We start from the raw sequence: 71,100 nt of genomic DNA, 5'->3' as shown, positions 1-71,100 counted from the left end.
ACAGTTTTGAGAGCAGAAGTAAATGAAATAATGTGAATAACATGGCCTAGCACAGCTTCTGGCCCATAAGCTTTCTCCCTCCTACTCCCTTTATCTTATAAAACCTAAGACAATAAAGACATTTTCTTCATAAAAGTACTTTGAGTCACTGTGGAAAATTTCTCCACAGCCTTCTGTACAGTAGCTGCCCTGTGGAGTCAGAAGGACTGTGCTCAAAATCAAGCCTCCTCAAGGAGATAGTAGGGAGAGTCTGCCCTTCCTTGAGGCAGATATTTCTGTTGTTTCTGTACCAAAGAAGAAAAGACATTAACACTGGCTAACTGTGACCTTCATGTTCATAACCTCATTTATTCAGTGTAGACATGTGAGGTATGTCTCAGTATTTTCCCACATTTTCAGTGAGGAGATGGAGACTCTGAGGGGTAAAGTGACCAGTCAAGGTCACACATCATGAAGTAGCTGCTGGGACCTGAACCTGCAGTGTCTGACTCGGGCCCAGGGCTTCTGACTTTGCCTGTGAGGGCTTCTCATCTTTTTTGCTCCCCACACACAAGTGCACTACTGAATTCAGCTATAGACTGATGCATATAAAAACTGCTGTGAAAGGGGTGACAGCCTCGGGCATGGGCATCTACTAGTAGTCTCCATAACCTTTTATGATCTCTGAAATTGCTTAGAGAATCATCAGCAAGCCAGGGGTGAAAGTAATGGTGGAAGTACTGATTAGAAGGAGGCCCAAGGCCAGGGCCCAGATGTTCAGGCTCTTCGTGGTGGAGATAGAGGCCTGGGCCCCAGTCACGTCACCTGCCACCTTCGCTCCCTAGGCTTCACAGACTAGGCAAATGCAAGGAAGCCCAGACTGTGTTGAGCGGGGACTGGATGATGTGATCGGACATGGAGGTCTTGCTGTGGGTGTTGATCGTGGGGATCGCCAGAGGAGTCAAGCCCTGGGGCACCCCAAGTGCAGCCCCTTCGTGCTCCTCCTTGAGCATCTCTTATGCTGGGAGCTATGCTGGTGTGGATGGCCCAAGAAGCAGCACTGGGAATTGTGGTTCATGGTGCAAGACAGAGCAATTGTTTCGGGCTTCAGTCTTAATATCATCACACCGAGGGAAGGGAGCATACCACTCAAAGCCCCACCAGACCTCAAAGAGTTTGCTTTTGATTGGTGGAAGGTCCTCCTTCATGCCAGGCATCTGGGAGAAAAGCAGAGTCTGGGACAGGGCTTTTCAACCTAGGGTCATCAATACGGGATGTTCTGCAGATCTAAGTACCATGTTGGCAAAATAGCTTTATTTCCCTTTACCTCTTGCTGAAATTTAGCACTTGCTTTAATTTAAAACATAGATCAAAACCCATAGTAGTGTTAATGATACTTGTGTCTTTGTCACCAGTAAAAAATTGCAAAGATTTTCATATTATATTACAGTTGTTACTGACATAATGAAATATTGCTTATATTTCTGACTACTTCAAGGATATGGTAGTGACTGGACCTGCTTCTATATTCTGTTATTTAATGCAGTGAAAAAGGATTACATATATACCTGCATTCTAATTCTTTAAAATATCAATGACTATACTTGATAAAATGGATTTCCTTTTAACTCATTATGCTTTATTTTCCCGAGAGGGGTCCATAGCATCTATCAGACCATCAAAGTATCCACTCCCCCTTCTAACAGGATAAATCCAAAACAAGATCTCAGAGAGCCCACTGACCTAGTGTCAGAGAGGTGGCCATTATTTTTCCAGTGGAGTGTAGACCAGAGGCTAAACCCGTGTTGTTCTATTCTCTTTCCCCAGCAGAGGTCCGGCCTAGTGGGAGACCCATCAATACTGCCCGGGAGCCACCACTCACCCAGGCTTCCGGTAGGTATGGTCCAGATCTTCGGCTCAAGAAACTGGTGTAGATTCCTTTACCTAGTCACCCAGAAACATGCACATGACTTTCCGAGTACTCAGTGAAAGGGTGTGAAAATTGTCTACAGAGCCAAACAGATACCCCCACCCACTACCCTCCCCTGACAAACTTCAGGAGGAAGTGAGCCTGAAGGAAACAGAAACCTCATCCAGAAGAGGCCAAAGCCTTCCAGAAACACAACCAGAGCTCTGAGCTCTGGAACCATGGATTACCACAAACCACTCCCCCACCACCTCAGCACAGGACTGGCCCATGTGTCATACAGATACAGAGATCCAAGTCCTGCCCAGGGAACTTCCTGGAAATGGTTACTTTTTTAACACAGGTATTGTTTCTTTCAAAGGGCGATGTCCAGAACTGGACACATAACTATAGGTGTGGCCCAACTAATGCAAAATTATTATAGACTATCGTATCTATTTTTTTGGGGGGGTCTGGCTTATTTTATTTAACAGAATATTTTCAAAGTTCATCCACATTGTACCATGTATCAATACACAATTTTTCTTTTTTTATTTTATTTTTTTTAGTGTTCCAAGATTCATTGTTTATGCACCACACCCAGGGCTCCATGCAATACGTGCCCTCCTTAATACACACCACCAGGCTTACTCATCCCCTTCCCTCCAAAACTCTCAGTTTGTTTCTTGGAGTCCACAGTCTCTCATGGTTCATCTCCCCCTCCAATTTCCCCCAATTCACTTTTCCTTTCCTTCTCCTAATGTCCTCCATGTTATTCCTTATGTTCCACAAGTAAGTGAAACCATATGATAATTGACTTTCTCTGCATGACTTATTTCACTCAGCATAATCTCCTCCAGTCCCGTCCATGTTGATACAAAAGTTGGGTATTCATCCTTTCTGATGGAGGCATAATACTCCATTGTATATATGGACTATATCTTCTTTATCCATTCATCTGCTGAAGGGCATCTTGGCTCTTTCCACCATTTGGCAATTGTGGCCATTGCTGCTATGAACATTAGGATACGGGTGGCCCTTCTTTTCACTACATCTGTATCTTTGGGGTAAATACCCGGTAGTGTAATTGTAGGGTCATAGGGTAGCTCTATTTTTAATTTTTTGAGGAATCTCCACACCGTTTTCCAAAGTGGTTGCACCAACTTGCATCCCCACCAACAGTGTAAGAGGGTTCTCCTTTCTCCACATCCTCTCCAACATTTGTAGTTTCCTGTCCTGTTAATTTTGGCCATTCTAACTAGTGTAAGTTGGTATCTCAATGTGGCTTTGATTTGAATTCCCTTGATGGCTAATGATGAACATTTTTCCATGTGTCTGTTAGCCATTTGTATGTCTTCTTTGGAGAAGTTAGACTATGATATACTTTTTTGAATTTTGTACTTTTACTTACCACATTAGCATGTGTGTTATATAAGAAGGAAACCAGAGTTGGCATCATACTCTGCTCAAGTTCCATTCTGGATCACAAGAGGACCAGAGCACTCCACCATCCTCTCCCATGTTAGGCTTTGGAGAAAACAATCTCAGTGAATGAACTGGGATCAGCCGCCAGGTGGCCTCAGTCCCTCTCACATCTGTTTCTCAATTCCTCCAGTTCCTGGGGATGTTTTTGCCAAGAACTCCCTATGGAAAGGGGCCTATGAGTACCAGGGGAAGAAGCAGCCGGCCATGCTCAGAGTGACTGGCTTCCAGGTTGTCAACAGCAAGGTCAACGCCACCATGATTGACCACAGTGGTGTGGAGGTGCACTTGGCTGGTAAGGAGCAGGCCACCCCTGTAAAAGCCTGGGTATGGTAGGGGTGGGCGGGCATACACCCTCTACAAGGACAAGTCTGCTGTCATTGCATCCTCATGTCCTGGGGGGACTAGTCTGATGGGCAGGAGAAGGAGAAACTGTCTGTTCATCTTTGTCTGCATGACAAAATCACCAGGGACTAAAAGGAAGTAGTTAGATGACAAACATTAATAATTTGAAGAGGACTCTTAAGAGAAAAGAGACCAAAATCTCTAAAACTGAACCAAAAATAGGGACAGAGAATTCCCAGAAAACAAAATACAGTCAATAAACGAAAGAAAAAATATTTTTCAGTAGTAATTAAAAAAAAAACTAAAAGTAAACAGAAAATGTCATTTTCCACTTATCCAACTAAGATTTTTTTTTCTTTAAATGGTAAACATTAGTGCTGGTCAAGGTCCGATGAAGACACTGATGCAGTTTGTATTAAGATCTTTGAAAATTACTGAGCCCGTTAATTATTTTTCTAAGAATTTTTATCATAAAACATAGCTATGGAGAGAGTCAAACATTCCTGAATAAAGGATGTTCACATTAAAGGGCTATCTGTATTATATAAAAACCACAAAGAGAAAATTGTCCAAAAATAACAAAATGGACATTTACTTTTAATACATCTGATAGATAAAATAGTATGCCAGTTTGGGGGCAAATGGACCTACCCTAGTTCATTTATAATGTGATTCCAGTTTTTAAAGGAAAAATTGTATTCATAAGAAAGAAAACGGGGGCACCTGGGTAGTCAGTTAAGTGTCTGCCTTCCGCTCAGGTCAAGATCCCACTGGCACCCTGCTCTGCGGGGCATCTGCTTCTCCCTCTCCCTCTGCAGCATCTCCCACATGTACACTCTCTCTTGCTCTCTCCCTGTCATATAACTAAAATCTTAAAAAGAGAAAGAAAATTGGAAATAATTCCACCAAAAGGTTAACAGGGGCTATTTCTTAGTGATATCAGAAATGATTTGTTTTTTCTCGTTGCATCTCTGCATTTTCCACAATTTCTTTGATTTTCAATCTTTTTATAATCAGAAAAACTAAATCTCTCAGAAAAACATTTCTGGTAAAGATGGACAGGTAAAAGAATGCATGAGTGAATGGATGTGGACATTAACACACAGCCCACACACAATCATATCCACGCATTCATGTGAGCGTGTGCACACATACCACTGAACAGTCGGGTTCACTCATTTGCTGGAAGGCAGAGTCGTGAAGACATTCACAGAAGCCCACATACTTGCCTCATGCAATCCTGCACTCATGAAATCGTAAGACATATTCCTGCGTTCACGGACACATTAACATATGCAAAATAATATTCACTTTATTCTGACATGTGCATGTGTTAGTAGGGTCACAAACACAGGTCAGCAATCCAGTTGTCGATAACACACATGCACACACTCTGTGTGCCCTCACGATCAGCCCACACAAACTCACAGACAATACTATACTTAACTCCTGGTGGTTGTGCATGCCATGTTTACATCAACATCAACACATGAAATCCCATGTACACGCAGATTTGAGCTTGGGTGTTTTTCCAGATCTTTCCTGTACTCTCTGAATTTCCTTTTCCCAGGAATTTACAAGAAAGAAGATTTCCATCTCCTGCTCCAGGTTTACCAGATTACAGGGCCTGTGGAGATCTTTGTGAACAAGTTCAAAGATGATCACTGGGCTTTAGATGGGCATGTAAGTGCTGCAGAATCTCAGTCCTTGACCTTCCCATCCCCTTGCTCCATCCCTGAGTCCCAGATCACAGGCAGGGAATCGAGGAGAGAGATGGAGATGTGTAGGATCAACATGGAAACTTGGAAGGGGGTTTTGGGGGCCAGGACTAGAATCAAGGGAGTCCTCATCTGCTAGTGAAATAGGTAAAGGAAAAGATAGGAGGCCAGGAGGTTGAGTGTCCAGAGGGCCAACACATTGGAGTGATATGGAGTAGGGTCTAGTGTTTGAGCAGAAAGCAAGGAACCGGAACAGCAGTGTAAGAGTGAATTCAAGCAAGCAGGAGGTAATGGTGTGGTGCTGGGATATGGGAGAATGTCCCAGATGACTACTTTAAATATCCACTCGCAATGGAGGATGTGGGTTCCAGATGACTTAGCACAGCTGTGAGACCAGAACATGGGGGAGGAGACGTGGCTTTCTTGCCTTCCCTTGTGGGAAAGCCTTACTGCATTCTAGGGCATTCTTAAGGCAGAAGGCAGATCCACAATGATGTACTCTGCCAGTACCTTCCAATCTCACATGAGGGGGAGATGGATTTCAGCATCATGTCACATGTCACACCTGTGGCTCCCGGTCTCGGATTGCTGATGCTGGACATGGAAGGGTAGGAAGGAGGGAGAGGTTGTGGGGCCAGAGTAGCAGAGAGCTGAGAAGTCAGGGTCCATCTGCAGGGACAAGACAGATGAGCCGAGAAGACTCAGATCCCCAGCTACCTTCTGAAATCAGTAGCTATTGGAACTGTGATGAACCATCCAAAGTTCGTTAAGTCTGTCGGGTATGCTTTAATCACGGCTCAGTGGTTCCAGGGGCTCTTGGTAGTCATTTTCATCACAGTGATAACGGCAGGCAGTTCTCTAGGCCCAGAAGTGGTCTAAGTGCCTTCTGTGCGTGAATGGGCGCAGGCCTTGCCGCCACTCCGTGCACAGGCACCGTTTTTACTCCTGCCTGACAAATGAGAGGCCCACACGGATTAAGTGATAGGACCAGTAGCTGAGGAAGCCCCTTCCCGCCTCCTACAAACCCACCCCACCTCCACACCGCAGTCCCGGCGACACCAGAGTCTGACAGTGCACGCCAAGAGGACATGTGGCTCGGCCTGATGTGCCCCCATCTCACGGCCTCTGCTCTCACCTTTGCAGGTCTCCTCAGAGTCCCCCGGAGGCACGTTCATCTACCAAGGCTCAGTCAAGGGCCAAGGCTTTGGGCAGTTCGGCTTTCAAAGACTTGGTAACTAGCATCTGCCCCAGGAAGGGAAACACTTGTATCCTGGGTGGGGTGTCGGGGGGGGGCGGGAAGTTGGGTAGAAGAGCGAAGTTCAACAGCCAAATCCAGGGGTTCTTAACCATTTGGGGGTCGTGGCTGCCTCTGAGATTCTGATAAATACTGTGGAGTCTGTCCCCGGAAACAAGCACATACGCATAATAGCCTCAACCTTTGCCACACAGTCTCCTGGCTAGGCCTGGAGTTGAGAGCCCCAGCTTAAGGGACACTAGGTCTCAAATACAGCCCCCAGCAACACCAGCCAGCCAGCCCTTGGGCACCATCCAGACACCCCAGAGCATGCAGATGTGGGGTTCTCTGGGGTGCCTTTACTCACAGTGGCCTTCCCGCCCCAAGCAGTCTGGAAAGCTGGTTCTCCCCTGGCATCTTTACCCAGTCTGCTACCATCATCGACATTTAGTCTCCTTCCTTCAGAGATTCCCCTTGACCCCGAGCCTTAGACCCTAGTCTGTGGAGGGCCCCTGAGATGGTGGGAGGGAAGACAGGAGGCAGTCATGGGCGTTCAAGAGCCAGCTTTATGTACCCAGGTGCTGACACCACCATGCCCACAGGCCCTGCCTACACTTCCTCGAAGCTCGGACCTTCCAGAAGATTCTCCTTGTCTTAGCGGAAATCCGCTTCCCTGTCATTCCCACTCTCCTCCACTAGGGGAGTTCTTAGCTAGCCCTTGTGAGGAGCAAGGAGTGAGATCTCTTCCCTAGAGCAGCCCTTCAAGTTCCTGCAGATAGTTCCCCTGCCCCTCAGCCTGACACACCAGCAAGAACTCAGAAGCTGGAGTTCTCGTTCTGGCTTCCCAACCAACTCCCTGTCCCCCGGGACAGAACTGTCCCCTCTTGGAGCCTCCACCCCGGGTGAGGGGGGCCACTTAGCGTTTGTCCCTGTGCCCCTTGGAACACCCCTAGCCTTGTGCCAGGAGGGCCACAGAGGAGGAGGGGAGACCCACCCGAGGTGGCTCCCACCTCCTCCTCCACACCATCCACGCAGGCCCACCCCCCCCCACACCTGTTCTGTATTTTGGCTTTCTGGTAAGGTTTTACCCAATAAGAGGCTTCTATGGCCAAAAGAAGTTTCAAAATTTGTGAGGGCAGCACCCTTTGAAGATTTTATCATGTGACGTGGTTTTAGGTTCTCCCGCAGACTGGCCTCCCTGGGATGGAACACGGTCCTCTGCATCTGACCTGACCAGCATGTGTGGGGTGTCTTCTGCTGGACAGGCAGCATGTGTTGGGAGGCAGCTGGCATGTCTGGGCCACAGGGGATGACCTCCCTACCCACCGCCACACCGGCCCTGGGGGCTGTCCCCTCACATATCTGTGCCTCTGTGACCTGAGCTTTCTGCTCTGCAACTTTGCAGACCTCAGGCTGCTGGAGTCCGACCCTGAGTCCATCGGCCGCCACTTTGCTTCCAACAGCAGTTCAGTGGCAGCCGCGATCCTGGTGCCTTTCATCGCCCTCATCATCGCGGGCTTCGTGCTGTATCTGTACAAGCACAGGTACCTGAGGGAGGGTGGGGGCCCCAGCCCACAGCCTTCCTGGGGCCTTCTGCACGGAGGACGCAACCTCCCATGCCCTTGCTCTCCCCCTTCAGACCCTGACTTTGTCTCTCTGTCTGTCTTGGTCACTCACTCTCTCATTCCCAGGAGAAGACCCAAAGTTCCGTTCAATGGCTATGCTGGCCATGAGAACACAAACGTTCGGGCCACCTTCGAGAACCCGATGTATGACCGCAACATCCAGCCCACAGACATCATGGCCACTGAGGCAGAGTTCACAGTCAGCACAGTGTGTACCGCGGTATAGCCTCCAGGCCTGGCTGCCACCGCCACCGCCACCGAGAGCCCTGCCTCTGGCAGCCGGTGAGGAGAGTGTGGGTGGCAGACACGCATGCGCAGGGGGACACCCTCGCCTACCAACCTGAGGGCGGGGGGATGGGGGAGCAGGGCTGAGCATCCATAGGGCTGTGTGCCAGACGCCAGGCTGGGGATGGTCCCCCTGTAAGGCGGCTCCTGCTGTTGTCCCCATTCATGGGAAAACTGAGGTACAGGAAAAGGAATGAACCCGACCAAGATCACACAGCTGGTAAGTAGCAGGGGCGGAATCTAGTCCCAGTCCCAGGCAGGCTGACTCCAGAGGTGGTGCTCTTCTTAGCCTTTGGGCGTGGCAAAATACCCGAGTAGAACGTGCCAGCCAGGGCTCCCCGGAGAGAGGTGCCTGTGTGGATACACAATACATGTATCACATAGACACACGATATACACATAGACATCTCCACACAGACGTCTGCATACCTACATCCACACGGGAGGATGTGTGCACATGTGCATATATCCATCCATAGATGGACACATATGTGTATGTATGTATTGTATGTATACATAGAGACAGACGTGTGGGGAGAGATTTAGTTTAAGGAATTGGTTCACATGATTGTGGGGCTAGAAAGTCTGAAGTCCACAAGGCAGGCCTGCAAGTTAGATATTCCATCAGGGGTTGATTTCTTCTGGATCCAAAGGCCATCTGGAGGCAGAATTCCTTTCTCTTCAGGGACCTCAATCTTTTCTCCTCGGGCCTTCGACTGATTGGATGAGGCCCACCTCTATGGGGTGGGTAATCTGCTTTACTCAAAATCTACTGATTTAAGTGTTAACACCCCTAAAAAATTCCTTCACAACAACATCTAGACCATTATGTTTGACCAAAAAACTAGTGTTTGACTAGAGGCTTGTTGAGTTGACATGTTGAATTAGCCATCACCTAGAGCATAATGGATGGTTGACATGACCCCTGCCTGTTTCCAGTTCTCGCTGCCCTTCTTTGAGTGCAGTTTCTCCTCTAAATTATTTCACTGGCTTAAATCTGATCTTAAAGTTGTAGGCATTAAGATAAATTATACATAAAGAGATAAAAATTATTATCAGAATATACAAAGGCAACCATTGAACACAAATAATTAACTTACTGAGTTTTCCTACATCCTTTGACACCCATCTGAAACAAACATTTAAAGAAGGAGAAATTATTCCAGAATTCCATACTTAGTTCAGAGGTTTCCATCTTTATGAGCCCTCTGTACTTTTTCCTACTCAGAACTCCTACAAATAGAAAGCAAAAAGGAAAAAGGATAATCCCCTCATGACATAAATCAGGCCTTACGGGTGATCCGTAATGACTTTGAACCTGGAGTTCCTGAATTACTGAACAGTGTAAGAGAGAAATCAGAATGTCCCCTGATCTGTGTAACCCCCCCTCCCCAGCCCCCGCTCCCCATCTCGGGCTCCAATGGGTCCCCACACCTGTGCACAATGTAGCAGCTCCAGGTCATGTGCCGCTGGTGGCTCCAAATCTAAGTAGCCCCCAGTGTCATCCCTCATCAGGGCTCTAGAATATTCCAACCATGCCACAGCTCCCCAGCGCAGCTTTTCTGGAGAGGGGCGCACCATGCTCTGCCCAGAGCAGGAGCACAGCGAAAACACAGAGTAAGTGTTTCTTGGCTCCGTGAGGGCATGTGTGAAGAACCACCCTGAACACACACACACGTTTAAAATGAATAATTAGGTGATGAATTCAAATGAGGCCTAACAAGAACAGCTGAACCCAAAGTAGGAAAATCATGGAGACCTGTGGGGTCAGGGAGTCAGGGAGCAGGCCCATGGTATGGCTCTCATGGGCCTTTACCTCCATTAAAAAAAATAACAATAACATTAAACATGATAGTTGACAACTGTGTTGTTGTAAAGATGACTATAATCCAGTCTGGACACATTACTGTATGCCCATTATTATTGTATTCATATTCTTTCCTCCTGATTTTGAAAGAAATTAAAATTAAACCATTTTCCTGCACCCCTGAAAGCATGGTGGCCCCTGAGCACTGGGTCTCTTGTGCCTAATGGGGAAGTCGATACTGCCAGGGAAAAAAAAGAATATTGGGAGAATGTGTGTCCTGCGGTGTATGTTCCCCACTACACCCTGTCCTCAGCTCGGGAAGATCAGAGATCGAGTCTGCTAATTTACTTCTTTCCCCTTTATCCCTTTTTGCTTTGCCTCTTTTCTTTCACTTGCTTCTGCTCCCTGTCCCACCCTGCCATGCCTCTCCCATCTACAATCTGGGGTGCGATCTGTCTGTCCCTCATTCTCCAGGGGACAGGCAGTCACCCCCTGAGCACAGTGCCCGGTGCCCATCTTCGTCTGTCTCTCTGCCTGTGTCTGCTACTGCTGGGACTCGGGCCCTCGCCCCGCCACCATCTGCACCCGCCACCCCGGAGAAGACTCCCACTGGGCCCCGACGGGGGGGCTGCAGACGGATGAAGGAAGCTTATGGATTTAAAATAGCAAAGCGTCCTGTGGGTGTGCCCATGTGTGTATAGGCCTGAGCACACACAAACATGCACGCCTGTCCTTCATTTGAGTCCTATGGAAGAGAACACAGAAGCTTAAGAAAGAGAAACATGTATGAAAGATGCCCCATGTCCTGCGCCCCACAAACATGGAGAAGAGGTAAAGGGAGGACGCTCCGTCCGCACCAAAACCAACACGCCCTGCCTGCCCCGTGTGTGAGGACACAGTCAAGGTGTTAGCCGGTGGCCAGCATGCAGAAACCAGCTGTCTGCCCATGCACGTTCTCATCGGCAGGGTGACGGCAAGGAGGACCCCAAGGGCAGAAAAACATCTGAAGAAGTACGTTAGAAAGTAGCTTATTTTTTCCAACAGAATTTTATTGAGTTCTAATCCCAGTGAGTTAAAAAGTCATTCTGGATCCGGGGCAGCAGTGGGAACGAAGGGTGGGTTTGGGGAGGGATGGCAGGAATCTGGCCTTGATTCCAAGGGCAAGTCTGGCTGTCGACTGACAAGGAGAAAAGAAGGAAGTCAGTGGCCTAGACGGAAGCAGCCGAGTCTGCAGGCATCTGGAAGGGGCCGGTACAGGAGAGCAAGCCGAGCCCCATGTCCAAAAAAGTAACGGCTGCCACGTGTTGAGTTTCTTCTCTGTGCCTGACACTTTCGGTGTATCATTTCTAGACCTTACAACACCCAAAATATAGGGTTATTATTCTTGTCTTAGAAATGAGGAAACAGAAGCCTGGAAAGGTTGAAGCCACTCGGTAAGCTTGCGGTCAGGATGCCAGCCCAGGTGGGTCTGACTCCAAAGTCCGCGACCCCAGCCGCTGGACGCCCAGGTCTAACAGGGCACCAGATATGGGGGGAGTAGGTACATCTCCGTGGCGGAACTGTGGCCAGGGCTGGTGGGCCAGGTAGGGGACCTGTGTGTCCTCGCTGGGCTCTGTTCTCTCCATCCAGCTGGGCAGCGTCAGGGAAAGGACCCGGAACCCAGGCCTCCCGGAGCCAGTGCTGGCCCCTGGCCCCCCACAGCCCCTCGCTGCAGCAGACAGAGGACCTGAGTGCTCCTGAACCAAAAGAATGCACTGAATGAAAGTCACATGCTCTCCAGTTCCTTGCAACTAGGCTTGATTCATTTTGAGTTCCATCGTGCTTGGGTCATGACTGAATTCCATATACGTACTGTTGGGACTCTAACAAGTTCAGGGATCAAACGGTGGCATTTAGAGCCATTTTCTCTGTCCTTGGGAAGGCCCCCTGGGCTTACGCACCTGTGCACGTGTGACATGCTGGCCTAAGATATTCATATCACATAAGTGAAATAACGGATAGAAACATAAGGGAGTGGAGTGGCAGGGACACCCGGTTCTTAAGCAAATGAAGTGATCTGCCAGATGTTAAGAGGGGCTAGAGTACAGTGAGAGGTGGTCAGTTTCCAGCAGATGGGACTGGGACCCCCAGTGGCAGGAACCCACGGCCGCCCACCTCTGCTCTGGGTCACCGCATCCCTGGGTTTGGCGGGAGAGGACCCACCCAGACACACACACTCACATGCTCATCTCTCTCTTTCCCTGGAAACAAATGCAGGAAGTTCTCTGGCTGCTTCCCTTCCCCATCCTTTGCTCCTCTCAGACCACACAGTGGATTCCTCCTGCAGCCCTGCCTCTCTCCCCTCCCCTGTGTCCCCTTGTGGGGTCCCAGGAGATGCCCAAGGAGCACATGCCGGTGAGGTGCTCAGTCTGCCATGCATCGCCTGTGCCCACCTCTGGCATTTTCACACCACCTCCAGAGGCTTGGAAGGAACCGGGGCAAACTAGGCCTTTCACTCTCCGTCCACACCATATACCCACCGTCATCCCATGAGGGGAAAAAAAAAAAGTAAAACAAAAACAAAAAAAAATCTTTTGTACAGAGATATATTTTTATTATACAAAGTTTGTACAGTACCAAAAAAAAAAAAAAAGAAAAAAAGGTGTAAATTTTTTTTTTCATTATTGTAGGTAAACGGTAGTGGAAGCCTTTTTTGTAAATGTAATAAAATATATAAATATGGTTTTCAGAAAACATCAAGTACTGTAAATATGTAATCTACACACCTTCTTGGCTTGTCTGCAGTATATACATTTAATTTATCTGTCTCTGTATATGAGGCTTCCCCTGGGGTCCTGCATTATGGTACTTTCCTGAATTTGAAAGCAATTTTAAATTTTTTGAAATCAAATAAAATATAAATTTTTGCATTGGTTTCTTACATTTTAATGGCCTTTTTCATGGCTAAGGGCAAATGTTTCTTGGGGAATGGGAGGAGAGACATATTTGGGGCCAGAAGCCAAGAGTGGAAATGTGGAAATGTGGAAATCTACCATAGACAAAAATTAACACAAAATGGAGTACATACCTCACGTTGACTGAGCCACCCAGGCGCCCCTCAAAACTTAATTTTAAAACAGTCAAAGGGGGCGCCTGGGTGGCTCAGTTGGTTAAGCAACTGCCTTCGGCTCAGGTCATGATCCCGGAGTCCCTAGATCGAGTCCCACATCGGGCTCCCAACTCCACGGGGAGTCTGCTTCTCCCCCTGACTTCCTCCCCTCGCATGCTCTCTGTCACTCTCTCTCTCTCAAATAAATAAATAAAATCTTAAAAAAAATAAGATAAAATAAAACAGTCAAAGGACTTGAACAAACATTTCTCTAAAGAAGACATACAGGTGGCCAAAAAGCACACGAAAAGTTGCAAAACGTCACTCATCCAATCAAGCGTACAATCCAAACCACAGTGAGATGCCACCTCACAAGCGTTAGCATAGGTTCAGTGAAAAACCCAGAAAATACCACGTGTTGGCGAGGATGCAGAGAAACGGGAAGGTCTGTGTGTGTGAAATAGTACAGCCGCCGTGGGCAGCAGCAGTGAGGCTCCTGGGGAAATGAGCTTCAGTATGATCCGCTATTCCTCCTGAGTGCGTATGCAAAAGAAGGAGAGCAGGGGCGCCCGGGTGGCTCAGGGGGTTGAGCCGCTGCCTTCGGCTCAGGTCATGATCTCAGGGTCCTGGGATCGAGTCCCGCATCGGGCCCTCTGCTCAGCGGGGAGGCTGCTTCCCCCTCTCTCTCTCTGCCTGCTTGTGATCTCTCTGTCAAATAAATAAATAAAATCTTAAAAAAAAAAAAAAAAAGAAGGGAGAGCAGGGGCACAAAGAGATAGAGGTACACGCATGCTCACAGCAGCATATGGTGACGGCCTGGGGGTGGAAACAGCCCAAAGGCCAACTGACAGGTGAGTGGGTGCGCAAGGTGTGCTGTATGTGTGCAGTGGAGTAGTAGCCTTAAGAGGAAATCCTGACACATGCTGCCACATAGAGGAACCTTGAGAACATTATGCTAAGTGAAATGAACCCATTATAGGACAAATACATTATGATTCCACTTATATAAGGTGTCAAATTCATAGAGGGAACAAAATCACTATTTTAAAGAGATAACTGTAACTGCATGTTCATTGCAGCATTGTTTACAACAGCCAAGACATGGAAGCAATCTAAGTGTCCACCGAAGGATGACTGGATAAAGACACACACACACACACACGGTAATAGTATTGAGCCACAAAAAAAGAGAGAGAGAGAGAAGGAAATCCTGACATTTGCAACAACATGGATGGGCCTTGAGGACATTATATGAAGTGAAATAAGTCACGCAGAGAAAGACAAGTACTGTGTGCTCTCATTTACTTGTGAAATCTTACAAAACTGAACTCATAGGTACACAGAATAGATTGGTGGTTGCCAGAGGCAAGGGTGATGGGCAGGAGAAGTGGGTAAAAGTGGGCAAAAGATGTAAACTTCAAGTTGTAAGAGAAATAAGTTCTAGAGATTTAATGCACAGCATGGTGTCTATAATTCACAGTACCGTATTATATATATATTTTTTTTAAGTTGCTAAGAGAAAAGATCTTAAAGGTTCTCATCATGGGCGCCTGGGTGGTTCAGGGGGTTAAAGCCTCTGCCTTTGGCTCAGGTCATGGTCCCAGGGTCCTGGGATCAAGCCCCACATCAGGCTCTCTGCGCAGCAGGGAGCCTGCTTCCTCCTCTCTCTCTCTCTCTGGCTGCCTCTCCACCTACTTGAGATCTCTGTCTCTCAAATAAATAAATAAAATCTTAAAAAAAAAAAGTTCTCATCACAAGAAAAAAAAGGGTAATTATGTGAGGTAATAGATGTTAACTAAACCTATGTGGTGATCATGTCACAATATATACATTTATCAAATCATGTTCTATACTTTAAATTAATATAATGTTATATATTAATTATATCTCAATAAAACTAGGAGGAAAACAGAATAAAACAGAAAATAAGTACTAAAATATTTAGCTAATGAAAATACTACCACCCCCCCCAAAAAATAAGCAAAGGAGAGGAAAATTTTTTTAAAAAGCATTCCAACATTGAGGCACCTGGCTGGCTCAGTCAGAAGAGCATGTGACTCTTCAGCTTGGGATGGTGAGTTCAAGCTCCACAATGTGTGTAGAGATGACATAAACAAACAAACAAGCTTGAGTATTTAGCCTCAAATAAAAAAAAATAAATTAAGGGGCACCTGGGTGGCTCAGTGGGTTAAGCTTCTGCCTTCAGTTCAGGTCATGATCTCAGGGTCCTGGGATCGAGCCCCACATCGGGCTCTCTGCTCAGTGGGGAACCTGCTTCCACCTCTCTCTCTGCCTGCTTCTCTGCCTACTTGTGATCTCTGTCAAATAAATAAAATTAAAATTAAATTTAATTAATTTTTTAAAAAAACGTTCAAACATTAACTAAATACAATTAAAGAAGCAATTGTAAATATTAAAGTACAACACACATCGGGGTTCCAAAACATGGAATGCAAATCGACATCCAAAAGGAAGATGTGAAGTGAGAGCTTTCAAAAAAAAGGACAGACCTGTCTTAGAAATTAAGACCAAACTGCAAAGTATCCAGGGGACAACAGATCCAGGAAAAAATTATATTGCAAGGGCATATAGGAAGAAAACAAAAACATTTAAGGAAACAAAAATCAAATAAAGGAGTAAAAAGGATAAGAAAGTGAGACACAGAACAGGCAAAGATAAATCGATTTATGGGCAGTAAATTCCCTGAAGAAGGAAACCTAAAGGAATAGTATCGAATTAATATTTAAAGTTATACTTCCAGAAAAATTTCTAGAACTAAAAGAAATTCTGTGTTCCTGGGAAAATTATCTTGGAATGGCCAAATCTGGGACATACCCCCGTAAGACTATATTTTAAAGAAAAAGAAAACATTCTCTGGGCCTCCAACTTAAAAATCAAGTCCATTGCAAGAAAAGAAATCATTAGATTTCCTGATAGCAACACACAAAGCCAAACAAGAGTGATGTGATATTTTCAACAAACTGCAGGGAAAATATAAGCCAACCGTTACATATGCAGTAATTGTTAAGCATCAAGACTATGAAACACAGGATTAAATATTGACGAGCTCAGGAATATTTTACTTGGGAGCCACTCCTGAAATATCTACTACTGATGAAATGACAGGTTCCATCCAACCCATTGGGAACCCCAGCAAAAAGACTGGTATTGAGAACGGATTATGTTGAAATCGAAGATGAAGAGGAAGACAAAGATGAAAGAATAGTATGTGAATGTCATGTGTCTAACGAAGAGGAAATAAGTTTTTTAATGAGAAGAGAAAGGAGAGGAAAGGGGGAAGTAAAATGAACCCATTGCTGGCCACAGAGAGAATTGGTGGGAGTTGAAAGATCACCTAAAGAAGGATTTCTAAAACTCGGCACCATTGACATTGGGGGCTGGATACTTTTTGCTGTAGCAGTTGGCCGTGCTGTGTGTTATAGAACGTTTAGAAACATCCCTGACTTCTCCCCACTAGATGCCAGTAGCACTCCTCCTCCAGCAGTGACAACCAAAAATGTTTTCAGATATTGCCACGTGTCTTCTGGGAAGAAAAATGATACACACACACACAACACACACACACACACACCTCTTCCCTCCCCTCCATTGAGAACGACTAATATAAAGCTAATAAAATAATAAGAACCTCAGTAGTGAAAAAGAGGACTCAGGGCATTCCATAAATGTATCAGTCTAAAGGAAATTATTAGAATAAAAATACAAATTTTGCTAAATATTAATACACATTTTAAAAGGCCCCAAAATATCACATTGTGAAAGAACCAGGAAATATGATAAATACACAAAGTAAATACAACATGATATACTATGACAGATCTGAAAACAAATAGCCATTGTATCACTAAACGTAATTAGGTTTAATGCACTTGTTAAATGGCTTCAGATTAGTTCACAAGTAAAACTCAACTTTGTGCCATAAGAAGAGGCATATCTGAAATAAAGTAAATCAAAACAGCTAAAACCAAAGGAATAAGCATGTCTTCTGCATGGTTCGAGACAATTACACATTCTATAAACTGGACCTATAGTAGAGCCGGGGAGGGGAACGAGCTCTCATAGCCACACCAGGAGTCCTAAAGTACATGGATGCAGGGCTTAGAGCTAAAGTAAAAAACTGTAGTTGCTACAGTTTTTACTGTTAGTGTTTCAAAGGGAGAAGGGGGCAGGGGACAACAAAGGGATAAACAAAGGAGCAGCAGACATACGCAAACAAGAACCCATGAGAGCTCCGTCTTGGCATCAGACAAGTCAGAATTCAGGCTCATAGAAGCTCATTTTACAAAGCTAAAGGACACAACTCACGAAGAAGATGTAGCCCATGTTAACTACTCACCCGATAAGAAGCAGCCCCTTTCACAGAGCAGAAAAGAAGAGATGCAAAGAGAAGTAGAAACACACCAGTAACGGTAGCTGGAAGTCACTCCCCTGATGCCACCATATATCAAGGTAATGAAAGAAAAAAAAGGAAGGTTGCAAAAGACCTAAACAAAATAATCATAGGGACGTTTTTATGAATTTTATGAAAAAAGAACTGCAAGAAAATGAACTATTTTCAAAAATCGTGGTGGTAATAGCACTGGTATTTTATTAATACTGAACGTTGTATAAAAATCACAAAAGAACACCAGAAAAGTCTATAATTCTGGCAGCCTGAGATTACCATGGTAACATTTTACTATGGATCTTTTCAGAATGTTCTTGTGCCTACACCCACTTTTGTAACATTGTTGCTAACAGTTCATCGTGGGCATTTTTACACACAGTTATGCGTGTATACCTTTGTCATCATCTTAAATGGCTGCTAAGTTTTCTATTGCCTGCTGGTATATAATTTGTACCCTAATCCCCTCTATTGGACACTTTGATTATAAAATGTTTTGTCATCCAATTGCTACCAGGAACAACCTCATAGGACGATTACTGGACAGTGTTTAGGACCTAACTGACCGTGAACTCATTGTGGCTCCAATCTTTCTTATTTGATAATGCTTTTATTTTCTTACAGCAAAAGATAATAGCATGAATGCAGGTAATAGAGAAGTTGCATTGTTGGGTTCTTCAATGATTGAAGTCATGCCAGGCAGATGTAATAGAAGACAGCAGTAAGAGTGCCAAGCTATTGGCAAGAGTGGTTGAAATTACAAATATGGCACCAAACTGGGTAGGAAGGGATATGAAGACGGGAAGGAGGTAATAGAGAGGAGGGGGGGGCCTGGACACTAAAGATCTTGGGTGCATTTCTCTCCACCTCAGAAAGAGGGAACCCAGCTCAAACTGGGTTTGCCAAAGGCATTGGCTCATGTGACAAAGTCCAGCAGCTGAGTGGGCCATGACTTAACTAGTATCTCCAGCTCCATTTCTCTGGGATTCCCTCAGCTCTGGGCTTGTGGCTCCAGGCAGGCCTTCTTGAGGCAGTAAAGTTCAGAAACTAGTTTTCTAGTCCCGCCCCTCCACCTTCTATTTCACTGGCACGAATTGGGTCACCAGTTTCCGGTCATCCAATCCCTGTTACCATGGGAATGTCATCACTGCGTCACTGCTTGTGTTCTTAGACGGAGAACGGGGCAGGGAGAATGGGATAATCCTCGCACCAAGCAAGCCCCGTCGTCGTCTGCAACCTGAAGCAGGGGAAGCCCTGAGGCATGTGGGCTTCCTCAAAGGAAAAGTTACCTAGACAAAGACGGCCATTCTCTGTTCTCTTATGAGGGAGGGAAGCAACCAGCGGCGTCCGCCACAGACACTAAGAAATAACCATGTAATAAAAGACAGGGTAAGTGTTCTGAGGGAGAGTGGGCTGGGAGTTTGCGGTTTTTAAATTGAGACCTGAGAGAGGACTTCCAGATGATGGGGTAGGAGGCTCCTGGACTCATCTCATCCCGTGGGCACAATGAGAAAACCCATCCGTGCAAACAACCCAGAAAATGACCCGAAGACAGGCACAGCAGACTCTCTATGGCTGAACGCAGAGAAGAGGCCACAGGGAAGAGGGTAGGAAGGGAGGAGAGGCAGTCAGGAGCCAAACAGACCCCAGGGCCTGTCCAGGGGACGTAGGGACCTGCAGGCATGGAGAGGAGAAAGAACCAGGCAATCCCACTGTGGAGAACACACAGGGAAGATGAATCCTCGTAACACTTCACTTTGAAAACCAGGGGGGGAAAATTTCACAAGTTCTTATAATCAGCAGGACTTAACGCCCGAACTTTAAAAATCTCTGGCAAAGCCAGGAGGGTGAGGGAAAACGGAGTCCCTGCCCTTAAAGATACTGCACACAAACAGCCCACAGAGATACAGCATAGAAGCAGTGGTTTGAAAAACTCCTGGGACATAGGAGAGAGAGATTTGTTTACTAATTGCAGAGTGTGTCTCAGAGGGACAGGGATCCTGACTCCTCCCAGAACAAAAGATCTGTTCAACACCATTTCTCTCCCTTGCACCACAACATAATCACCCAACCACCTGTGGGAACCAGCACTGCACCAGTTCTCACTACCTATCTTGCTAACAGCACACCCCACCACCATGTCCTCCCACAGCCATGCCCCCTCCTGCCAGGCCTCTCCTTCAGAGCCTCTCACATAGCAGATGCTTGCAAACCTGGTCCAACTTGAGCACCTTGCATGGATGATGCCATCTTGACTGCAATGGAAAAGGAAGAGGTTAGAGGCTACAGCAAGCTCAGGGGGAATGAGTGTGGACCTGCTGATCACAGAGGAGATGCCAAGTAACTAGTTGTGCAGATCTGAGCTCAGAAGAGAGATTAGTTGCATTCATGATATCAGAGGTGGCAGGTTCAAGGACAAACGTGGCTGAGCTAGAGCAGTCAAAGATGGCACGGCCATCTTGTGGTCGTCCGAGCCACCACGGGAGAGGACAGGACTGCCGCCAGCCAGCGGTGGAGGTCCTCGGTGATTGCAGGGGCACACCCAGGAGGTGGGGGCTGTTGCAGGCAGGGAGGGGCTGTGGGATGATATGGGTGAATGGCTCAGGCACAACAGGAACAGACCTTTGAAGGACCTGCTGGTGGAGCATGGCCAAGAGTGCAAGCCCCGGAGCCAGACTGTGGGGCTGGGATCTGGGCTTTCCTATGGAACTGCCCTGTCTTCCAAGAAGACAAGCCCTGTGGATCTGGTCACTGTTGGAGCAACTGCCAGAAAGAAGTCACATGAAAGCATGTCCACAAGACCTAGAACTAAGGGAGATGATGACTAATTCTCCCGTAGATCTCATCTTTGTCCCAAGATATGCAGAATATCAGGGCATCCCAGCTGCTGCTACGACCTAACACTCAAGATTCTGACTCCTACAGGAAGGAACAGTTTCCAGTGGATTCCAACCAAAGCCATGGAAAAATCTGAAGTGTCACTCTCTCCCTCCCCCCTACCAGTTTAAAACGCAGCATTCAAGGACAGCAGAGTTGAAAAGAAGAAAAGCTGCCTATATTTCACTCAATAAAAATAGAGAGTGAAAGTTGAATAGGAAACTTCAGTCTTGAGCCACAGAGTCTTCTGGACGTTACCAGAAGAGGTGGGTGGAGGAAGGAGGAGAAAGAATCCCCATAAAGACCCTCCAGCTCTCCCTTCCTTGCACTCAAAGTGTGTCAGCTCTGTTCCTGAACCGGGAGGCAACTCAGAGGGGCCAGGTAAAATTCAGCCCTCTGGGAAACTTTCCTTTCTTTTCATCCATACTCGGGCGCCTGGGTGGCTCAGTTGGTTGGGCGAGACTGCCTTTGGCTCAGGTCATGATCCCGGAGTCCCGGGATCAAGTCCTGCATCCGGCTCCCAGCTCCACGGGGAGTCTGCTTCTCCTTCTGACCTTCTTCTCTCACATGCTCTCTCTCACTGTCTCTCTCTCAAATAAATAAAATCTTAAAAAAAAAAAAGTCTTTTCATCCATACTCATCCTTGTGTTATTTGGGCCCCAGGTGCTTCAGAGTTCCCAGCACAGAGATCCCAGGGGAAAATGTAAGCAGGTGTATAGAGGAGGCCCGCAGACAAAGGAGCCACCTGTTATGGACAAAAGTCAATGACTCCTGAGTTTGTACATCCCCCAGTGTGTGAAGAACCTTGGGAGAACAGTGAAAGAAAGATGTCAGCCCAGCACAAGGGCCGTGAGATCACGCAGCCTCATTGTGGATCCCGATTCCCCTCGCCCTGTCCTCCACGCTTTGAGGGTCACAAGAGAGATGCCAGAAGAGCCCAAGTTTGTTTTTTCTTTCAGTTTAATCAGTATAATTTATTAATTTATCAGGCCACTTCATCCCAAAATAGGATTTAACTAGCCAAAACATGAAATAATCACCAAAAATGGAAAATACGAAAATGAAACAAAATGAAAATAATAAAGGATAAGGAAGTGAAAACAAAGCCAGACAAAGTTAAGTCAGGCACTGATGAGCAAACTGTGAACCAAAAAGGCCTGCTTGGTTTTTAGAATTGGATCTTGAACCTCTGAGCCTCCTGGTGGCCATACTTCATTCCATTTTTATTTCCGAGTCGCTCAGATCGATCCCAAGTGCCTGGTTTTCATAAGATATTAGTTGCTCAAAGGAGTCCCTGGAGAGAGCAGGCCCAGGGTGTGCCAGAAGGACTTAGCCTAACCCCGCCCCTGGCTAGTCCCACCTCCTCCATCTACTTCCGGGCCACTTCAGGAATAGGGTTGCGTCGGGGGCCACATGTATGGTCAGGAACGAGCCTTTCCTTACCAGATGCTGTCTAGAGGGGGTAGGCCTTTTCCTGCCCTGCCCACCAGCCTTCCCAATGAAGTGTGCCAGGAGGGTTTCAGAGCAGCAGGTCACCACCACCACCACCACCGCCACCGCACCTGCCCCCGTCCCTACCCCACCCCCGCCCTTGGCCCTCACGCTCATTTCCACTCCTCTAAATATACAGAAGCTCCTCTGTGCCCTGTGAATTCCCCCAAAGTACGGAAGCCAAGCCATGTTCTAATGAAGGAAGGAGTCCTTTCCCCTTTGTGTCCCAATTGTCACCTGGCACCACAGTGGGGCTCTCTGAGCTCCGGTGACTCTCCAGAGATTCTAGGGACAATGGCTCTGCTAGCCATTGCCTGTGGATCCTCTCCTGCTTAGGTTCACGTGATCTCGAACCAGCCTTGCAGGTCCATGTGTTTTCTCACTGTTCCTTTGTGGGGACCTCACCCTCTAGATGGCGTAATTATGGGGCATTTTCCAACAATGAAAATGTGAAAAACAAATGTGACCTCAGGAAGTGTTATGTGAAGGCGGATGGCAGCCAGGATCAGAATCATCCGCACAACCCAAGAGAATCCCGCACAAACTGGGATTAGAAAATCCTCATTCAGCCTGTTCCGTGTGTTTGGGCAAAGTTGTTTAACTGGATCCTGCCCTTGACCATTCTGACGCTCCTGGCTTTACTAGGTGACTCTTAGACCAAAGGAGCTGTCGGCCTTGAGATGTGGGAGGACAGACCCACGCTGAGAACAGGGGCCTCCTTAGCGCTCTGCCTCTTCCGGGAGATGACCGCTGGAGTCAAGGCTAAAGAGAGCAGGTACCTAAAGGCACCCTCAGCCCCACTCCCTGCCCTCACCCTTGGGTCTGCTGCCTCCCGAAGATTCTGTGGAGGGGAAAGCCTCTCAGTGTCTGTCTGTCACCTCAGAAGAGCCTCGGCCCTTCTTGAGGGAGGGTGCAGAGCTCAAGAAAGAAGGCGCAGCTCACAAGCCACGGTTGCAATTGTTGCCTCGGTTGCCCTTCACCAGGGTGTGTCCTGCGGGGCACAGCCTGAGGCCCAGGCTACAGAGTGAATCTGCTTCTCAAGGGCAGACTCGTGCTCACAAAGCTCAGGGTGTCCATTTACTGGAGCAGCAAAGACCTGCTGGAGGAAGTCTGGGTGGCCCAGCAAAGCAGGGGTGGCGGGCAGGACCCAGACACAGGAGCCACCTGAACAAGGACTTCCTCCAAAATGTCAGTGATGCAGGGAGGAGAGCCCACGCCGCCTGTGCTCTCAGGCTGAGCCCGCTGGTCCGCCAAAGGACCGGGGGGTAACGACTATCCAAGCGTTCACTGGAAGCATGAGACCCTGGCCCACCTCCAAGAACGGGGGTGCTGGTGACACTCGAGGGAGAGCGCACAGCTTGGCTTCCACAGTGAAGGTTCCAGAAGACTTGGGACTGCACTGAGAATTCAGGCATCAGCAACAATGGGAAGTGTCCAAAAGACGACAGGAGTGCGCAGGGGTGGGGGATGGGAGTGGAGAGCGGTCTAGAGCTCCCTGGAGGAGCGTCTTGCTCTCCCTTTGGTGAATCCCAAGTCCTGTCCTGGGCCCGGTACTTCCAGGACTTGAACATACTCTCTTATCTGTGGTTTAACTCCCACACACGCAGGTGACTCCCTGGTCCTGAGCTGTCCCCTAGCTTCAGGCCACACATCCAAATGCCTGCTGCAGTGCCCCTCAGGTGTCCCTCAGGCACCTTAAGTTCCAATGTCCCGAGCTAACTTCATCATCTTCTGCCCTCCTGCATCTCCTCCTTGTGTTCCCAGTTCTGGTGACATGACCCACCCATCACCCAAGGCATCTAGCTCTCCTCTGCTGTCCCCAACGCTGCCTCTGAAACGGCTCAGATCCATCCGCTCCCCTTCCGGGTACCCACTGCTCCAGTTCAGATCCTCATGTTTAACTGGAAAATTGCAGTAGCGTCCCTAACGCAGCACAGCCAAGCTCCACTCAGACCACACGCGCCCATGTCATCCGCGGCCTGATGTCCAAGCTCCACTCAAACCACACGTGTCCATGTCACCCACGGCCTGATGTCAAACTCCACTCAGACATGAGGTCCGGGAAGCTGCCCCCGCACCCTCCCATCTCAGCTCGCACCACTGCCCACCTCTCACTTTACACGCTGTCGGTCCTAAGCTGCTCTGGCGCCCATCCACACCCGAATCCTGCTGTCACACCACCATGCCCCTGCCCGGAACTCCCTTCCCCGCAGCTCACACGGCTCCCTGTGCCTCATCTTGTTGCTGCAGATACCTGCTGGTGCCAACCCAAGGCTCACCCACGACCCTGCCCCTCAGAGACCATGTGAGCCAGGAGAGTTAAACGGGGAAGGAGTTGCCAGGCAGTAGCCCCGGGTGAGCTGGTTCTCAGGGAGCAGAGGAAGGGCTGGAGGAGTGATCTCACTCTGTGGGAGTGCAGAACTGTCCGATGGCTCCCTCGTGTGTGCATAGAAACTTCCACTCTTCCCATCACTTCCACCATCTGCTAGGTACTTCCCAAGTCCATGAAATACCCAGGGCATGATGGCCTCTCGAAGTCACAAGCAGAGATGTCAGGACAAGGATTTTCTTTTAAAATCCTCTGGAAACCAAAGACCATGGTCAATATTTTTAAAACCCCCTAAGGAGAAACTCTGAAGGCCGAAGTATGCAAATTAGAAAACCATCGTGGGTGAGCCCTTCTGACTGGTCTTTGTGGGAGGGCCAACATTCAGGAAGCACCGGGCAGGCCTGGCACAAGCTGGTTCAGGATAAAACTGTGCCACACACAGATGCAGGGCAGTGGTCAAAGCCCTCTCAGCAGGCACGGCAATTCTTCCCACCTACCCTCTGCTCAGCTACCACCAAGAGGAAAAGGGCTGTGGAGACGAAAACACAGGCCTGAGTTTCTTTAAGGTTTAACATTTTCAAGTCAGCCAAGTCTAACTCAAAGAGGACAGACTCCTCGAGAAAGGGGACAATTCGTAAACCCCATTTTCTTCGTGGAAGCTGTATCCCATGGGAAGAGGTACACGGTGGCTGCCTGTTCTCCCCAGTCTCAAGCCCTGTATCTCTCCCCCATACTGTTGCAAAGAAGGGAATCCACGTCAAGCACTTTAAGCCTAGCTCAGCCTTGCTCCAAGCATCGCCAATTCAGGCCATCCAGACCCTTTCACGTTTAGGGATTCCTGGTTTCTGAATTTGCTAAAAGGAGAATTCCTAACGGGATTTTAGTAGGAAACTTGGCCCACAAAGTGCTTTGGGGTCTGAGTTACCCGCGCTATGGCAGAAGGGGACTCAGTGCAATGGTCAGGGGCACCTCAGGCTCCAGAGACAGACAGATCTGGACAAAGTCTGCCACTGCCATCTTCAGACATGCCACCCAAGCAGGTTACTTAGTTTTCCCAAGCCTCAGTTTCTCCTCCGGGAAATGGGGAAATCAGTGCCTTCCTCCCAAGGCTGCCATGAGGAGTGAGAGGATGTGTACAAAGTGCTTAGCACAGAGCCTGCCAAAGAGCAAATTCTCAATAAATACTGGCTACTTTTGCTATTTTTAATATTTAGTGATGATGTCACTGACATTCCTCCTCTTTGCTGAGGTCATGGTGGTCTGCTTCAAACCACGGATTGCTTTCCCAGTCTCAAAGTTCTTCTATATGGATACGCCCCAGCTGAAACCTGCCATGTATGAGAATTTGCCAATGCACCGTGTGTACCTGGGGACAGTGTAAAGGCACAGTGAGGTCTGGAATCTCTGCTCAGGACCATGGATTTCCCTCTAATCCCCTACGTTATCAGTCTGGCTCGAACACTGATAAAGTCCTCCCAAGACAACAAATGTAAAGACAGCCTGAGGACCGCATGGGGGGCGGTTTACAGGAGAAAAACAAATTACACTTAACAAAAGTGCCTTCAAACCATAAAAGACTCTTAACATCAGGCAACAAACTGAGGGTTGCTGGAGGCTGGGGTAACTGCGTGATGGGCATGAAGGAGGGCACTTAATAGAAAGAGCACTGGGTGTTATATGCAACTGATGAATCACTAAATTCCACCCCTGAAACAAATACTACAGTGTATGTTAACGAAATTGAATTTAAGAATTAAAATTTTTAAAATTAAAAATTTTTAAAATTAAAACATTAAAAATTTTTAAAAATTTAGAAAAGAAAGTGCCTTCAAATCTGGATCCTTTGCATTTGTAATTCACTTCCAAATAATCTGGATCATACCAAGACAGCTTTCCTGGGTATACACCAAGCTTAAAAACTGGGTAAGTTTCTAGCATATATCTTACGATCTGAGAAGAGTTAAATATACATTTCTCTCTTTTGCTATGGCAAGGGTGGGGGGGGTCTCCTAAGATGCTTTCCCTCCCATGTGAGTTCTCCGGTGGGCACTGAAGTGGGAGCTATTGTTGAAGTCCTTCCCACACTCCAGGCACTTGTAGGGTTTCTCCCCAGTGTGGATCCTCTGGTGAATGATCAGACTAGAGCTCTGGTTAAAACACTTCCCACACTCTCTGCACTTGTAAGGCTTCTCTCCTGTGTGAATCCGCTGATGAGTGATGAGGTTGGAACGATCACGGAAGAACTTCCCACACTCAAGGCATTTGTAGGGCTTCTCTCCTGTGTGCACTCTCTGGTGTGTGACGAGCTTGGAGCGCTCACTGAAGCTCTTCCCACAGTCCACACACTTGTACGGCTTCTCCCCCGTGTGGGTTCGCTGGTGGTTAGCCAGCGTGGAGCTCTTACTGAAGCTTTTCCCACATTCGGCACATTCATACGGTTTCTCTCCCGTATGGATTCTTTGGTGACTGATGAGGGCAGAGCTCTTCGAGAAGGTTCTCCCACAGTCAGAACACTGGTAGAGCTTTTCCCCTGAGTTGGTGCTGTGTGGGCCAGAATTCAAGTTCTTACTGGTGCTCTGAGGCTGTTCAAGAGACGTCTCTTCTGCAGCGTTCCTGCAGTGAGCGCTGAAGGATAAGCTTAGGCCCAAGTTTTCCCCAGGCTCACTGTATTGGTCAGGATGGCCTCCCAAGTGGATTCTCTGATGTTTCAGGAGGTTTGAGCTCTGGTTGAAACTTTTCCAACATTCCCCACACTTATAGGGCTTTTCGCCTGTGTGGATTCTCTGGTGGGTGACAAGATTGGAGTGATCACTAAAGCTTTTCCCACATTCGAGGCATTTGTAGGGCTTCTCCCCAGTGTGGATTCTCTGATGGGTATTGAGGTTGGAGCGATCACTAAAGCTTTTCCCACATTCAAGGCATTTGTAGGGCTTCTCACCTGTGTGGATCCGCTGGTGGGCAATGAAGTGGGAGCTCCGACTGAAGCTTTTCACACATGTATTGCACTTGTAGGGTTTCTCTGCCAGGTACAGGCCTTGATGGTCGATAAGTTTTTCTAAGTCCTCTTCAGAAGAACATTCTTCCCACTGCTCCTCGGTGTTTCCCCACTGCCCTTCACCTTCCTCTTCATTTTCACTGTCTTGCCCCCAGTCGGGAGGGTGGCAAACATCCTCTCTAGTGCATTTTGATAAGGCTCCAGGCAAATCCTCAAAAATGTCCTGCTCTGAAATCTGGTCTTCATCCTTAGGCCTCATCTCAAACCCTGAAATAGACAGAAATTCAGTTTTCCTTCATTCATTAGTTAACATCTATCTATGGACCTTGTGTTTGTGAATTTAACGTGAATTTTATCACATATTTTCTGTTCATATCTTATAATGCAACTAACATGAAACTAATCAAGTTTTGGGGCATTTGTAAATTTCTGAAGGGCAAAGCAGAGTGTGGAGCCTGGAACATGGTGACCCCACTGACAGAGTCATGAGGCCCAGGCCACACGGCCAGCTAGTCAGTCTCTGCCCAACTCTCCCATCCCTCTACTCAATAATGAACACCTCCTTCTTCTAGCACATTACAAATAGCCCACATCATGGGAAAATGAATAAACTCTATATTTTCCCAGTTAAATCCCAGTAAAATTAAGACCTGACTGCCTATCTCATTTGGGGGATTACACAAAGCTAGATACTGAATCATCTGAGCAAATCACAAATGCTTTTCCTATTCATTTCCATTCTCTCTTATACTACAGAGACAAACAAGAAATGAGCTGGCCCCCTTGTTCTCCCTGCAAGCTTCTGGATTTTGTGGGCATCAAATTACTCCCCACTTACCGGTATCTGGGATATTAGGACATGAGGCTAAAGATTTGATGGCATCTTCATCTGCCATCTCATCCCAGGCCTGCTGGTCACCAGCCTCAGTACTGTTGTGCCCCGACCTAGGGAGATCTGCTGCCTCCCTGAAGGTTCCCATGGCTCTGAACGCAGTCCGCGCCCTCATCAGGGAATCCAGTTCCTCATAGAAGGGGCACGTCCCTGGTGGGTGGCTGCTCTTGGCTTTCCGGTAGCTTCGAAGGAGGTTTTTGAATCTGTAGCGACACTGTTCCAGGGTCCGCAGGAAGCCCTGTGCACACAGCCGCTCTGCAATGGCCCGGTATACCTGGCTGTTCTGGTGACAGGTGCGAAGCTTTTCAGAGAATGGGGACTCACTAAGAATGGTCAGGAAGGCCTTGGTCTCCTCATAGCCCCAGTGCACACCTGCTGTCAGGAGTGAAGAGTTCAGAACTGTGAGGCATAATGAAACGTGCCTAGGTCATCAGGATTCACAGTCCCCTGCCCCCCTTCCAAATGCCTAGAACAAACACAGGACCCTCAGAAATCTTCCAGGCATCCAGGGCCCTAGCAAAGACTATACCCTTGCTTCTCAGAGGTATGCCACGGCCTCCCACTCCACCCCACCCCTTCTAAGAATTTCCATTAACTCTTGAGTCTTAGCTGAAGAGGACTTAGGTGGCCACGTTATACCAGGTGACCCCAACTCCTCTGGCTTCAGTTGACTGGTATAGGGAAAGGCCTGAAGCTGGGATCCAAGATACTTTCTCTACATCCATCCCATACACATCCTCTATTTATTTTATGAACTTTCCTCTTAACAAACATGGGAACTGAGAATCCCTAGACATAACTGGACCTTCAAATAATCTTGCAATAGCATCCAACCAAGGATGCCCTTTCCTTTTGTGGAGGACTGAAAAGGGGGTTGTCTGTTCTCAGGTCCTCTGTGGGTAAATGATGCAGCCCAGGTGGGCAGCATGGTGGAGGGGGAAAAAAACCACATAAAACTGGAGGCAGGAGCTCTGGGTTCTGCCCTGCCCCTACCTCACTGTGTATCTTTAGATAACACATTTCATCTCTTGGACTTCTGTGTTTCCACTTACACAATGATTGTTTCCCAAATGTCATGTGTTCAACTCTTACCATCATGACTTCTGTTACATGTTAAATATCTCACTCTGTATCTTTCTTTACCTAAAGTTACTGTCTGTAACCACAGGTTGATGTGCTCATTACACATTAAAATTAAAAGTTCATTCATGTAACACAACAACCCTCCCCATCCTCCTGGTGACATACTCTGGCAAATACAGCTAACCCTTGAACAACACAGGTTTGAGCTGCAAGGATTTACTAATACACAGACTTGGTTTTTTATGTACAGTACAGCACTATAAATATATTTTCTCTTCCTTATGATTTTAATAACTTTTGTCTAGCTTACTTTATTGTAAGAATAGAGCATATAATACATATATAAAATATGTATGATTTACAATACTGGTAAGGCTTGTGATCCACAGCACGCGCTATTAGTAGTTAAATTTGGGGGGGAATCAAAAGTTATATGTGTATTTTCGACAGAGCAGAGGATCGGTACCCTAACCCCTACATTGTTCAAAGGTCAACTGATACTGAATTACCCCTTTAGGGTTCCTTAAGGTCTCAAAAGTTTGCTTCCATAGCTAAAACTCATTCTAGGAAACTGATCATAGGAGGCAAGAGTAGGAGTTTAAGGACAACCAAAGGAACTTAACCCCTTACTCCAGGGGCATTGATCTAGACTTGCAATCCAGTCTATGCCCTGAACTCAGGGAACAGAGGTTGGGCTGGCAGGAGTGTTGGAATCTGGATCCACAACACCCCTTGTTCTTACCAATACGACTCTGGAACAGAGTTGGGCCCCCTGGGATCCTGGGCTCCCGGATGGACTCATCAGGGGCCAGGTCATCACCATCACAGTCTTCTGCCGTTTCCTCAGGCTCCCAGCCCCCTTCCTCCTGCCCATCCATCTCTGCATCGCTATCCCCCAGCCTGGGGAGTGCCACAGCCTCTCCTGGGCCGTCTGTGGCTCTGATGGCCGTCCGTGCCCTCACCAGGGCCTCCAGCTCCTCATAGAAGGGGCACGTCCCTGGTGGGTGGCTGCTCTTGGCCTTCCGGTAATTCCGTAGGAGGTTTTTGACCCTGTAGCGACACTGCTCCAGGGTCCGCAGGAAGCCCCGGGCCCTCAGCCGCTCTGCAATGGCCCGGTACACCTGGCGGTTCTGGTGACAAGTCCGGAGCTTTTCAGAGAAAGGAGACTCACTCAAAATTGCCAGAAAAGTCTTGGTCTCCTCGTAACCCCAGTGCACACCCGACACCTTCATGTCCTCTGTGTCCCACTGGTATGGTTCCTCCCAGGCCTTTGAGTCTCTCCAGGCCAATGCCTGAGCTGGTCTTGTTTGCTCATTACCTGGGTTATAATCTGCAATGTTCCTTTTTCCGGAATTTATAAAGCTTGGACACCAAAGTTCGGGTCTTTGCTCTTGCTGGCAGTTGATACTTGGTTTTGAAACTGGAACTCCTAAGAAAGAAGAGAAATGATTAAGTAGAAATGACACACTAAGCAGAGTGTTTGTCCAAAATGCCCCTAAAAGAAATCATTTCCCTGCATGAGGCTAATGAGAAATTCCCATGCCAATTCCCCATGCTAACTGACCTGTTTGCTTTGTTCACTTGCTTTCTTTGTTGTAGTTATGAAATACATCACACAAAGAATGAGTGTTACTGGTCCACAAATGGGCACGTGGCCTAAACTGGCCCGACCAGAATGAATTTAATGGTTGGAGAAAAGGTTTTCCTCTCTCTTACTCATTCGCCGTGTGTTTATGTTTTGTGTGTGCACATGCGTGTGCGTGCATGTGTGTGTCTCTTGCTAGGAAACTTGTGAGCCCAACTGACATTGGCCTCTATCTTCTGATTTGACACATGACAGCTCTAGTGCGAGGCAGACACTGAGGACGGCAGAACAGAGAGGAAGGCCCTCCGTCTGCCATGACACTGCTGAGACACTCTGTACCAGGGCTGGAGCGTGCCCTCCGCTCGACTTCCAAAAACGTGAGAAAGTATGTTTCCTTATTTTTTTAAATACTCAGCAGCTATGTGTAAAGGACTGCTGGCCCAACAGCTCCCAGCCCTAACAAAACAGGAAGCCTTTAATTAAAATAAATATTTGAAGAAAACCAGATCAGAAAGAGCTGAGAGCTGCAAGAAATTTTAGCCTTATTTGGTTCAGCATTTCCCAAAGTTTGCTGTGAACACTATCTTACCCAGATATCATGGTTTATCTAAAAAAGGAGTTCTACTATAAAGAAAGGTGCCAACAACTTCCCGTGTCTCCCCTTAACTCCCCTAGGAGTCACAGCTAGCACTGTCTTCCACTTTATCCCCCTCTTGTGTCTAACGCCTCACACTGACCCCAGGTTCCGCGGGGAAATGGTTCCGTTTTGTGGAGACGCGCCCAGAGACAGGCCGGCCATGCGGGCTCCTCACTGTGGTTTAGTGCATCAGTCTCATGGGCTCAGCTCACTGGAGTCTGCCCACGAGACATGGACCCTGTTTGCTGCTGACAGGACTGGGTTCCTGAGACAGCCTAGGACCGCCGTGGTGAACAAACTGAGGAAATGAGCCCCGGGAGGGCAGGCTCTCAGAAGCCAGCCGCCAGCCTCCATGCAGGCAGACCCCGCCCCCCGCTCCCTTCCTGCCACCAGTGCTGGCCACAGAGAGCTGTCTTCTTCCTGTCTCTCAAGTGCCAGACTTCCCAGAGCTAGGAGTCTTAAGGGAGAGATGAAACATTCTTCGGGACCTGAGTGTACCAGAAACCAGACAAGAGCTTCCTAGGAGGGCACTATTTCCTTACCTAGGGGCACGCCGCTCCCACACCCGTCTCCTGGGGGGTCCTTGCAGAACTCCTTCTCAGTGTGTTTGCCAGGGTCCAGGGCTTCCTGTGAGAGGTACGAGACAAGGACCACAACTGAAACCAGCCTGGGAACCCTAGCAGGCCCCAGGAAAGGTCACAGACACAGGGATACCATGTGTGAGATCATCGCTGTAAGAAGCAGCTTGACTAAGGAGAGGCCCAGCAGATGGGGGCCGGGGGTAGAGGCTAACACCCTCCAACACACGCCCTCCTGCCGAGGGCAAGCCATGGAGAGAGAAGAGGGACGCAGGGACACAGGCCTAAGAGAAGCCAGGACAGGAAAGGAAGGACAAACAGCAGCTTACCTGGGACTCGGCTGTTGCCTCCCAATCTCCAACACTCCCCATCTTCGGGACAGCAGGGACTCGGGGAGTGAGGACAGCTGAGGAGAAGGAACAGTCTCTGAAACCCAAGCTCTGGTTCCCAGGAGCCACTCCCTCCCAGGTCCAGCTTTCCAAGGGCCACGTTGCATCAAACTGAGACCACCCGACCAGCCAGGGCAGATTTCCCCCTTTTACTTCCCTTCAGGAGCGTCTGGCTTCGAAGCCACCCTGAGAGATGGGCCATGTGAAAGATCCCAGCTCAGACTCCTCTATGATCACCACCTGACCCCAAGCCGACCTGGACGTGCCACATGACTCGGCTCAGGGGGGCGCGCCGACATTGCCGGGAGCTTCCCTCCTTGCACCATGCTCACCCACCTTCCCTCTCAGCGCGCCCATCAGACACTACTCCTCCCCGTGCCTTCAATTCCTCACATCCCTCCTCCCCGTACGCCCTTCCTTACTCCCTCTAATCTTCTCCTCTCTTCCCCGGGGTTCCCTGATTCTCCGTACTCACCACTCTCCTTCAAGGGCTGTGGCACCATCTTGGCGTCTAGATGCTTGGGAAGGTCAGGGCATGAATTCTTCACCCACTGCTTCTGGCGCTGTGCCTCGGGCCAGTGATTCGCCGGCTGCAGCTGACGAGGCTGAGATTCCTGCATTGCCTTTAAGGACCTGGCCTCTTCTGCACACAAGTCCAGTTCCTACACACAGAGGGCCAAAATTCCCAATCGTCAGTTCAATAAGACCAATGTTGCTAGGGCAGGGAATGCTCTTTTGAGTACAGCTGTGGTCCAGAGGTTCACAGGCCCTTTTAAAGATCCAAGGATGACTCAAAGTATGACAACAAAGCCATGAGACTGACATTAGTAAACAGACCAGCACTGATGCCATCAAATGACTACTATTTTGTTCAACGGGGGGGACCGCATGAGTGTCTCAGTGAGGCTGCTACTGTTCCAAACCTTCCTGAATCACAGAGATAAATCATGTCACATGATTTTATGACATTAAAACATAAACTCTAAACATCGAAAACAGGAGATTTCATTTTTAAGGTATCAAGCAAAGATAAAAGTTAACCAGGTATCCGTCAAAAGATAAAAACAGATATAACAATAACTCTAAATATAATTGCCTAAATATGCCTGCTGCAAGGCAAAGAAAATTCAAAAATAAATATAAGAGAAGGGAGAGGCAAACAACTACAGATGGAATTTTTTTTTTTTTTACAGATGGAATTTTAAAATGGAATGAAAGTATGCACTGTTTGAGAGAGGCCCCTCTACTCTTCAAACAGAAGGAGAAGCAGAGACAAGGCACTGTAACTCAAAGGAAAAACAGAAGTGGCAATTTCGATTTCAGTGCAGAAGTTCAGGCAGAAAAGCACCCAGAGACACAGAGCACGTATATAAAATAAGAGGGAAAAATCATAGAGAGGATAGTACCCAACTCAGCATTATCATAAAGCTCATATCTTATCTGTCCGTTGGTTCCAAGTTCAGAGATGGAGGTGGAGATGTTATTTCCCGGCCCTAAAACCTCAACAATGTAACACTCTCGTTGCCTTATAGAAACTTCAAAAAATGTGTTTCAATGTTTTCAGTAGGTATTTTCAAAACTCAGGTGGTTCAGAAATAGAAACCATGAAGGTCTAGTTACTGAAAATAGCCCGTTCCCAGCCCCATACCCATCCCATCTACCCAGTATCTTCCTTCTCCCCACTCCTCCCCACAAGAAACCACTGCTCTGCATCGTGTCAGTTTCTTTATATACAAGCATCTATGAATACAGACTCTTCTTTCTTCCCTATTTCTATATAAAACACAGCAGTTATATACATTGCTCTGAACCTTATTTTTGATTCAAAATAATAATATCCACCTTCATCGACTTACTGAGTCTGAAACAAACCTGTAACTCCAAACATCTTTGACTGATCTGAAAACTCCAATCTTCTCCCAAAGATAGGGATGTTTATCCTTAAGATATACAGGAATGGGCCCTGAGCCTAAAAAGCCATTCCAGATGAGGCCATCCACCAATGTCCTGTGTGGTTCACAGGAGAAAACATCTGCTCACAACCTTCCTCCATGATTGTTTAAGTAAAAAACAAATCAGCCTCTTTTTGTTACAGCTACAATCTTACAATCTACAGAGAAATTGTGTGACTAGACCCCATAACAATCCTCCCTCGTAGCCCCAGCTCCTCCAACTACTGACACACCTAAGCAAAGATTCTGATTTCACAGATGGCAACTGTAGACGCAAAAAAGAAGAGATTCAAGTGACAAGGAGAAGGAAAAAGTGGCTGGGGTAGGGATCAATAAAGAATCCCTCAAAAATGCCTGTGCACCGCACAAAAGCCTACACATGGATGTTTATAGTAGTTTTACTCCTAATTGCCAAAACTCAGAAGCATGCCCTTCGGTAGATGAACAGACTGCTGGGCATTCAGACAATGGAATATTACTGTGCTAAAAAGAAATGAGCTATCAGGCCAGGAAGACACACGGAGGAATTTTAAATGCATACCATTAAGTGAAAGAAGCCAATCTGAAAAGGCTACATACATCCTGTATGATCCCAACTATATGACACCTTGGAAAAGGCAAAACTATGAAGACAGTAGAAAAATCAGTGGTTGCCGGGGGTTGGGGAAGGAAGGATAAATACGCAGAACACAGAGGATTTTCAGGGCAGTGAAACTACCTCGTATGATACTATACTGGTGGATACATGTTGTTATACATTTGTCAAAATCCACAGAACGTCCACCCCCAATAGTGATATCCAATGTAAGCTACAGACTTTGGGTGATAGTGACGTGTCCGTGTAAGTTCACCGATCACAGCAGGTGCGGCACTCTGGCGGGGAACGATGTCCCGGTGGGCTGGGGGAACGGGGGCGTGTGAGAAATCTGGGCACTTTCTGCTCAGTTTGGCTGTGAACCTAAAACTGCTCTAAAAAAATAAAGTCTATATATATATTTTTTATTTTAAATGACGATGCACCTGATGGGGAGAGGGGTTCTGGAAGAGGTGACCACAGAATCAACAAGGCAAAACCCACCCAATAGCAGAGCTGAAATGTCTCTTTAAGGAAAAGATCTTGGAGGACGTTGCCCAGAGCACCGCCTTTTCCCAGCAATTCACTCCACGGGACCTAGTTAGCTGGAAGGTCTTGGAAAAATTTCCCTTGTGGAAAATGTAACCGAGTCAGGTACGCCGCAATGTAGTCACAAGTTGTAAGGTCTGTGGGGGCAGGGAGCTCCTTTGCCATTTATACGTTTGTTTGGACATTTGTAAGTACTCAGGAGCGGGGAGAAAGTTCAAACAGAAAAATAAAAGTCACATCATAAAGAACGTTCCATTACCTTTTTTTCTTTTCCCAATTTTAGAAGCAGTTCAATCTCGGCTCAGCTCACAGGGGTATAATTTGACAACTTTTGGTCTAGTCCAACCCCCTCATTTTACAGATAAAGAGTCATAAAGACCCTGATTTAAATCAATTCTCTCTCTGGGTCTCAAGGTCTTCATCCTTCAGCTCTGAAGTCCTGAGACTTCCATTTGTTTTCTCACTGCCACTTAAGAGGTACAGCTGCTTTCTTTACAAGAAAGAATATGGGAGGGTGGGCTGGTAAATTCAAATAAGGTACATTCTCTCATACTTAGTCCTGTAACTTCAAATAGGACGCTTTCTGTGTCTTCAAAGGGTTTGCAAAGGAGTCCAAAAAGCTAACTCACAGATCACAAACCTCTCTTCCTCTCTCACATCTGTCCAAAGCTTTACCTTTTACAGAAAACCCCTGCCATTTGCAAGGGATATTCTCAAACCTATAATTTCCCCCAACAAAATGGGATTAACTATAACATCACAATAACCACGTGACAAGGGGAAACAACAGGGTTACATCGAGATGAAGGTTCTGGGCGGCTAGCTCAGTCCGCAGCCGGCTCAAGGACTTTGTTCTACACATGCCAGCTCCAAAAGCAGGATTCAAAAAAATAAAAAAGTAGTACCAGAGAAAAATTGTAAAATGACACCACAGGCCTTCAGTCTCTTGCAAATTGTTGAAACTGTGAATGTTAAATTCACAAGGCTTTCACTTCCCTTATCTCGGCTCTACCACTTAGTTATAGAAATCTAGACAAGTTACTTACCTCTTTGAGCCTCGGTTTACACAGCTGAAAAATGGCGGCAGAACAGCACCTACCTTCTCGGGCTGCTGTGCTGATTAGAGGAGCAATACGCAGAGAAAGTGGAGAGTGGGGTCTGACACACAGTGAGTGCTCAGGAAATGTCAGTTACTGACCTATTTGAGCCTCATGCCTAAAAGGTATTTTAATTCCCGTGGTTTGCAGATGAGGCACCTGTCATGTCTGTCATGTGGCAGAAAGAACATCGAACTTGGAACCCGAGAATATACGTTTAGGCTCTGGTTCGACTGACTGAGCTCTGCAAGCCACCTGAATTTGGGGGCCTTAGTTTCATCTACACGACGAGGATAATAATGCTACCTCTGCCCACCCAGATTTCTGCTGTAAGCACCTCAAGATTTCATCCCATGTGAAACGTAACACAAATCGCCCACACTGTGAATACGGTCCTGGGAGGCAATCTGGGCAGTGGTTCTGAATGTGGGCTTCAGCGTCAGGCTGCCACACATTCTGGCTCTGCTGTCTGGGGCTCTGAGACCTCAGGCCAACCACCTATCTGTCCTCTGCCTCAGTTCCCTCATGGGTAAAATCAGGGTAACAGTACCGATCTCATTAAACCATTGACAGGATTAGATGAGTTAATACATGGAAAGCACTGAGAACGGTGTCGGGTACACAGCAGTGCTCAGTAAGTATCGGCTGCTCAGGACCAACAACAATCACAATTATTACCACTGCCTTTGGCAATTATCAAGCTAGTCACAGCCCCGCCGCCTTGCCTGACCCGCTCCTTGGAGAACAGACTGTTTGCCTCACCCTCTGGCCCGCAGCCTGGACCTCTCGGTGCCAATCCTCCACGAGGGCCACGGCCTCCTCGCCACTCTCAGGGTGGCGCTCCTGCACCCAGGCCTGGACCTCCCTGGGTAAGATCGTCAGGAACTGCTCCAGCACCAGCAGCTCCAGGATCTGCTCTTTGAGGCGGATCTCTGGCCGCAGCCAGTGACAGCAGAGCGCCCAGAGCTGGCTGAAGGCTTCGTGGGGTCCCGCCGCATCCCTGTACCGGAACTGCCTGAAGCGCTGGCGAGAGGCTTCGGGGCCAGGGACAGGGACATGGTCCTCCTGCCGGAGTTTGGATTCTGATCTCCACGAGTCCCCCTCCAGTTTCACAATCAGGAGTTCTTCAGGCTCTGGCTGGTGAGAGGCCTGGGTCTGGGGTTCTAGGGCCACGGCCATGGTCGGTCCAGGATACCTCGCTTCAGCTAGGCTGTCCTCGTTCAACGTCTTCCTGCATCTAAGGCGTGTCCTTCAAGGGGCTCCTAGGAGAGGCAATGCTCCCCAAGGCTCTAAAGGCAGAGAAACAAGGGACAGTGTAAGAGGACCCCCGTACCTTCCACTGCCTTTGCCTGGGGTCGGGGTGCTAAGAGGAAGAAGCATAAACGGGCACCCAAACCATCAGCCAGCACGCCTTGGAGGACAGCACAGTATGAAGTCCTCTGGGACGTGCTAGAACACTGTACTCTGGCATCACGGCCTTCACCATCTAGCATGCCTGCCTTCCTCTACACAGGCCCAAAGTCTGGCCTTTCCTCAAGGTGGGGTCCAAATGTCACCCCCTCCATAAGGCCTTTTTTCACAGACCTTCAGCTTTCCCCTAAGGGTGCTCTCCTTGCAAAATCCTTCTCACTCCACATTCCCTCTTGGTCAACCCACCCATCTGGCATTTTTCACCATCCCAAAACTGAGGACTCCGAACACTCCCACCAGGACCTGCCACCAGACCTCCAGACCCCAAATCCAACCATCTACAGGACATTTCCTCTTGACTGTCTACTAGGCACCTCGAACTCAGTGGGCCACAAACAGAATTCATCTTTTTCTCCGGCAAACCTGTCCTTCCCTGGAACTCTCCACCCTGCTAAGGCACCTCATTCTTTTTTTTTTTTTTTTAAGATTTTATTTATTTATTTGAGAGAGAGGGCGCGCATATGCAAGCACTGGGGCGGGGCAGAGAGAGAAGGAGAAAGAGGCTCCCCACTGAGCAGAGAGCCTGATGCAGGGCTCCATCCCAGGACCCTAGGATCAGAGGTGAAGGCAGATGCTTAACTGACTGAGCCACCCAGGTGCCCCAAGGCACCAACCTCTATCAGGAAACCCATGCCAGAAAGCTGGTCATCATCTCTCCCCAACATCCCCCACAGCCAATTCATCACCAAGCTGTGCCCTCCTGGACTTCTAGGCATCTACAGCCCAATGCCACCGCTTCCAGCCACTGAGTAGCCATGCTTTCGCTGCCTCAGCCTCCTGACTCATGTTCCTGCCTGCTCTCCCCTCACCCCAACCTGGGCTTCTTCACGCCACAACCAGACCAGCTCCCAGTTTTACCGGGTCACTTCCTGCTAAACACCCTCGAGTGACCTCCCACATCCCTGAGGATCAAGTGCGAACCTTGCCCACGTCCGCACCTCAAAAAGATGATCTTTTTGCCACATTCCCGCTGCTCAGGGCATTCCAGCCGCACGGCTTCCTGCCCGCTGAACCCTCCCACGGGCAACCAGCCGCTTTCTTTGGGAAGTATTCTCCCTTTCTTCACCTAGCTAGGTCTCAACTTCTACTGTACTGTTTCCAAGAGGCCCTCCCTATGCCCTGAAACAAGATTCAGTCCTTCCTGTGCCACCAGCTTCCACACCACCTACATTTTCCCCATAGTTCTCTTACCCACGAGATCATAAGCTTCCTAGCACAGTGCTCAGGGCACACAGGAAGCACTCAATAAACGGTGAGACAATGGTCAGTGCACACTGGTGACGTGTCATGAAGCAGGGGTTATAATTAATCCCCTTCTGCACACACTAGATTTTTTTTAAATGACCTTCGTGCTCATGCCAGAAGGACTTCTCCTCTCCTCTTTTTTTCATCAAGGTCACACGGGCCACATTCCATATTGTATTACAGAGGTGAGTGTATGTGTGGCCACAGAGAGACGACAGCCTGAGGACAACAAATACGGTTTGCCCCTTCCCTCCCCCACCCCCGCGATAAGTGGGGCACACAACACCCAGGAGGCTCTCAGGAAATGCTTGTGGAGGGGACATCTGGGGTTGCTTCTTCTACACAATGAAGATGCTGACGACACTCATGCTGGCTTATCTGGAAAAATTAGCTCTTTGTGTCATTCCCAACAAATCCACATGACACTAAAAACACCCACTCAAAGGAGGCTCTCAGCTACCCCCCAGTGAGAATGAGTCAGCTGAGCTGAGAATGGCAGGAGTCGTACATAGATTTTAGGCCATCTGACTGGACTGTCCAGAAACAAGGCAAGGGTGATGCAAAGTAAAGACCTGTCCTGAAGACCTACACATACACAAGGACGCTAGGAACACAACTCATGAGCACCTGGCAAGTTCCTCTTTGTCCTTCAGCTCCCAGAATCATCTCCCCACGCCCGTTCCCAAAGCAGTTGGCACAGGCCTCTGACATAGGTGTTCTTCTACAGCCTTGTAGTTCCCTGTTCTGCCCTCTGACAGCCCCACTGGACTGTATCAGGGCCAGCACTCCATCTTACCCATTTCTGTATCCACAGTGCCTGATAAACGGCAGGGTCATTAGCAAGTTTTGTTGCCTTTTATTAAAATAGTAAATCTGGTACATCGAAAGCCTAACGGGCTATGGAAGGGCCATCATTTATATTAAGCTAAAGAATTGACTTTTCATGAAATTTCCTTTTTGAACCACAGCCTTAATCATGCACTAGTCCAAAACCATTTGTGTCACTCTCTCACACAAGGACTCATTCACCACCAGTCATTTACAGAGTCCTACTATGTACCTGCACTGTACTGGTCGCTGGAGAGCCAGCAGTAATTGGGACAGATGGTCTCTACCTCCATAAAAGTTACACTCTCATGAGAGAGACAGTCAATAAGCAAGCAAAGACGTCTGTGCTCCTGCACCGAGAGAACATTACCACAAATTCGGCAATTAGTAGTTCTGCCAGGCCCAAAGCCCGGGGTAGCAGGTAACAGGGATTTTCTTTGGGAAAGACTGGAAAGTCCCAAAGGCTAGCTTCAAATACAAATCTGAAAGCTATTTCTGCTACTCTCTTAGACAGACAATGACTAGCGGCCTATCCACAGAGGGAGGTCAATGCAGTCAGTGAATAGCAGGGTGACTTTACACAGAGCTGACGGGAAAAACAGACAAGGGCATTCAATAGTCCTAAGACGACCAGGAGGATCCGGGCCACGCTGGGATCAGCAACCTCAGAGAGAACCCATCTACCCAGTGCCCATGAGGCATGAGCGGGCTGCCAAGAGTTCCACCTTCACAATCTCACCGAATCCTCCAGGCAAGTAAGTGTGGTGTCATTGGTGTGTGACTGTACTACAGCGATCTGTAACTTACACATAGGAAACCGCATGCCAACACCAGGAAGAGAAAGCCCATAATCTAAACGGTGCTCAGTTCCATCCAGTCAGTTCCATTCACTAGGTGTCTGTTTCAGAATGAGCATGACCTTCAGGGATCCCAGGCTGGTCTGAGTTCCCTCCAGCCTTCCTTTCCAGGGTGTGAGCAAAGTGTGTTTCATCCAGCAGGGTCCCCAAACACAGGCCAACTCTTTCATCTGACATTCAAACAAGGAAACCCAGCTGTGCTGGTTAGCTTATTGAAAGACAGTGTGTTGGTTTCTAAATGGCTCCTTGCCAGAGGATTTTCAAGCTGACTGTGATTTCTGGCTAAATGTGATTTCCACCTTCAGTGCTGCCTTTAGGATATAATTATCCTGTAACGTTTGAGTCCATATCCTCAACTTACATATAGGGAACTGAGCTTCTATGAAGAAGACTCACTTAAGGTCACACAACTAGCAAGCGGCAGAGTTGGGACTCAGCCAAGATTCATTCTTTCCACTCATTTTTCTTAACTGCACCATCCAGTATCCTCTAGGTATGCCAATCATCCAAGCTCCTGAGAAGATGGTACGAGAGTAGAAAAAACATTAAGGTAGGAGGGAGCAAATCAGGGTTCCAGTTCCACTCCTGCCATTATTAGCTGTGTGACTTTGGACAGGTCATGTGGCCTCTGCAGCTTACAGCTTGACCCTCCTCAGTGTCTGCCCCCAATTAGTATGATGGGAGCAGAGCGAAGGGACAGGAAGACTAGAATCAGCGGCTACACATTTAAATGGCTACAGGGGCCAGGCAATGTAAATGGGTACATGAGTAGAGCGGGGGCTATCGCTAACTACGGAGCAGTAGAGAGAAAACTGGCCCAGTTCCCAGGCCTTCTATTTTTTCCAAGAGAAGCTAACTCTGGATTTTTAAATATTGGCAACCAACTCAAAACTGTTTGAAACACCAGGACTAAATAGAGGATGATGATAGGCTTCTTTCAGCATGGGCTGTCGTCACTTTACCATCTTTTAGCTAAATGATCTCAAAGGTCTCTTCCAATATCCCAGAAGATCTAGAAAGGGTACAGATTCTCCCTAAGCAATGAGGGATCAGTGTTGACTGGGGCAGGATCCCTTTACAAACACAGGGAAGCTGAGGAGCATCCTGGCTCCTCGGGTGTTGAGTGTGGATGTGGACATAAGGAACACACCCACTGAACAGTAGGTTGGTAAGGGATCTGCCCCAATCCCATAGCAAAAGCCAAGACTGGTCTGTGACCTCCAAAGAAGAAACCAGGAGTCCCCAAAGGCTGTCAAGCTTACTGGGCTGATGGTCCAGGCTACTGCTTAAAGTAACTTGACCTCATATTTAAGGGCTTAAACCAGGGAGAGGAAATGGGCTTCACATAAAGCACCAATTTCAGTCAACTGCATTAAGGACTCTGAAACCCGTGTCACTATGTGTTGTCACCAATTAGCTATGACCACCAGACACAGGAAGAAGGGGCAGCATTCTACATATTTGCCACCCCTGGCTTAAACTCCCATAGGTAATGAATCAGCGCCCAGCAGGAGAAGACAAAAAGCTCATGCCCTAGAAATCCACTGGAAGTAGCACACTTCAAGACTGGTATAGCAAAGCTCACCCTAGACTGTCATTATTACACATGCATCAAGTAGTCAAGTGTTTACTGATTTACTGGATTTACATCAAGTATTTATGACCCTGGGCTGGACAATGAGGAAATGGAGGGGACTAGGAAACTGTCCCTGTCCTGGAGATGCTTACGTTCAAGTGGAGGAAACAGGAAGGAAAAAAAAAAAAAAAAAGTCACAGATAATTATGATCGAATGTGGTAAATACAGTAAAAGAGATCTATGGGAACTGGGGTTGAGGGGGTAACTTAATCTGTTTAAAGGAAGAGAACAAAGTAACATTCAAGTTGGCTCCTGGAAGGACGGTTCTCTTGGCAGACAATGGGGTGAGAAAGTGTTCTCTAAGCTGAGAGAACAGCACACATAAGGTGGAAAACCAAACAGCCTCTCCAAGAGATGGGGAAAATCAAACAGTCCTGGAGCATGGGGTGCCTGGGATGAGGCTGCAGAGAGTTCATGAAGTCTTCACTATCAGGCTAGGTGTCTGGACTTAATTCTACAGGCAATGGAAGTCAAGAAGGTTTTTAAGCAGAGGGCACAACCAGATTTGTAGGTTAAACAGATGACGCTACTACAACGTGTCAGTCCAGGCTGGGGAGGTGAAGAGGTGGGAGGCTTCCGCAAAAACCCTGACCAGAAAGGGGCAGATTCAGGACACATTAAGGAAACAAGAGGGATCTGAAGATCCTGGATGTGGAAGAACGCAAAAGGAATCAGAGGGTGCCCGGCTAAAGTGGACGACGGTGCCACTCACTTCCATTAGGTGGAAGGAAAGGGGGCGCTGGCTTGGGGCCAAACACAATAGCCAGTCCCACCTGCTGCGTGCCAGACGTCACAACCGTTAGAGGAAGTGTAAGGTGGTATCAAATCTGCTATGTTTGTCGAGGCGGTCAGTAGAGGCTGGAGCACTATTTTTCTAAGGTCGGGCTTCAAGCCCAGGCCCTTTTCTCTTCACTTCTTGCCAGGGCCTGAGAACCCTCTATCCCTCCCTCTGTGGTCTCCAGACCCTTCTAGGACTCTCCCACCTCCAGAACCTCTCTCGGTCTCCTCACCTAGAGACCTTTCTACGACCCTCCTCACTCCCCAGGCCTTCTACATCCCCGCTCATCCCCGACCCCTCTGTGACCCTTCCCATCTCCGGACGCTTCATCCTCTGGCCGCCCCTCACCCCCACCCCCACAGAAAAGCTTCTTTCTCCCTTCTCACCTTCCCTGGCCCCCTGGGACACCACCACCACCTAAGCCTCCAACCCAGAGCCTGAGTCTCGGCTGCCCCCGCCCCGCCACCCGGACTCACCCACCGAGACACCCACTTCACAACAGGGCGGAAGTGCTCCAGGCTTCGCGCACGGAACGCTGGGACGCGGAGTCCGAACCGCGCCACGGGAATGGAGCGTCAGAGACTACAACTCCCAGAAGGAACCGCGCGAGCGCCGGAACAAATCGGAAAAGGGTCTATTCGTGGGGGCGGAGCCTGTAACGACTCCAGTCCTTTCCACAGGCTCCGAGATCTTGGCACCGCCCAGTGGGCGGACACTCAAGGCGAAGGGGCGTGGCCTGCTGCAGATAAAATACGGGAGCTGGGGGCCGGGAGAGGTCACAGGAGAAACTGGGAGAAGTAAAGAGAGAGAGTGACCGGTAGACCGGAGAGAGTTGGGCAATTGTAGGATCAATTTCCAGCTCACAGTTAAGCCACGTGATTTTGGCTCGGTGGTGAGCCTCGCGTTCTTCACCTGTAAAGTGAGGATAATAGCATCCGTTCGCCGGGTTTTTGTGAGGTTTCCATGAGATAATACAACTAAGACAATTAAACCAGGGCCCGGGTCCTAATAATACACAGCGAATGTTAGCTATTATTATGTAAATCAGGACAGAGCTTGGCACTTCGTGGGTGTTGGAAAAAATGTTAGTCATTATTTGAATAATGATAATCAGAATAATTTCAATATAAATGCAGTTGCTTTGTACCCTTATGAATACTTCGTGATATGAGCAGTCTAATATGGGGTTGAACACGTGGGTTTTGCAGTCAGGCATGGCTCCAAATCCCAGCCCAACTGTGTGGCCTCGAACGTATTGCCGCGTGTCTTTTGTGTTATGTATCTGTAAAATACATCGCAGGCTGTTGTGAAGATGAAATTGAGTAATGCAGGTAAAGCAAGGTCTCTAGAATCAAGCTGCTTGCATCTGAAACGTCTTTCAAATGCAGGTTGTAGGCTTTGCTACTCACTAGTTGTAAAACCTTGGGCAAATGACTCAACTGCTTTGTGCTTCAGTTTCCTTGTTTGTAAAATGGGAATTATCATAACGGCATCTACCTAATCGTTTGTGAGAGTAATAAATGGGGGAAAGTTTGTGAAGGACTTGGCACATGCTGGTCAGAAGGAGTTTAATAATCATTAGCTATTATTATTTTTACTAATGGGTACGAGACTTTGGGAAAAGTAATAGTACCTAGCAATATGGCAAGTGCTCAGCTCATGTTAGGGGAATTCTATATTTTAGTTTTAAAGGCCCAGTTCCTCCTCATGTTCAAAGTGAAACATGTTCCAACTTATTCATCGCTGAGAACTCACATGACTGTGCTCAGTGAACCTAATGGTGACCTCTATACCACTCCTTTCTGTTGAAGTCTTACAACCGCCCCATGAGGCTGGTACTATTACAAGGAGGAAATGGGGGCTTACACGGATGAAGTGACTTGCTCAAGATCACATGGTAAGTGTCAGGCTGGACTTTGAACTGCTGGCCTTGACTCCAAAGGTTTCTTCTGGGCTCCACACTGCATCGGGAAAAGACCATTGTTGGAGTCGGGTGGGGGTTAAGTAGAGAAAGAGAGGCCGTGTATCAGACATTTGAGAGAGCATCAGGATCTGAAGCTGGAAGGGCAGATCTGTGGTTCAGAAGATGGCCACTTCAGGACCATCTGAGGGGAGAAAGGCCTGTGGTGAGGTTGTACACTGAGAGAAAAACAGCATTACAACACAAGAGGGCGCCCCTCACCCTAAATCCAGCCCAGAATTGCTTGATAGTTTCCATTAGCTTTTTTTCTAATTAAAACCTGGCATTTTACAGAAGAAGAACACTAAGGCTCTAAGAGGCCACGTGCCCTGCCCAGGTTCACATAGAAATAATCAACAGCCTGAACCAGACCCCAGTTCATGGCATCACCATCCACCAAGATTTTTTTCTCACCACCCTTGTCTACAAGACCCCTTTGTACTGGGCCAGCACTAGGCTCTAAGGATGCAGAGATGAATCAGACTGGTTCTTGTCCCCAGGACCTGACCTTCAAACCTTCCAGATTGAATTCCTATTAGTAAATTAGTAATGCTTCCTATTAGTAAAATAGTTTTGAACACACACTCCCAGCATATATGTATTTATTTACTTATAAATGATACACATACATGTAGTAATATGTAATTACACAGAAAGCTTACCTTTATTGAACACTTATAATGCATTGCTGTCCTGCTCCCAGTGCTGTATGCATATTAATTCACTTTACCCTCAAAACCCTATGAGCAAGAGTGTGATACCATCCCATATTACAGAAGAAGAAACTGAGGAACAGAGGTTAAGTAACATAAAACCATATGGCTAAAAAGCAGACAATCCAACTTCAGACTAAAATGAGATTGAAAAACAGAAATATAAGTCTTAACATTTTTTTTTCTTAACCCCTGTGAGTTATCTTCTGCACACCTCTTTGAAGACCAGTGCTTGAGGGGCCCCAGACCTGTGCAGATGAGTACAGTGTGATCACTACTTTGAGAAGGAGCAGTGCACGCAAAGGCCCAGGAGCAAGAGCTCATGGTGTTCTGGGAGCTCCAAGTAGTTCAGCATTGCTGGACACTGAGTGCCAAGGGGGTGGATTTCCCCTCCCAGTGTTGTACTGGGCCTCAAATAAGACCATAGGTATGACCATGCCTTTGTGTCTTTGCTGAGGGAACAGGCAATCAGTCTGCTCCCTCCTGGGCAGCATCCCAGTTTCTCAGTCCTCAGCTGCCAATTCCTCTATACCCAGATGGCAAAAGGGGCCCCTCTACCCCTTGAAGATCTGATTGAACTTGGCCTAGACTCCATTCCACAGCTGAGCACTACTCACAGCCCTCCATCCTTCCCTAAAGCCTCCATGAATTTCCAACTTTATTTCCTCTGAGCTACAGTTTCCATGACCACAGCCCCTTTGCCTCATCCCTCGTATGGATTTCCACCAAAAACAAAAAGTCCAATTAAGTCAAGCATTTCATGGATTTAGTAAATTTGCTAAGGATTTGGAGATCTTGAGATCACATCACATACCGCACGGCCACCTGCCAGCTCCCAATTTTCTCATTCCAAGGCTCATCCAGAGCCTTCCCAAAGCCTGTGTTCCCAAAATCACCAGCTGATCCTCCCAACACATGCAGCACCCCCACCTCCCACCAGAAGCTGGGTTCAGTCTCATGCACCCACCCATACCCACTATCTCCCTGCCAGGCTGGCTTGCTTTTCCTATCCCCTCCTCCAATATACACACACCCACTCTAGCCCAACCCAGGCTGCCCTAGACTACTCCCCAGCCAAGCACAGAAGCCTTCCCTCCTTTCATCCTCCCTGGGCCACACACAAAAGTCCCCTCTGCAGAGCTGCCAGGCCAGTCCACAGTAGCCAGGGAAGTGGTGGTGGGAGACAGGCTCCAGGAAGACCAGCAGCAGCACTGGGGTGTGGGGGAGCTGCCAGCTGGAGGAAGGTAACCAGGTGACGCTCCAAGAGGCCACGTGGGGTATGCAGGAGCTGGTAACTCAGCACGCAGTGGGGCAGGGCTGCTTGCCATGTTATCAGCCACATTGTCAATCACATCCTTTCCCGTCTCACCATCCCTCTTGGACACGCAACCCTGGTTTTGCTGGGATGCAAACACAATATAGAGGAACCACTTACCCTCACCCTTCCAACCCCTGGACCCGCCAGCCAGGCCCTGAACAAGGCTGGAGATGGAGAATCTAGGACATTCTGGCTTCGTGTAGGAGGAGCTAAGAGATCAGCAGAAGCTGCAGGCAGAGCGACCCCAAAAGAGTTCCAACCCCAAAGTTTTAGGACAGTGGCTCCAGAGAAAGGAGAAAAGGGGATTTTGGGGGGGGTGGCCCCCAGGTTCTGGCCAGCACAGCTGGTGTAATACAATATGCACGCATGTTCTGGGGGATCCACTCAAGCCAGGGTCCCACCAGGCACTGGCACACGGGCAGGCCAAGGAAGCACCCAGAATATATACATACTGGGGTATCTGAGGACTGTGCTCTTGGAGGTTGCCATCCAGCACGAGGCCTTTCTCTCAGCCCAGCACCAGACCTGGAGAATGCCCGGATTCTGGAAAGCAGCAACAGTGTCTCTGTCCAGCCCCACTTTGACCAGACGCAGTAGCTCAAGCCTGGGTACCTCACCTACCAACTCCTCAAGCCACCCTGGGAAGGGCCAGACTCAGGACGCCAGGGCCGGCAGCTTCAGCTCCCATAGACTGGGCAGCCCCATGATGCAGCAGACCCCGGGCTGTGCCAATCCACCCAGACCACAGATACTGGAGCCTGGCGAGCTGCCAGAGGAAGAAATTAGAGGAACCCGGGGAGCACAGGGCCTTCAAGTATGGCCAAGCAGAGAGAGTTGGCCAAGGGTGGGGAAGATCTTGACGACATTCCGGGTCCCTAGCTGCAGTGCCTCGCCTTTGAGAATCAGGGTTTGCAAGAGTGAAAAGACAAGAGAAGCCAGCTTTGAAAACTTCCTATCTGGGACCACACAGTGCTCCAAGCTGGTCAGCCTCTTGGGCAGGGACAACTCTACCCAAGGAGAACCAGAGGGGAACTATGATCGCAAGATGTGCAAACTCTCTGGGCCCTGGAAGTCCAAGGCCAGGCTCAGCACCATGAGGGTATCAAGCAGGTTTAGGGGGATCAGTGTGCCCAGGGGAGCCAACCAGCCCTGGCTTGGGGCTGCCAGTGAATTCTGGCCAAGTCTGGTATCTCCCACCTCCTTAGGCCCTGGAATATTTGGCCCACTAGACAATCAGCCAGCTTCCCTGAAGTAGCAGCTTCCCAGGAGAAAGCGGCTAGGGGTGGGGTATGAATCCAATTTTTGGACATTTCCAGGGTCCTGTTTCATTCGTGCACAGCATGGCACCCACCATTGGTTGCCACTCGGGTTCAGTCTCCAAAGCCTGGGCGTGGCAGCCAGGAAACCTAGTTAGATGGCATTAAACCCGCTTAAACCACTCTTAAGACCCAAACCCTTCAGGCTATGGTAGGAAGCCAGGGCTTCCGGAGCTGTGTGCCTCATGAGATTGAAGCCCAAATTAAGCTCCTGTAACTCAAAATGGGCAGTGGCCCGGCAGGTAGTTTGGCCATGTTGGTGTTTATCACAGATAGGGTGTCTCATCTCAGCAGCCCCAGTCGTACCACTGCAAGCTGCCTCCATCTTTGTGTGATCCAGACACTGAGTCCCCAGGCAGAGGTCCCAAAGGGTCCCAGGACTGGCCATTTTCAGCCAGCTGGTGAATGACAGGTCCAATATGTCCAAGATCCAAGCATCACGAGAGGAGGGGCCAAGTACCAGATCTGGGAAGATGTCAGCCAGCTCCCCCACATTCTGAAAGCCACTCTACTTGGCAGCCAGCTGCATAGACTGGAAGGCAACTGAACACCCGAGTTCTCATGTAGCCTAAGAAAACAAGGTGCTGGAGGAAGCTCAGGTTGCCCAAGGTGTCAGGGTTTGTAAAAAAAGGGAATAAGTTCGGGGGGCCAGTGAAAAGGCTGCTGCAGCTGCCCCAAGCCCCGAAGAGCTCCTGGTAGAAGCTAGATGAGATGCAGACTCTGTCCCAGGACCTGAACTCTGGGAAGTGGCAGAAGGCATCTGGGCATGGGACAGAAGTGGAACCAGTGAGACAGAGTCCCTCCATGCTCTGTGGCACAGCCTCCAAGGCATTGTGACAGGTTGGTCACCCAGGAGCCTGCTGCAAGGAAGGGCAGGCTGGAGTCCAAGGGACAGATCAGGAAGAAGCAGGAAAGCAGAGGCGGCCAAGAGCCTTCCATCACAGGCAGCTGGATCAGTCCAGCCTGCAGTTAGAGGAAGGGACAGGAGCGCTCACCCATCTCAGCACCGAGCCTGGTCTGTAGAGAGGCAGAATCAGGACCCCACTCTCTGCCCTCCTCCTTTTTCCTGAGGGGATCCCAGACCCCACCCTCTCCCTCCACACAGACACATCCAGTAGTCACAGCTCTGACAGGGTACACAGCCTCCAGGGGACCCAGGAGGCTCTGGAAGCAGGGTCAGCAGGCCCCAATGCTTCTAAACCTCACAACTACTGGAGGGGTGGGACCAGCTTCAGAGATGCTTGGAGCCCAGGATCCAAGGGTCGGGGAAAGGCAGAAGTACACTCGTGGGAGGGGACAACCTGCTCTCTCTTTTCTGCTGCGAACAAGCAAGCAGTGTTTCTGAGCACAGGATTTGGGGCTGGAGGTCCAGGATCCCACTCTGCCATTGTCCTTCAGCTCAGAGCATGTCAACACCCTGAACTTGAGTTTCCTCCTCAGCATGCCAGGTGTCCTGTTATCTGCTTCAGGGGATTGCAGCAGATGGCATATGGCTGGCAGAACAGGGTTTCTCTCCTCAATACTCCCTTCTACTACTTCCTCTCCCTTCTCTAATGGAAAGGAAATCCTGAGTAAATCAGGATTTTTTTAAAGATTTATTTATTTATTTGAGAGAAAGTTCAGGGTGGGTGGAGGGGGAGGGAGAGAGAGTCATAAGCACACTCTGTGCTGAGCATGGAACCTGACATGGGGCTCAGTCTCATGACTTGGAGATCACGACCTGAGCCGAAACCAAGAGTCAGCTGCTTAACAGACTGTGCCACCAGGCCCCCCAAGTAAATCAGGATTTTAAAATGTAGGTGTTTTACAAGCAAAATAATACATCAAAATGATGCTTTCATAAACATCTTGTAATGCTCCATGTGGAAGATTCCCAAAAGCCCAAGATTTATCCAAGAAGACTACAGGGGTCCATTCCTGTCCTTCCATACTGGGGTTAGGAAGAACGGTCTTCAAGGCCTTGACCTTGATGTGCACTACCAAGATGAAGTCGGGACTCCAGGGGAGAGCAGAAAAAGAAAACGGAGCTTTATGATGATCTCAAACAATGCAGTAAACTACTCAATAGAACTCAATCTGATCATGATTCATAAAAAATAATAAACTCAGAGAGAAGAAAAATGCCTTGACTTCTAAAAGGATATTTACCCCAGATCCATAATACATATAATTCTTAACAGTGAACCATCTGTTGCATTCAACTTAAAGCCAGGAATGAGACAACTATGATTACTTGCGTTCAACATGATAATGGAGGCCTTAGCCAGGAGAATAAGAAAGAAAAAGAACAAATGAAATTTATAAAATCATAAGTATCTTAAGAAACAAAAGGGTCACGATATATAAGATGCTGTGATTGCCTACTTAGGAATTCCAAGAATTTTTAGGAACAAAGTATTAAAACTAAAGAATGTTCAACAAGGATACTAGATACTAGATAACCTAAAAAAATAAAAACAACAACAACAAAAAAAAACCTTTCTAATACACCAGTGCACCACTGAGAGTCTCGACAGGAAACAGCACATTCAAATTGCAGTTTTTCTGAGGTGTTTGTGTGTCAAGAGACTAATCACAAGCCAGTTAGCTGGGCTTCAGGGTACCAAGAGGGGTAGTGTGGGACCCAGAGCTGGCAAACACAGGAGCTGTCCTCACACCGAGAACTGAAGGTGACTAAATTTCATCAGATCTAAGATGCTCATTTTTTCATATTTTTAACACTTTTGAAACAGGGCTGTGTCTTATAGTTAATGACATCTTGCTATTGCTGGTAACCAGGCAACGTTGATGATATGGTGACTATTGCCTGTGCATATTGCATACTTGATCATAGCCGTTCATATTACTAACACTGCAACTGAGTCATGGACATCGTTGATACTACCCGTTCTAGTTTGGTTGTGTTTCACTTCTTTTTTTTTAAGATTTTATTTATTTATTCATGAGAGACAGGGAGAGAGACAGAGAGACAGAGGCAGAAGGAGAAGCAGGCTCCCTGCTGAGCAAGGAGTCCCATGCGGGACTAGAACCCAGGACCCTGGGATCATGACGTGAGCCGAAGGCAGATGTTTAACTGACTGAACTACCCAGGTGACCCTGGGTGTGCTTTACAATATCTTCAGAAATATTACACTGTAATTCCACATTGAAATGAAGCGTTATCGTAGCTGTAAGAAGAGCATGGAAAGAAAACAGTGGGGTGCATATTCTCTGTTGGAGAAATCAAGTGGGAGGAGCTCAGAAAAGGACTATTAATATGAAGGAGTTTGAGGCATAATCAATCAATCTTTCTTTTATTTTGATTTTCTGTGTGTACAAAAGTTAGGTAAGATAAAAATCTCTGTCTAAATGCGTATACAATAGCTCTAACTTACGAGTGATGAGAAGTCATTGTGTCACCATTTAACTGGATCATTTTCCTTAATGGTACATAAAATAATGGTTTGTTCTATGACTGATTCTAGAGTCAGTCAAATGCGTAATTTAACTATTTTAAGCTAATTTTTCTCTTCTTTCCTTTCCCTCATTATTAAATAGTGTGTTGGTGGTTGTGAATTTTACAATTTCTTGCTCAGATCGTAGAATTTTGAGACAAGACAGTAGTCATCAGAGGAGGCACCCTACCCCACAGCTCATGGACTGGCAGCTGGATATAATTACTCACAAGATTTAGGATGATTCCTTTGGGGATGAGTAACTCATTATAGGTTTTTCAAAAGATGATTAGTGGTATTATAGTAGATGGAAGCTTTAATTTGAAGTGTAAGTATTGGAAAGGGGGGTCAGGTCAATGGACAAGCCAAGGGGTAGACTATAGGGGGCATTGGTTATTCATTTAGCATCTGAACTCCCTTTCTAGGCATATAAGTAACCATGTCCATCTTGCCACTTGTAAACGCTATTGCTTGGGGTCTGTTCTCTAGGATGCTGGAAGACTGAATCAGGGAGCTCACGTCAACTAAAGCTTCCTATACCTATCCCCAGTCTTACAGAGAAGTCACAACAGGGTGTTTCAAAGGTGACAGTGTTAATGCTCCCTAATGCATTTCTCAATGCTTTCAGAAAGGGGTTGTCTCCTGGGCCCATTCTGGGAATACAGTTAGTGAGTGGGGCACAGGGCACATGGAAATGTGCTCAATATTTCAACCCCCCACCCCATTTGACATGAAGGAATTTATGGCATCTCAGCTTTGGTTGGTAGACCACTGGATAGTCCGAGGTCCAGTCAGCCAACAAAGCAAACAAATTAGAACACTTCTGGCTACTCAAAACTAGTCTATTGAAATAAAAACCTCTGGTAAATGCATCTACCTCAATACATTCAGTATAACCCGAAATCATGTCGCTTCCTCCTTGGCCCAGCATACCCTCAGCATGTTTCCATGTGCATTCTCTAGATTTGGGCAACGTAAATGAGCAGAATGCTACCCTGATTTCCCTCTCCCCTTGGGTTTACTCTGTAATTGCCTCCTAGGTATACTGGAATCTGATGCCAGCTATCCATCTCTGAGCTGCAGAGAAGATGGTTTTCCATTTGTACCACAACCAGGCCTGCTTCTCAGATCCATTCCCCTCCCTCTCCTCCTCTGCTCCACATCACTGACAAGCCAATGCCTGCAAGGTGTATTTGCTGACTTCTCTGGGAGTAGGAGGTTGGAGGGAGGGATGTTTTCCCCTCCCTCTCTGTCGGTGGCAGCTTCAATATCAGTTTTAAGTCTTCCATGGTTCCAACTCCTGCAGGGTAGGCCTGCCATACTTCCAGCATCTGCTGGTGGACTCTGGGCACTGGGTTCCAGTAATACCACCTCTTCCCCTTCTTCCTGCATCTGCAAGAAATTTGGGATTTTTTTTTTTAAGATTTTATTTATTTATTTGACAGAGAGAGACATGACGAGAGAGGGAATACAAGCAGGGGGACTGGGAGAGGGAGAGGCAGGCTTCCCGCTGAGCAGAGAGCCTGATGCAGGGCTGGATCCCACTCCCCTGGGATCATGACCTGAGCCGAAAGCAAATGCTTAATGACTGAGCCACCCAGGCACCCTGATATTTGAGATTCTTCAATCATAGTCATAAAACACCCTTAGCTTTTAGGCAGACAACTGGGCTGAGTAGTTAAGATATGAGCTTGAAGTCTCTGGGCCCCTCCTACTGCACTATGATGGCCACTCAGCCTCTAGAGCCTTGCTTTCAATGGGCACTGCATTCCAGGGGACTGGAACTTTTCATGTAATTGACTGCTTCACTAGTGCATGTCTGATCTGTCAGAGTCCTGTGACTTAAAGCTGGGTTTTCACTGTGCTTGGTCGCACTTCTGCAGCTGCTGGGGCTAGCTTGCACTGCCCACCCCCCAGAAATTAGATGCTGGAGCTGCTGCTCCCTCTACCCTATTACCAAGAAGGGATTCTGCCTTAGTTTCCCTTAATTATGGTTTCCAGATCTGGAAAGGCCCTGTGGGTTCATCTAATCCAACACCTTCTTTTTCAGATAAGGAAACTGAGACCCAGCGTGGGGAAAATGATTTTCCAGGGCCCAGTGGAGAGCAGGTGGCAGAGCTGGGATCAGAACCCAGAATCAGGCCAGGAGAGGCTGGTGGGATGGAGGGAGTCTTCGTGGCAACAAGAGGTTACCGCCCACACACACACTCCTGCCTAGGCACTGCTGTCCTCTGTGAGGACAGGCTTCTGATGCACCCAAGTGACCGCCTCCTCTGTGAGTTGTTAACTGGTCAGCAAATATAATTTCTAATCAGACCCAGTTTGCAGTGATTTCGCTGCATAAGCAATTCAGGTGACATCCCTGAAACTGTAAATAAATAGAAGAGACATGTGATAGCTCCGCCATCACCAAATCAAATGGCTTTTGCCTGCCAGAGTTCACTTCAGTTCTTGTCCCAGCTTTAAATACTTTTCCTGTAACCACCACTTCTTACACTTTCCTATGTGCTGGCATCGTGAGAAGTACATTAAACAATAGCAGCCCAGAAATGTTTTATTTCCCAGAATGCCTGCTTTCTTGGACTACCTAGAATTCCCTTTGATAATAAAAATAACTAACATTTGTTGAGAATGTACTGTGCCAGACACGATGCTCTTATGACCCAGTTTCTGTGTACTTTTCCCTCATGTTCTCCAGATGGAGAAATGTGGCCCAAGGAATTTCATTGGCCTCTTCAAGGGCTGTCCTTGAGGTGGTTAGTTTCTTCCTCTGTAAAAAGGTGAGAATGTGGGGGCACCTGGGTGGCTCATCCAGTTAACCATTTGCCTTTTGCTCAGGTCATGGGATCAGACCCTGTCGTCAGGCTCTCTGCTCAGTGGAGAGTCTGCTCTCCCTCTCCTTCCCTCCCCCTTCTCTCCCCTCCCCCTGCTTTGCTCCTGTGCATTCTCTCTCTCTCTCTCCTTCACTCAAATACATAAATAAAATCTTTTTTAAAATTTGGCAATGATTAAAATTTTAAAAAGAGGTGAGAATGTTCTAGTTACTACCTTCCCATTTGCGTTTTCAGGGACTGCTGGCGTTTTTGACTGAGTTCCTTTGTTATTACTGCTTTTGTGGCTTTGGCGTTTTCAGGTGTAATTCCTGGGAGCCCTGGGTAAAGGATGGCCTTGTTTCTTGTTATTTCAGACATCACAAGGACAGACAGAGAAGTCCAAACAAGGACTACAGAAGGAGGATAGATACATCGACACACAGAACGAATGGGAACCCAGTGGGGGAAGCTGGGCAGAACCTCTAGGCAGGAGCTCCCCGTGGGCCAGTGGCACTGGGGGTCCTGCTGGGGAGGGGAAAGAGGCCGCCCAAGAGTGGCCTGGACTATGCTATTATCTTAGTGGAGGCTCTTTTTGTGCCCAGGAACAGAAATCAACTCCCCTGGCACAATTTTGGGGGAAGATGTGGAAGTAGCTCATGGAATCCTCAAGTCCCTGGAATTTCCCAGGGACTGAAGCCAGGGAGTGGGATGGTCAGAGACCTGCCAGGAGTTCCTCTCCCATCTCTGCAACTTTCCATTCTCTCCTGAGCAGCCGTGTGTGCTTCTGGGCTTTCACAGCTGACGTGACCACCCCATCCAAGGAACACCAGGCAGAGCTAAATCAAAGGCTGGATTTGGAGGGTGCAGAAGCCCTACCCCTCCCTGGTCTGGTCATGTTTACCCCTCCCACCCCTTCCTGTCCCCCACCACTTCTGCTTGAGGTCCCTCCCTGCTGCAGATTTTGATCCCTCTCCCCACCCCACCTGCCCCACTCCACCCTCCACCCCCAGATCTACTGTGGGAGCCCTGAGGGAAAAGAGGCCAGCATCTTCCTTCCTTGGAGACCACTGAGAAATCCCTCTCCATATGGCTCCCTGTCTGTGTTGGGAGCAGGCCGGGATGCTTTGCTTGGGCATAAGTGGTTTTCTGTATAGCTCTGGGGAGAGAAGCAAATGATCTCTTGCTCAGGGGAGCAGCAAAGCAAACCACTATTCCATTCCCAAAGAGAGCTTGCATGTTGGGCTGTACGGGGCCATTGGGTCCTGGTTTCTCAGTGCTCCCTCCCCTTCTGGCCCACAGATTTCATTATGTAGACAATCCTCTTAGTTGACAATGTGTGCAAGCCCTATTAGACAGGGGCCCACAGCTGTGGTGAGTCTGACATGGGTACAGAGGCCGAGGGGGCAGAGTTTCTGCCTTTGAGAGTCCCGTGGTAGGTGACAAACCCATGAAAAGAGGAATGACCCAGATGTCCTCTTGCTTCTCCTGCCTTCAGTCCTCAGTTCCCTTTAATGAGTAAGCAGCAACAATCTGAGCTCTCAATCTACAAAGACTAGGAAATCTGGTCCCTTTCCAGGTTGCCTGTCCTGAGCATCTCTGAGAATTCTCAGATATTCTACCCATCATTGTGGTTGTTCCTTGTCACTGGACCCTGGGTCTGAACACTGGCAGGGCAAGCCCTCAGGAGAGCTGCTCTCCCCAGGCCCCTGCTTCCCATACAACATTGCCTAACATAGGCCTGTTCCCGGGGAAACTCCAAACTCCCTCCTCTCCTCTCCTCTCCTGTCTCTCCCTGGGTGATCTCACCCAGGCCCATGGCTTTTAAATACTATCTGTCATATTTGCCCATGACTTCACAAATCCGTATCACCACCAGTGACCTCTCCCCTGAGCTCCAACCACTTATATCCAACTATCTATTTGTCATCTTCACTTGGAAGTCAAATAGGCAATTGGAACTCAATTTAACCAAAACAAACTCCTAATTTCCTGCCCTGCTATGCCCGCTCCCCTCCAAGTGTCTCCATCTCAGGGACATCTCAGCACAGAGCATGACACCGTCCACTTAGTTGCTGGACTTACGAATCTGAAAGTCATTCCTCATTCCTCCCTTCGCTCAGTCCCAGCGGCTGGCCCTGGGGATGCCACCTCAGAACCTATCCCGCATCTGCCCACTGCTTTCCGTCTCTTGTCTCGATGATGGCAATGGTACCCTGACTCCGATTGCTTTCACTCCTGCCCTCAGCAGCCCAGCTTCCACACAGAATCCAGAGCGAGCTTCTAAAAGTATAACCAAGTCATATCATTCTCCTGATTAAGCTCTTCAAAGGCTACTCACATTTTTTTAGAGAGGGGGAGAGAGAGAAAGGGGAAGGGGCAGAGGGACAGGGAGAGAGAATCTCAAGCAGGCTGTATGCCCAGCGCAGAGCCCAATGTGGGGCTCAATCTCAGTACCCTGAGATCATGACCTGAGCCAAAATCAAGAGCTGGATGCTTAACAGACTGAACCACCCAGGCACCCATCTTATAGAATAAAAACTCAATTTCTTACTCTGACTGACAATGGCCTCCTTGAACTGGTTCCTGCCTGCCTCTTGCCATTACTGAATACTGTCCATACAAATCCTGCTCTTGTTCCCTCTCTCCCTCTCTTTCTCCCCCACTTCCTCTCCGCCTCTTTAGAGAGGGAAAGGGAGCCACACTTGGCCTTCTCTCTATTCATCAGAAGGATCAGACCCATCTCCACCAAAGGATCTTTGCAAGAGCCATTCCCTTTGCCTGGTGAGCTCTACCTCACCATTGAGGACCTGTGTGTGTGTGTGTGTGTGTGTGTGTTTTACTAGCCATGAGTTAATCCTACAAAACTAATGGCTTTGCCTATGGGTTATTGCTTTAAAAAGTTTTTGACTAAGACAAAACAATTCTCCTAGGCTATTAAGAGGTTCTGTTCTCCCATCATATTTTCATAGCAGAAAACATGGCTTTGAGCAAAACACTTTGAAGTCTTTCCAACAATAAAAAAAAATTCCATAATTTGGGAAGAAGAAGAAGCAGCAGCAACTGGAGGAGGAGGGAGAAGAAATAGAATCTAAGAGATTAGATTAGATTTGAATCTCTAATCTAATCAAATCATTATGTGAGGTTAAGGGGATCACATTGAAATAGTAAGAGCTATATTACTAGAGTAACAAAACATATAAACCATGGCTTTTAGAAAGATAGGGAGAAGTTAATAGAAGCAAAATGGTAGTTTTTAGTTATTTGCCCAACAAATGTTAGACAGCTATGTGCTAGGCATTGTCCTAAATGGTAACGAGTAAGCGGTAAACAAAACATATAACACCTCTGAGTTGTGGAGCTCCCTTCTAATGGGAGGGATGGGTTTGCAATTTTAAATAGCATGGTTCAGGAAGACCACCTCTAATGAGGTGACATTTGAGAAGAAGCTTAAAGAATGGGAGAGAGATCCATGCAGCTCTCTGGAGACAAGCACTCAAGGCAAGAGAAAGAGCAAGTGCAAAGGCCCTGAGGTAGAAGTAGGTCTGGTCTGTTAGAAGAAAATCCAGGAGGCCAAGATGGCTGAAGTGGAATGAGCAGGGGGTGGGGGCGGGGGTTGGTGTTCTGGGAGACAAGGTCAGAGAAGTCATTGTAAGAACTTTAGCAGCTCTCAGTGAGATGAGGGGTCAGCGTAGGTCTTTCAGAAAAGTGATGACACAATCTCATTTCTACTATAAAAAGAATCATTGAGGCTTCCATGATGAGAAAAGAATGACTGAGGGTAGCAGTGAGAATATGAGAACAGAACCATAGGGACAAGCAAGGATCTACTACAAAAATTCAGATGTGAGATGATGTCACCTTGGACCCTGATGTCCAGCCTGGGGGAGGAAGAAAAGACATGATTAGATTTTGACCGCACTTTGAAGACAGAACTTGCAGCATTGAGTCATGGGTTTGAGGGTGGATGTGAGAGAAAAGAAAGTCAAGGGTGACATCAAGACTGTGGGAGAACAGGTTTAGGGAACTTAAGAGTTCAATTTTCGAACTGTTGAGTTTAACAGGATTATGAGATGGTCTAGTAGTGACAGCAAGTAATGTCAAGTAATAGGTGTAGCATATGTGTGTGTGTGTGTGTGTTTTTGTGTGTGTGTGTGAAAATCATAATTAATCTAATCATAATTCAAACTGGCTCTGTCTCTTGGTGCCAGTGTGATTTCAGAAGAGGGGGAGGAGCTGGAGCAATCAGTGTGAGTTTGGTGCCATGATTTTGGAGTGATTGTGTGGTCTCCAGCTCCCTGTAAAGTGTATCCACCAACTTGTATTGGTTCCCAAGCATACCTCGCTCAAGTTCAAGGACAAGTCCTTTCCCATAGCAGCCCTGCAGTTCTGCTGATCCTCTCCACATTCCCACTGAGCTGACCCATCCTTCAGAGCCTGATTCCACAGTCGCTCCTGCCAGGCATAGCTGATGTGGGCCACTGCCCAGATGGCTGGCACAGCACGTACTGTAGCCAATCATCTGTTGGGGGAATGAGGGAAAACTGCAACTGTGCTTTGTGAACATCTTCCTAGATTTTGATTTGGAGGTGCCTGTAACTTCCTTCCCTCTGCCTCCAAGGCCCAGCCACACTTTGAGCCCCCGGATGGTGTATAGAGACAGAAGGCTCCTTCCTTTGTGTTACAGGGATAACTTGGATGCTCACAGACCTGGTCAGCCTACAGGGATGAAAGAAGCCAGGATATCCCTTGGACATACATGTTGTATGTACTGCCCCATCCTAACGCAGGCTTCCTGTTGGGGCTCAGAGTCATCACAAGCTCACTCTGTCCTGGGCATCTGTGGAAGTCCCAGCATGGTCCCATGCATGCTTCCACAGCGGTTAAGGCTGCTGCTCAGGCTGTCTCCTCCACTCTGCCCTGGACGTCAGGTGGGCAGATGCTTACTTTGCAGGGCTGGCCTCTGAACATCTCGTAATATCCTGCCAGACTGCTGACCAGCATCTGTTTCCCTCATTCTCCCCCTACCTTTTCACTCCTAGGAGGATAGAGAAACTGGTCTCCCCTCTGCTATATTGCTCCCTTAGCCGAGACTCACTGCTGAGTTCGAGGTGATGCATTATTTAGATTCTTGTTCTGTTTTGCCTACATCTGTGGACACACACAGATCCTGGAGCCAGAGCCGTGGCCCATCTGTATCTTTCAGACCCTGAGTTGAGGCTCATTGTTCATTTCAGGATCCTCCATGCATTCCTCCACTAGCCACCAAGTGCCCGGGTTGAAGGGACTATGACAGTAACTTGGCGTATTAATTTTGCATTGCTATGTTACAGATTACTGCAGTCTTAGGGTTTAACACACCATACATTTGTTCACAGTGTTGGAGGTCAGAAGACTACAAGGGGAATGCAGACCCTTCTGGAGGCCCTGAGGGAGAATCCATTTCCATGCCTTTTCCAGCTCCTAGAGGCCACCCACATTTTTTGGCTCGTGGCCCTACATCGTTCCAACCTCTGCTTCTGTCACCACATCTCCTTCCCTGACTCTGACCTTCCTGCCTTCCTCTTACATGAACCCTTGGGATTATATTGGGTCTGCCCGCCTAATCCAGGATTTCCTCCCCCATCTCTAAATCCTTAGCTCAATCACATCTGCAAAGTGCCTTTGGCCCCATAAGGAAGGCAATATATTCTGAGGTTTGGGAGATAAAGACATGGGTAGCTGCTATTCTGCCTGCCATGCTGAGTATCCAGCTGAAGGGATCCTATCTGAGGGAGGCATACTCTCATCCTACAATTTACCCTTGGGCACTCACCCTTTCCCTCCCAGTTTGCCAAACATACCTGTTCATACCCAAGTCGTGCACCAAGTTCAAGTTCTTTTCTCAAGAGCTTCCTCTTCAACCCCCTTGTAAATCAGACTGGACATATTTCCCAATCCTCCCAATTGGGGACCCAATCCTCCCTCGGAGGTAATGCCCCCGGCTCTCCTGTTAGTGTCACAGAGAGAACTCAGATACTCAGGTAAGAATATGGAGTCCCTGCTACATGTGTGTACATTCATGTAGAATCCTGGGGAAGCTTCCTATCTCCTCCCCCCCAGGCCACTCTCCACCCATCTCCACCCTGTTCTGTACAGCAGGTGACTGACCTCCACGAACCACATCCGCGAGTGTGCTTGTCCTCTGGCTTCCTATTGGGGTTCAGCCAATGGGGACTCTGGCAGGAGATGGGAGGATACAGGAGAGTGCAGGCAGGGTCTGACTCCCTCCTGCAGGGCTGCCCTGGAGGGCTGTATCCTCACTGAAGGTTTCAGCTCCTGCTGGCCCCTGCGTGCTCAGGCAACTGTTCTTGTCCCCCCAGACATCCAGGCTGTAGGGAGAGCTCCAGATTCCACACACTCTCTTGTGGTTTCCCCAAACTCTGCCCACACCTTTGTAAAGACCCTTCATTAAACTTTTCTCAAATTATCCCACTGGAGTGTGTCAACGATTTTCTGTTGGGATTCTGACTGTTCCATTCTCCAAAACGTAACTCAGATGTCCCCAGAGCTTCATGGGCCTAAGGGAATGATCTCATCATGTAATTTAGATCTAAGTGTTGGCAGCTCAGTACCCCCACACCTGAGTCACCCCACAAACTCAGCTCCCTTTCAACCTTCTAGAATTCTTGAGTCCCAAGGGAATGCTCACAACTGGTCACTCCTTACATGTCCTCCGTGCCTCCTCTGCTCACGCTGTGGTCCAAGGCACTATTGACAGAATGGAGTTTTCCAGTTCTTTTGGGAGCCAGGCTCTTCCTGAGACCCCAGGACTTTCTCCAAGCCAGACAGAGATGGTTTGGATAGGCTGCGGATATGCGAGTCAAAGCCACCTGACTCCAAATCTGACTTAACTCACACATGTGTGCAGATACCTTCGTTGCGGATCTACTATTTGCCAACACCTCTTCTTTGTCCCCTGGTTTACTGAGAAAATGGAGCTATTGGGCAGGAGTTGTGGGGGGCCACATCCCATTCTAAATCCACAAGTATAACCACTTCATCATTTGCCCTCACCAACTTCCTCATCTCAGAAGACACATTTCTCTTTCTGTTCAAGGCTTATCTCTACATCTTTGCTCTTGGCCCTACCCCCTGCTGTCTGCTCTGATGGCTGTCTCTATCTAACACAGGAAGCTAATTCCTCTTTCCACATCTTTGAACTCTCCTCTATGGAAATACTCCTGTTTGCCTGTAACTGTTCTTGGAGTTTTCCCAGCATGAAGAAGAAGGAGGAGGAAGAGGAGGCAACATCCTCCTTTGTTCTAGAGTTGGCTATTTCTGCCTCTCCTTCCCTTCTCCTCCAGGTTACCCAAAAGAGCTACCTTATAATTCTAGCTCCATATCCTTATTCCTCATCCTCAACCCACTGCAATTTCACTCCTGCCTTTCTGGAGCCAAGGAACTTCTTCTTTTTTTTTTTTTTAAGATTTTATTTATTTATTTGATGGAGAGAGAGATCACAAGTAGGCAGAGAGACAGGCAGAGAGAGAGAGGGAAGCAGGCTCCCCACTGAGCAGAGAGCCTGACATGGGGCTCGATCCCAGGACTCCGAGACCATGACCTGAGCTGAAGGCAGAGGCTTAACCCACTGAGCCACCCAGGCACCCATGGAGCCAAGGAACTTCTTAAATGCCAAACCCAGTGGGAACCTTCCATCCTCATCTCATGGGACATCCCCCACTGCATCGAGCTATTTGGGCCTCGGAGTCCTCCATCTCCTCCTCCCAAAGGCAGGGTTGTCGTAACAGAGACTTTGAACTTCCCTCCATGGGCTCCTTTCCCTCTTCCTTTTTTTCCCCTCCCCACCCCCCGCCCCGAGATGTAACAGAGAACACAGCTGCCCTGCTGGATTCTATACTCCCCAGGCTTCCTGCAGCTAAGTGGGGGCACTGTGACTTGTGAGATGAGCAGAAAGGATGTCGCCACTTCCTGGCCCTACCCTTAGGGCTGTGAATGCAGAAATGGGAGACCATTTTTAAGGATCGTAGCATCAAGCCACCAACCTAGGTCCCAGAGGACTCGTTGGAACAGAGTTGGCCTTGCCAGCTGTGAAGTCCTCATATCTGGACTTTTCACATGAGAGAAATAAACTTATATCTCATTTAAGTGTATTAGACTCTGAGGCTTTGTTACAGCATCTTAACCTGTACCCTAAGTAATACAGTACTGTCTCGAGAGCAGTCAATCTGTAGGCTTCCGAAAGCCTACCTCACCCCCCAACCAGTTTAGATCCCCTTACAGCACCCTGTACTTCTCTTTCAAAACACATATCACAACTTGTAATTAAATAATTATTTGGGTAATGCAGTGTTTGCTATTGACTGCTTTTCCCACAGCTATCTGCCCTCCCTCCTTTTTATCTCTCAGAATCCTGATGTTATTCAGGAACTCGTGGCTTCCTCATTCTGATTCCTGCTGCAGGGAAAGATGAGCGTAAGCCCATCAGATTTTCTCTCTTGGATTTGGACGTAAGAATCAAATAAGAAGCCATTTATCAAAAGGACCTAAGATGGAAAGTTCACAGGGGAGAGGGGAGTCAGTGCACTACCGCAGACCACGTGCAAACTAAAACTAAGAACGAGAGCGACAGCCAGGTAGGAAAGATGCAGGTACGTGAGACGCAGGTAGATGGTGCCCGTGATGCCCCCATGCAACCGTGTCTGCTGAGGCTGTGCAGCCCACCTGCATTCAGGATTGTGTCCCAGTGCCGGTCTCTGCTCTTGGTCCTCCACAGCTAGCATCTACAGTCATCCCTACAATACACCATCTTACCCTGGGCTCACAAGAGTGAACACCTGTTTCTCGTAATCGAGCAGGGCTAGATAAAGCAGTAACTTTGGGCAAATGTATTCAACAAAGATTTTTGAAGACCAACAACATTCTAGGCACTGCTGTATGCCCTGGAGCACTAGGGAGAACAAGACAGGCTGCTTAAAAGCACCTCTCTGGGGAACAAAGTCAACTACACTCCTCAACCTACTTCTAATTCTTCAGTGGCTCCTAAATGATGTCAGAATAAAGCCGGAAATCCTTAAGATTTACAGGCAACCTTGCATGAAACAGCCTCTGTCTATCATTTGAATATTGATTCTGGTACTTTACCCCTCCCTCCACTTCCACCAGATCAGCTCATGTGCAGGTCTCCCAGTGTGCGAGCCTCTCTCATGCTTGCAAGGTTTTGCACCTTATTCTTCCATTTACTCAAGCGTGGTGAGCAGCGGCATGAGGCAAGGATAAGGATGGTGATGAAGATAAAATAATACCACCATCTGAGCTCTCCTATGTACTTTACATATATTCTCCTTAACCTTTGCCACAATGTTGCAAGTTATGTCCTGTTTCTCCCATTTTACAGATGTGGAAACTGAGGCTGCCAGAGTTCAGTAACCAGCTTTAGATCACACAGTTAAGAAGTAGCAGAGCCAACCTTTGAATCCAAGACTATTTGACTCCAAAGGACAGGCTGTCTAGGCCAGTTGTCATCTCTTGGCTACTCTTTCGAGCTCAGCTTCTAAAGGCAGACACTCTTGGGTTTGGATTGGGGTTCCGTTGCCTCCTGAGTGGGTGGCCTTGAGCAAGTCATTCAATCTCACTGAACCTCAGTTTTCTCATCTGTAAAATGAGGTCAGCAACAGAACATACCTCAGAAAATAATCGTGACATTAAAATTAAAGGATGCATATAAGGTGCTTGGCATCGTGCCTGGACCACTGCACTCAGTGAAGGTAGATACCATTTCCTTATCGTCATTATTACCTTCTTCACTTAGGCAAGTAGCTCCCTCCTTCGTCCGTCCGGGTCAGAGCTCTGTGTCTTGTCACAGACACAGCCTCAGGCCTGCTTCTCTGCCGGGCCTCCTGGGGCCAGGCCTCCACGGATCTGTGGAAGGAAGCTTGGGCCGGCAGAGGAATGGCCTGTAATTGATCCCAGTTAGAGGTGGACAGACCCTGTCCTCCTCGGCGGGGGCCTCAGGAAGCAGGGCTCTGCCTGATTTATGTTCCTGCTGCACCGAGGATGACCTGGTGACCTCTCTACGTGTTCCAGCATCAGACAAGGCCATAAAATGGAATTGGTGTGGCACGTTTGTTCCTATCAGGGCCAACTTGTCCACTGTTGCACCCAGCTTGGGTCAATCCTCTGCGGGGCCCTCCCTGGGGAAGGTTGCTGTGTGTGGCTGGTCTGTGAGGTCAGTGCTAGGAGTTGAGGGACAGTGAACAGAAGGGAAATCACCATCTCCCGTATTTTCATGACTTCTGTGACCATCTTCAGTGAAGGATGCCCCACCCACTTCCTGAACCTACAGCTCCCCCAACCCAGCCTCGGACCCAGATGTCCATGCCCTGCTCGAAGCCTCCTCCTGCGCGTCCCACGGGCCCCCGTCCGTGCTCACCATGTTCACCACTCTGCTGGCTCTTCTCCCCTCACTGAGCGGAGGGGGCCACTTCCTCCCGGCCTGCTGCAGCATCTCTGGGTAGACTCCTCCATCGCTCTGACGGACCCATGTCGTGATCAGAACAACTTATTGTAGGATTCAGCATTATGCGTATCTCTGTCTCCTCCAACAGACTGCAAAGTTCTAGAGGCAAGAGACCTCATCTGATCCATCTCTGCACCCCCAGGACCTAGCACAGAGCCTGGCAGAGGACAAGCCATAAACCTTTGATGAAAGAATGGGATGAGGGATGGATGGATGGATGGATGGATGGATGGATGGATGGAGGAACAGAGAAGGGTATCTTTCGAGGTAGTTTTCAAATAAAAAACAGACTTCTTAAGAGGGACCCCAAAATTCCCCTGGGAAGACTGAAATTAGATATTAGCATGTTAGAGCCAGATTAACCTCATTAATTATATACTCTGAACTATCCACAGAGCTCTTCTATGTACAGATGACAGAGACCCAGAGAGGTTAGAGAACTTCCTGAAGGTGAACAGTGATTTAGTGGCTGAGCCCTTGGACCAGACCCCAAACCTCCTACGTACTGTCTGCAGCCTCTTCCTCTCTTTCTGTATGCTGAGCTCAAGCGAGCTCTTCACAAAGTCCAGAGCCTTGGCTTCCAGAAATGCACTATAGAAGGTAGGGAGTCTTGGGTCCCCTGGGTAGCGCATTCAGTTAAGTGTCGTCCCACTCTTGGTTTCTGCCCAGGTCCTGATCTCAAGGTCGTGAGATGGAGCCCTGCATTGAGCCCCATGCTCAGCGTGAAGTCTGCTTAAGAATCTCTCTCCCTCTCCTTCTGTCCCCTCTCCCCAGACATTTTCTCTCTCTCAAATAAATAAATAAATCTTAAAACAAAACAAAACAAAAAAACAAAAATGAGGCAGAGGGTCTTCCAGACTATCTACAAGGTTTTATTAACAACGTGATCCATAGCAGAAAAACTGAGATGAGTTTCTCAGAATTTGCAGTTCTGCGAATAGTATAAGACTATATGATGGCGTGGCCCTTAGCTTCTCTGAGCCTCAGTTTCCTCACCTGCAAAATGGGAATAAGAATGGCATCTGTCCTGGCAGGATGCATGTTTTTTCACTTTAGGCTCTTGCAGTGGATTATATCGTTACTCCCAACTACTTGCCGCACCCCCAGTGAAGAGATGACCCCTCTCCGCCCACGGCCATGGGACTTGTAGTGCTTCTCTGTTGTGGGGGGGCTCTACCTCGCTGGCCCCCTTTGGTGTCAGCCTGGCCATTCGCTTCCTTCGCCCAATGGAACGTGAATAAACGTGACATATTCCACATCCCAGCAGAAGCTTCAAGAGTCATTGCAAGATTCAGCCATGGAGTTTTCTCTTCTGTCTCTGGACTGATACAGGGGTCACTCCTTTGGTCTGAGACACAGAAGGCAGACACATCTAGAACAGAACCTCAAATGACCTGCGGCTGTCATGTAGCAGAAACAAGAAATAAACCTTTGCTGTTGTCAGCCGTTGGGGTCGTAGGGTGGTTTCTGCTGCCCAGTCTAGCAAATGCTGACTAATAATCTTTTGCTTATAACATAGACGACTCATTTGAGCCTCCTTAAAACAGAGTATAGGGTTTATGGTAATCATAGTCACAAAATGCACTGAATCCCAGTGCTGGAGCTAAGTATTAGTACAGTCAGGTGAATTGCCATCATTTCTGAGACTCCAAAATAAAAGTCTTAAATAAGGTACACACTTACTTCCCGCCTAGAACAGAAGATGTAAGTGGCTGGTCCAGGCTGGTTGGGCAGCTCAGTTCCATGACTGCCTAAGATCAAGGTTTCTTCCAACCTGCTGCCCCAGCCACCTTCCATGGTGTTCTTCTCTTCTGCACCGTGTCCACCTTCCAGCCTGTGGGAAGGAGAGGAGAGAAAGCAGGGATGAATGCAGCTCCTTTTAAGGATGTCCAGAGAAGCTGCCCACATCACAGCTGCTCACAGACCATTGACTAGATCGTCCTGACATGACCACAGGTGAGTAATACAAGGCACGGTTGTAGATCCCAGGTGGGTCCAGCCACGTGACCCAGAGCCCTAAGGAAACACAAAGTGCATCTTCTACCAGTAAAAAAGAGGGGGGAGAAAGGGGGATAATTCAGCGGTGTTTGGAGCCGGCTTACACAGGCTCAGGAGAGCCAACCACATGGCCTGCCCCCTGCCTCCAGTTCCATATTCATTGACATGACTTGAAATTGGCCTTGGTAGGAGTATTTACATCACAGGTATTGGCAAACACTACAAATCCGGGCTCCCCTCCCCTCACCCTGACCTGCCAGAGAGCTAGCTTGCTGTTACACATTTGCCTGCACCGATCCGAGGGTGGCAGGTACCTACAGGCAATCAGCACTCTCTGCCACGTTTGGGCCACTGTTTCTTGGTGTTGTCTCTGCCACCTTCTCTCACTTCTGAACACCTGCCTCACCTTCTGCTCTAGGAGAAGTCCTCCACAGTTCAAATTTGTGCGTGCAGCTCCTCTTGCCTGCCTCTCTCTTACTCTCCATTGCCTGCCCTGGGCCAGATGCCTCCACTTGGGCTCCCCAGCAAGGTTTGGGAAAGGAGGGGCTGGAGGGGAATCATGCCCAAAGCTGCCTTCAGAGGAGCTGCGAGCAGAACCGACCCCAGAGGCAGACACTGGGTGCAGCTCAGGGGCGGAAGTTCTTTCCCTGTCCCCACCACAGAGTTGAGGTTGTAGGAGACCATCCTTAGGAAGCTTGTTGAATATTCCTTTGTATTGCAGTAAAACACACATAACATAAAATGTACTATCTGAGCCATTTTCAAGGGTACCGTGCAGTGAGATCAGACACATTCGCCATGCTGTGCAACATTAATCCCGTCCATCTCTACATCTCTGACACTTCTTTTGTCTCTCCTGTGACTAGATGGCCCAGTCTGGTGAAAGAGGCACTTGCTGAGGCGGCTGGGGGCCTCTGGCTGAGGCGTGACTGTGCCCTATGTCACGAGGGCAGTAATTTGCAGTATAGACAGGACAGTGGTGATTTGTGGGAGATCTGAAGTCCACACCCAAGGATCTAGGAAAGGTGGCTGGATGAACACCGCCCCCCCCAGGCAAGGCAATCCAGGAGGTAAGAGAGAACGAAGACTTCAGAGTCAGACAGCACCCAGAACCTAGCCCTGTCCCTTCGTGACCTTGAGCAAGGTCACCTAACACCATGTTCTTCATAAACACTGAGCCTTCTGGGACTAAACTGTTCTTACCTCACTTTGTCTGATTAGTGCCTAAAGCCCTTCAGAGGCCTCTAAACTGGGTCTCTCACAACACCCTGGTCTTTCTTTTTGTACCCTAGTCGGGTTTTTACGTGTCTCCTAATTATCCATCTGGGTCTGTACTAATCTGGATGCTCCATTATTTTTGTTCAGCATTGTGTCCTGAGCACTGAACCCAGGACTGGCACAAAGCAGCCATTCAATAAAAATGTGTTGAATAAATGAGTAAACAAATGAACTAGGTCAGTTAGCGTCTTTGAACTTCACCTGTAAACAGGAGAGTATTTAAAACATCTAACTGGTGAGGCAGAAGCCAGAACCCATTAGAAAGCATTCCAAGGGTTTAAGCCAGAGTTCTGGAGTGGGGAGTACGCAGGAGGTGCTGGCTCTGCCTGGTATCAACCGTTTAGTTGCTCGATGGTGTTGAGGTCTAGGGGAAGAGACTAGGGTAAAAGGGAGCTGGAGGGGCACTTAGGGGACTGGAAGCGACACACAAGGAACAAAAATTGTTTTACTAAATTAACAAGGATTTGAGGCTGTGTGGGTGCAAGCCAGCTAAATGTCATTCCTGTCTATAAACTGGAGGAATGGACACCCAGCCGAGCAAAAGGGGTGCTGGGGAAGGTAACATGAATCAGTCCTGTGACACCCAAGGAGAGGCAGGCCTGAGGTAAAGAAAACACCAGAAGCTTAGAACATACTAGAAGAGGTATGGCTGCACTTCACCTTCCTGCTTGCTCTCCAACCCCCATGCCCAAGAGAAACAGACAAGTCCTAGCAACCACTTCCGGGTGTGGGGCAGGGCTGGGGTGGGGGGGCGGGGAAGCCAGTTCAATCTGGAAAGGGTGGCAGTGACTGAGGGATTGCAAATATAGAAGAACAGAACAGGACCAGGTGGCAGGAGAGACTGGGGCTCTCAGGAGTTCCCTCCTTAACTAAGGAGAGTCAGAATTAGGGGTCCCTCCCATGGAAGGCCTGGGCAGGCCCCCTGTAGTGTTCAACACCCGAATCCCTTTGCTCCTGAAGTTCTCTGACCCAAAGGCTCATTCAAAGTAGGAGCAAAGGCAGTTCGGTCCTGAGACTCCGGATTTGAATTGTCTTCTCCCTCGAGCAGCCCTTGAAAAACTGATCTCTTGAACATGGAAGACCCAGTTGTTGGGGGTACAGCCTGCCTTCCAGGCACCAGGTGGAAACAAGAGACGCCCTACATCTGACTTCAACACAAAGGAGATTTACTACAAGGATAGAGGATACATCACAGAATCCAAGGTTAGGGACAGCATAGGGAGGACAGCAGGAAGCTCAGCACCCTGAAAACTCCAGCCATCGGCTTGGCTTTTCTTTCTTGCTGCAGACTGATTGGTTCTTTTTCCTAATACGCGTGGTGGAAAATGTCCGCTGCCAACCGCTCCTAATATCACCTCAGGTCAAGACAGCCGCCAAAGGCAAGCAGCAAGCCTTCAGCTGCAATCTGAGATCTTAGAGATGGGGATGTGATTGGCTCAGCTTAGGTCTGTTGCCTGCCCTGACCAATCATCTGTGGCCTGGGGTGAGGGGCAGAATCACAGGTGTGTTCAGCTGCTCTTCTCCTGGTCCTGTGGTTAAAGGGGAGGCAGAACCATTCCTAGAACAGGGATACTGGGCAAGCAGTAGACACAGGTACCTTCTACATGGGATTTGTCCTATGTCACTTAGCTAGAAAATGGTACACTGGGTCCAAACGACTTCTATATTCTTTCCATTTTGCCCCGTTTCAAGGAGCAAATGAAGGTTATTATGCCAGAGGGACACCAAAAGGGAAGTTCAGAGCTGCAGACTCCAAAGAGGTTCAGGAGGTAGTGAGTGGAACCATGCTGCCCAGGCCTGGCTTCCCTGTTAGACTGCAAACTGGGGAGGATGGTTGTCTAGCAAGGGTGTCGGCAGGTAAGAGTACTCGGCAATTAATGAAGGGAAAGGAAGGAGAGGGAAGGGGAGGGGAGGGGAGGGGAGAGAAGAGAAGAGGAGGAGAGGAGAGGAGAGAAGGGAAGAGAAGAGAAGGGAAGAGAAGAGGAGAGAAAAGAGGAGGGAAGGGGAAAGGAGAGAAGAGGAGGGGAGGGGAGGGAA

General features: G+C 48.2%; 2 protein-coding genes across 7 annotated transcripts in view; one reads left to right on the top strand and one right to left on the bottom strand.

Moving 5' to 3' along the window:
* CSMD2 (CUB and Sushi multiple domains 2) overlaps positions 1 to 11,218 on the top strand; it is a 593,647-nt gene extending 582,429 nt beyond the window's left edge. The window contains exons 65-71 of the mRNA XM_032877161.1: positions 1,810 to 1,872; positions 3,501 to 3,662; positions 5,283 to 5,395; positions 6,574 to 6,661; positions 8,070 to 8,208; positions 8,356 to 8,571; positions 10,856 to 11,218. Of these exons, the coding sequence (XP_032733052.1) occupies positions 1,810 to 1,872; positions 3,501 to 3,662; positions 5,283 to 5,395; positions 6,574 to 6,661; positions 8,070 to 8,208; positions 8,356 to 8,515 (725 nt within the window). The 3' untranslated portion in view covers positions 8,516 to 8,571; positions 10,856 to 11,218. The remainder of the gene's footprint in view (positions 1 to 1,809; positions 1,873 to 3,500; positions 3,663 to 5,282; positions 5,396 to 6,573; positions 6,662 to 8,069; positions 8,209 to 8,355; positions 8,572 to 10,855) is intronic.
* Positions 11,219 to 26,337: 15,119 nt separating this feature from the next.
* On the bottom strand, positions 26,338 to 44,255 carry ZSCAN20 (zinc finger and SCAN domain containing 20). 6 transcript variants are annotated; one of them, XM_032877155.1, is made up of 8 exons: positions 44,194 to 44,255; positions 37,665 to 38,191; positions 33,206 to 33,392; positions 32,671 to 32,747; positions 32,306 to 32,390; positions 30,284 to 30,970; positions 28,405 to 28,833; positions 26,338 to 27,833 (listed from the first exon to the last, which is right to left on the bottom strand). In XM_032877155.1, exons 2-8 carry the CDS (start codon positions 38,079 to 38,081, stop codon positions 26,581 to 26,583), a joined length of 3,135 nt encoding a protein of 1,044 aa, XP_032733046.1. In that variant the 5' UTR covers positions 38,082 to 38,191; positions 44,194 to 44,255; the 3' UTR covers positions 26,338 to 26,580. The 6 variants fall into 6 exon arrangements, with proteins under 6 accessions (XP_032733046.1, XP_032733049.1, XP_032733050.1 ...); XM_032877158.1 differs by having other exon boundaries at positions 28,405 to 28,830; XM_032877159.1 differs by having other exon boundaries at positions 30,860 to 30,970.
* Between the last annotated feature and the right edge of the window lie 26,845 nt (positions 44,256 to 71,100).

This window comes from Lontra canadensis, unplaced genomic scaffold (genome assembly GCF_010015895.1).
Source record: "Lontra canadensis isolate GAN:19392208 unplaced genomic scaffold, GSC_riverotter_1.0 scaffold60, whole genome shotgun sequence".
Lineage (NCBI taxonomy): Eukaryota > Metazoa > Chordata > Mammalia > Carnivora > Mustelidae > Lontra > Lontra canadensis.
Note: the sequence above shows the minus strand (reverse complement) of the source record. Positions and strands in the feature narration are given on the sequence as shown.

Excerpts from the sequence above, each read along its gene's own strand:
- ZSCAN20 (XM_032877155.1), bottom strand. The coding sequence starts at position 38,081 with ATGGCCGTGGCCCTAGAACCCCAGACCCAGGCCTCTCACCAGCCAGAG. Across the intron at positions 32,391-32,670 it reads AGGCAACAGCCGAGTCCCAG|GAAGCCCTGGACCCTGGCAA; the intron begins GTAAGCTGCTGT and ends TACCTCTCACAG. Across the intron at positions 28,834-30,283 it reads TCTGTTCCAGAGTCGTATTG|CAGGTGTGCACTGGGGCTAT; the intron begins GTAAGAACAAGG and ends CACTCCTGACAG.